General features: G+C 34.9%; 3 protein-coding genes, 1 non-coding gene and 1 pseudogene across 7 annotated transcripts; 3 read left to right on the plus strand and 2 right to left on the minus strand.

Moving 5' to 3' along the window:
* Nucleotides 1-8,420: 8,420 nt before the first annotated feature.
* On the minus strand, nucleotides 8,421-43,783 carry LOC117341988 (angiomotin-like). Of its 3 annotated transcripts, none has more exons than XM_033903920.1 (14): nucleotides 43,663-43,783; nucleotides 18,995-19,123; nucleotides 17,677-18,340; nucleotides 17,431-17,557; nucleotides 17,065-17,209; nucleotides 15,448-15,485; nucleotides 15,091-15,142; nucleotides 14,706-14,851; nucleotides 14,278-14,424; nucleotides 13,981-14,109; nucleotides 13,672-13,832; nucleotides 13,210-13,433; nucleotides 12,847-12,938; nucleotides 8,421-12,587 (listed from the first exon to the last, which is right to left on the minus strand). In XM_033903920.1, the coding sequence occupies exons 2-14, from the start codon at nucleotides 19,059-19,061 to the stop codon at nucleotides 12,537-12,539; spliced, it is 2,043 nt and encodes a 680-aa protein (XP_033759811.1). In that variant the 5' UTR covers nucleotides 19,062-19,123; nucleotides 43,663-43,783; the 3' UTR covers nucleotides 8,421-12,536. The 3 variants fall into 3 exon arrangements, with proteins under 3 accessions (XP_033759811.1, XP_033759809.1, XP_033759810.1); XM_033903918.1 differs by lacking the exon at nucleotides 43,663-43,783 and adding an exon at nucleotides 24,330-24,794; XM_033903919.1 differs by lacking the exon at nucleotides 43,663-43,783 and adding an exon at nucleotides 21,250-21,381.
* A 283-nt stretch (nucleotides 43,784-44,066) lies between these two features.
* Nucleotides 44,067-44,140, plus strand: Trnat-agu. Its single transcript has one exon. It is a non-coding gene; the product is annotated as a tRNA-Thr (tRNA).
* Nucleotides 44,141-48,136: 3,996 nt separating this feature from the next.
* LOC117342675 lies at nucleotides 48,137-50,607 on the plus strand (annotated as a pseudogene).
* Nucleotides 50,608-54,307: 3,700 nt separating this feature from the next.
* On the minus strand, nucleotides 54,308-56,395 carry LOC117343033. Its single transcript, XM_033905358.1, has 2 exons — nucleotides 55,964-56,395; nucleotides 54,308-55,426 (listed from the first exon to the last, which is right to left on the minus strand). Exons 1-2 carry the CDS (start codon nucleotides 56,340-56,342, stop codon nucleotides 55,137-55,139), a joined length of 669 nt encoding a protein of 222 aa, XP_033761249.1. The 5' UTR covers nucleotides 56,343-56,395; the 3' UTR covers nucleotides 54,308-55,136.
* A 3,341-nt stretch (nucleotides 56,396-59,736) lies between these two features.
* On the plus strand, nucleotides 59,737-71,547 carry LOC117342329 (serine-rich adhesin for platelets-like). 2 transcript variants are annotated; one of them, XM_033904465.1, is made up of 6 exons: nucleotides 59,737-59,919; nucleotides 64,800-65,088; nucleotides 66,613-66,654; nucleotides 67,405-67,475; nucleotides 67,857-67,936; nucleotides 68,197-71,547. In XM_033904465.1, the coding sequence occupies exons 1-6, from the start codon at nucleotides 59,887-59,889 to the stop codon at nucleotides 71,243-71,245; spliced, it is 3,564 nt and encodes a 1,187-aa protein (XP_033760356.1). In that variant the 5' UTR covers nucleotides 59,737-59,886; the 3' UTR covers nucleotides 71,246-71,547. The 2 variants fall into 2 exon arrangements, with proteins under 2 accessions (XP_033760356.1, XP_033760357.1); XM_033904466.1 differs by having other exon boundaries at nucleotides 66,613-66,648.
* The last annotated feature ends 542 nt before the right edge of the window (nucleotides 71,548-72,089 follow it).

Below are 72,089 nucleotides of genomic sequence, written 5' to 3' on the forward strand. Positions count from 1 at the left end.
AATATTACCCCGGGGAGATACTTATCCGCCTTACTTATCCTGTGTGACCCCTTTACGTTTCCTAATCCAGTTTTGTTTTGTATGCCTGGTATGTAACTCCGCGAGTTATATCGGAAATCTTCATACGACAGTATGTACCGGTATGTGATATTGTTAATGGGTCATTTTAAGCGTCATCAATATTCTTAAAGTCATTGATAGTAATCCGAGAGTGCTTCAAATGATCAAAGAGGGGAAACGGATGTGTCACTCTGGTGCCTAGAGGTAGAATAAAAAGGAAACTTTAATAATATGTATAAATTGAATATAATTTCAAATCACATTAAATATCACAGCTCGCTTACATAAATTTGAATATTAGAAGCAGATAGCATCGCGCATAATTCAAAATTAGAATGAAAGTAGTGCTAATATCACTGGCGGCTATAGGTTATAGCTGCGAAATGGATTTTTTACATTTCGTACATAAAGCCTGACAAAAAATAGGCTACTATGTCACATACGAAAGTGATATATTTATGTTTCTCATTATAGCGGCGCCAGTTTCGTCATATACAGGTAGACAGTGTCACTCCACATATATATCAAATACACCTATACAAACTGACGTGAAGGTCCCAGTAAAATTTATTTTACAGCAATCGCGAAACAAGTGATAACCCGGGAGTGTGTGTCTCCGTGTGATAGCCGACTTTATAGTGCTATCTCACTGAACCATACTGCAGAAGAGCATTGTAGGGATGGGGAAATCCGGGCGAAAACTAACACAGCGCTGAACGCTATGATATGGGATGGGTGCTCCAACCCTGGAGCTTCGAGGATGATGAAATGTATTGAATAACCGTTGCGAAATTTACATTTTTCTTATTATTATTTCTACTGTTCGGAACCTTATCAACAAAAAATTACACATAAATACATAAAAAGTCCAGAAAGTGTTAAAGACAACGTCGACAATCAAAATGGAAATACATACAATTTTTTATAGAAAATATAGGTCACACTTTTTTCTTCTTTTATAGACTACTCGTGGATATTAGAGAGAAGACACTGATATTTATAATAAAAATATACTATATAACATACTTATAATAAATCATCAACGAAACATAATTCATCATCATAGTCCAAGTAAAGATAGAAACATAAAATATTACAAATATATGTAAATAGAAAACAAATAATGGAAATAAAGAAACAACTTCACAATGTTTATCAAAAGTTAAGTCGTCAAACCACTAATGAATAAATCCTTAGTTTTCATTGAAGAATGCAGGAAGGTAGTATAAATTACAGTGAGACACGTGAAAGGTGAGAAAATGTGAAGTTTACGACAGCAGGGAAGGTATTGTGTTGCTTTTGTCCGAGTGCCTGTTAGTTACTGTCGCGCTTCTGTCTTAGTTCTAGATTTATTTAACCGTATCCCTGTGTTAAGTTTATTTCCAGTACAGGATCCTCTACGCCGGACTCAATTAATAACAATGAAATTTCAATTAATTGCGACATTGAATTAGGTCAAGGACATATACATGTATCAGATTTATAATCAAACTTCAGGCTTTAATTTTCCCAGCGTTTATCAAGTCAGGGTTTGTATATTTGTAATATTTTATGTTTCTATCTTTACTTGGACTATGATGATGAATTATGTTTCGTTGATGATTTATTATAAGTATGTTATATAGTATATTTTTAGTATAAATATCAGTGTCTTCTCTCTAATATCCACGAGTAGTCTATAAAAGAAGAAAAAAGTGTGACCTATATTTTCTATAAAAAATTGTATGTATTTCCATTTTGATTGTCGACGTTGTCTTTAACACTTGCAATCACATTTTCCTGGAGATTTTTGACGTCAGAAAATGCAAAAGGATTGCTTATTGGATTTCAAGTTGGAGTGTTGTGGGGACATTTTCTTTGAATGTCCTCCTGTTCCATGTCGGTTTGACTGTTTCTTCGAAAATTCAATAAGATTTTATGAAAAGCTATCATATACATTTGGTAAGCCTCGGTCATATCGACCCATATACCCCGGTAACTCAAAGCTGGCAAACAAATTTTCCTTAGCCGATCTGGTAAGATAGATTCCGAAATCCAGGTGTTTGTCCGGTTGCCCTCCTTTGAACTGCTTCAATCATATCTAAATGCTTTCATCGTAAAAGGAATGTTGTAAACTTTATTTTATGTTTACAACAATTGCGAAACACGTTATATATCAACTTATATTAATCACGCTTGTTGGCCTGGATTGAAGCGCGCGATGGGTCTTACTGTTGGAGGAAACCGGAGTACCCGGAGAAAACCTACGTGGCAGCCTGATGACCCCATACCAATTCTCGTCTGATCGGGGAATCGAACCCCGACATGTCTCTTCCTTCTAGTACTCGTCACTGATGCAATGGACATCATACAGCTGTTTCGTCCTTCGTGGACTCGTCAGCGATGCTAGGGACATCATACAGCTGTTTGTCCTTCCAGGACTCGTCAGTGACAATAAGAACACAGCTGTATGTTGTTTCGTCCTTCAAGGACTCGTCAGTGATGTAAGGGACATCACACAGCTGGTTCGTCCTTCCAATGATTTAACGCACTTCTATTAACAATGAAACACAACAAGGATGAGACACAAGGAGAAACCATTGTACAATTTAGAACATAATATAATGTACATTTTAAACATGAAATAGATTATTCATCTGTAAATGAGAAATATTAATATATGTATATCAAAAGTTATATAAGCAGATTTACCCTTTTCTATGAATTCCTGACATTTATAGATAATATATTTTATAGCCGATACATACAGTTAATATGAAACATTCCTCTTGTAAAACATTATTTAGTAAGTAGAGCATTCCTTTCCAATTGTCCATCTCCAAATTATTCCTGACCCCAATGTATCATTATAAGTTTCAGTAAGGATGAGACATTTATATATATAAAAAAAAACAAGTGTGAAGTGTAAAAATATACATTTCATATAAACACAAGTTCATTGGGTATATTATCATTCCTCTCATTTCCTCTATTCCTTTCTATTGGTTCCTGATATTTATTTGTGTACTGTGTCTATAAACAACAAATACAATAAGAATGAGACATCTAGCTGAACAATGGTATAGTATGAAATAATAGATATATAATAAATAAGATGTTATACAATGTATTTATCTCCTATGTACATTGTTATCGTAATAGGTAATGTGTATATATATGTAAAAGAACGTAGCTGATTCATTCGACTGCGGATGTTTCTGGTGTGAAATGTATGGAACTAAGTATTATAGAAAGGTAGACTGTGATGACAACATACAGGTATGTTAATTACGTTTAATATATAGTTTTCACTTTTCACATGTATCAATGCAAGGCAAACAGACAATATACCATGGCAAACAGACAATATACCATGGCAAACAGACAATATACCATGGCAAACAGACAATATACCATGGCAAACAGACAATATACCATGGCAAACAGACAGACAGACCGATAGGCAGGCATTCTTTAATTAATTTTTTTTTTTTTTTTTTTTTTTTGTAATTTTCTTGATTTTGATTTTTTTCTTGTATTTTTGTATTTTTCTCATAGTTTTTTAAAACTTTCTTCAAATAGTGAAAAACCTCTTGAAATGCAATAAGATATGCTGCTATTAAGACACGATGAAAAGTTGGAAAGAATCTACCATTATCAAAAACAATGATACATTTCCATGTCGGTGAGAATATATCCATTTGACCCGGTTGCAAACTATCTCTCCGATTTTAAATGATTGCAATCTAAAAAAAAAAAATCAAATTGCAAGTAAAGATCTAACCCGAATGTAAATTTACGTATTTTTGTATTTTTAAATACAACACGTGTCGCTACAATATGCTTTTAAAATAAAGTTGATTCTAATAGTTTTAAAAAGGCAGTGTTATTAAAGAGGCAGTGAACGGCTCAATCTAAAGAAATGTGATAAAGAACATCCGGGCGATTTAGAAAATTACCAGCAACAATAATGTGAGAACATTAGTATCTCTTCCTGAGGGAATCTGGTGTTAATGTCTGTGTGACATTATAATACTTATCGTAAACATGTTGTGAAGGTCTTATAATGAGCCTGAGGATGTGTGTAGCTTATCCTCAACAGCTCAAGTGCTTAGCATTTGTCTTCAGTTTTGGATTTGCCTTTTAGATTTTTTTTTTTTTTAAATACGAGGCAGATTTAAACTCTAATAGACTGAAAAGCGCTGCGAGAAATGGCGGGATTTGATTAGTACACTGTTGGCGATGACATCTATTGTAAAATATAATTTAAATTAAATCCGGATATCACGCGAAATGGAAAGGTAAACAAATTTCCCCTTGGGCAGACTTAATCATTTTAAATGTTAAATCTGTGTTTCCATCTCGGTCACTGATCGTTACACAAGACTTTGTACACGTAGATGTATTATCCTGTGGAATGCAAGCAAAGGAACAGCAATGGCGTATCATTTAAAAAGGCATTGCCATGTTTAGTTAAGTGGCAGTGAACGTGAAATTCAACACAATTTGTCAAATATTTGGGGAAAAAGAAAATGACAAACATTAAAGATAACAACTAAACAACGAATGTCTGGTTTTCAGTTTAGAGTACATCTAACCGAAAGGAACTGCTAAACTGTCTAAACACGATGTAAATGACCCACTATTTATAGAACTTTCAAATAGGAATTTTGAAATAGATAATGATATCATATGCTCAATAGTGAATATCCAACGGCACCACATGAAGTTTTAATGTACAGCCATTTCCACATCTCAATATTTATTTGGTCAGTTTTTTTTATATTTGTTTAAGTAGATTTTTTTTAATATAATTGAATTACTGTATACTGTGAACTTGGATATTTACGCGAGGGGAAAATTTACGTTAAATACGCTAATGCTATATTCCGCCGCGAAAATTTTCTCCATGCGTATTATTTTGTGATGTACGTGTATGTGGTGTTTATGATACAATTTAAAAAAATCACGGAAATAATTGTCCTCCATGAGTATAGTTTACCTGTCGAAAATCGCGAAATTAAACGGCCACAGAAATAACCACGTTTACAGTAGGACTTAATTAATTTTCACGAACCTTCAAGGACGACTAATATTATCAGCAAATTGAGACATGTCTACCATAAGTAAATACGTGATAAAACCGGTCGTGTTATGTCTGTCTGATAAAGATACTAATCTCAGACTGTCGTGAAATACTGACCGATTACATTTAAAAGCGACTGGAATTTTAATCCTCTGTTAATACGGCATTTGACATATGGAAATGTACTTACTATTTCCCCGAGGAGAGTCTTATATCTATCTGTTTGGCTCGGTTCTATCCAGTTCCATTGGTGACGTACATACGTATGTATATTAACTCAAAATTTGAATATCTTAAATATGTTGATAACTAAGCATCAGCTAAAGTAAACAGTTATATCAAAATTGATGAAACGACGACGAATAATGAACAACGAGAGATTTCAGTAAGATTCAACGATATTTATTTTCCCTCAGCCACACTTTGTGTGGAAAAATAGGTCACATTTATAAAATGCAGTGATTTGGTAAATACAAGAAGCAACGTCAAACTTTTTTATTTTTTTTAATCTACCTGATGACAATCCTTCAGTACAATAGGGTCGGGCAATGATAAATATAGCGACACAAAATTCAAACACTAACTTTGGGGGGGGGGGGTAAAGATTACACCAATACACTACGCCACACACACCTATCACAGCAATCAACCGTGGATGCTGTTCACTTGCAGGCAACCATCGTCGGATATCGTTGCTATCGTGTAGTCTGGTTCTTTTCTGTGAATGCTACGACAAACAACGGTGCATTGACGCCAAATCTGCTTCCATGAAGCCATACATACGCTAGCCAAGGCTTCTGATTACGTTACACTCCACGAAGAACTTAATCAGAAGATACAGTATTGATAAAGTAATAAGGACGGTAACTCTGGCTACCTTTTCTTAGCCCAAGTTTCCTCTGGCCTTAACACCATCTCTGGTGTAGGCTACACCAGTCATGGTGTTAGGGCCAGAGGAAACTCTAGCTATCCTCTTCTATAACACAAAGGTTTCGACACCAATTAGTATGCGGCATGCTCGTGATCTCATTATCAACCTGTGTGTCGGGTTGTGTTTCTCGGGAAGCTGAAAAACGGGCCAGTCTGTGTTGTTGCGATTGTGTCCTTGGAAAAGACATTTTACCCTTATTGGTCTAGGCGGTATGGACGGGCCTCCCGTATGTTCTTCAGTGAGGTAGTCACTAACTACTACAAGGAGACCCCACCTCAAATTAACCCTAGCTGTTTACGGGGCGATAAACCCAGCAAACAAACACAAACTATAAGAACTTTGACTGAATTATTTGAACAACAACACAGACAGAACCAATCTCTCCCGAGTGCATTGCGGTTCCCGTCATGAACCGCAATGCACTCTGGGAGAGATTGAGACAGACGGACATATATGTCTAGGTATTATCTTGGTAGACTATATGCATGTAAATGTCATACATTATTCAATTACGTAACTAAAAATGAACTTATTTCATTGGCTAAATCTATTATTGATATATATGAGATTAATTAATTCACATTGCTGATGTCCATCCTGTTTTACCATGCATTATTGTTATCCATTTGTTCATATTCATATTCTCTGCACTGTACTGTTTACGAGAACAAACAATTGTCATTGTCTGAATCCCATGGTAGAACTTATACGTAGCTCTATTCGTCTATGTCTGTAAAATCAACTACTGGTAAGTTGCTGCCACAATCAAGTGGAAAGTTATAATATTGTATAGGTAACGTCAAAACTGATAATGAAGGTTCTGGAAAAGTTGCACGTGAAGTAACAATACACATGATATTATTTCAGGGCTTTTCCCGTGGAGAGTCTCCCGCTATATTATGACAGCGCAAAATACAATTTTATAGTTTTCTGTGGCGGGTACTATGGTTATACCGAGTCATCATTGTGCTAATCTGATTCACAAATCTATATACACAGCCGCAGTAAGGTCTAAATTGTTAAAATCGCGCGAAGTAAAGATTTGTGTAGTATCAACCAGATTGGCGTTTAATTAGCATTATTGTCCTGAAAGTCAAGTTGTCGTGATGTTTTTGATACTACACTGAGGCAACACTGCGCTGTAACTTCTCGGATGTATGAAGCACAGTGAATTCCAAACTTATGCATTAATAATTATTTTACAACAATTGCGAAACATATTAATCACGCTTGTTGGCCCGGGTTGTTCAGGCGCGAGGGGACTTGCTGCGGGAGGAAAACGTAGCACCCGGTGAAAAACCACGTGGTCATGCAGGTAACTCCATACCTTTCCACAACCGATCGGGTAATCGAACCCAGGCCGTCTAGGTGAACCACTGTGCCACCCGACCACCCATATGGATCGTTGGTTAGGAATTCGCGCCAAGTCCCTGTCCCTGTGGTATAAAGATTCTTTAGCTGTTCCGTGTTCGGAATCGCATAATTCCTGTGACATCAGAAAAACCACAGTCGAGTGGTAAGTATTTCCATTATTGCCTCCGTAAAGCATTTCTGTAAACATGAGTTATCTTTATAGTGTTTCATCCTGCGGAAAAGACACACGTAGGTCAAACAGTTAGTTCTTGAAAGTAAAGATGGCAGCAAATCCACACCAAAACCTACTTATTGAGGTGCATGTTTCTACGTCTTGTTTACGTTCGTGATACAAGCTGGAACCAAGAGGAATGTACGCATGAATTGAGAAAAATGCATGAAGAACTTTCTTAGAAATATTGATAACAAACTTTAACTTTCAAAATTCAAGGTTTAAATCGATCTCAAAATTAAACGTGCCAAACTAGGGACAGAGGGGAACCTGTAACCATTACCACGAAATCCGTGACGGATGTTGACTTCTAACGGAACAAATACTAGGTTTAGAGAGATGCGGGTTGATGAAGATTGAAAGAAAGTTTCATGATCGACATGATGAACTCATTTCGAAATACGACATATTTCCTTATCGTCAAAACCATAACTCTCATTTGAGATTGTGCGTAACCCAGATTTGACCTAGATTTGTTTGGTGGGTGACGTCGATGAAGCAGAAGACGTTTACTCTTCCGTAGCCCCTGGTCTTATTCTCTCTGTACTTTTTCAGGAGTCTCAACGCAAATCTATAATTTTGTCTATAGGTTGCCCATATATTACCAATTCTAGGTCAGAATTATGGTCAGGTTATTGTCGGTATTCTTTGTGTTTTTTTAACATCCTTCTAGTACTTTCAATGAAATACAATTGTACAATAACAAGGAATGATCAGGGACGGACGACGGTCCACAGACGAATGCTCACTATCGTCTATTAAAAGAAAACTGAGAAAGCTTTTTATCTTGTAATAGTCATAGTTTATTGGTGTCATTCAAATTATCAACAAAATATTTACATTTAGGATCACAGACCAGCTGATAAGGTATTTTGTACAAAAATCTTGGCACATTTGAAAATTTACCTGTAGACAGGTGTGTGAATCTTTGTAAGCCTGATGGATAAAATAAGGGGTGAACGTCAAGTCGACAAAGATCCACACACCTGATGACAAGTGTATATATACAACACGGGGAATTGTTTTCACAATGGTATGACAACTCCAATACAGCTAATATATATATAATAATAAATAAACTTATATATTTAAATACTTTTCTATCGTACATACACCTGTTCTTATCTCATTTTCTTTCTTTTATCTTTCTATTTCCTCTCTTCTTTCTATCATCACACTCTTGCATACTCATATGAATCAACGATCCAAAGATCACATTCATTTTAGAGGAAATTCTACTCATTCAAGTACAACAAACAAATTCAATAAAACAAACAGTTTCTACAGTAATTGTAGTATTTAGAAACTGTAGTATTTTATCATTTTTGATAAAAATTCTAATTTTTCTTAAAAAAAAAAAAAACTCGATGAAACCCTTCAGAACTTGATGTAACATGTGATTAAACAAATTGTCCATAACTGAATACACTGCATGAATAACCCAAACTTTTTAACAATTAACAACGTTAATGCCAATTTATGTTGTTCCAAGTTTTGACAATGCCATATAAGGCTTAAAACAGATTAAAGTTTAAAATCATTTAAGAAAATAAAGCCCTGAGGTATTTGGCAGACCTCACTGCATTTTTACGGGTTTATTTTCTATCTGTTCCCAAATATTTGAACGTTTGCCCATCTTTACAAATCTGTCATGGTTCTTAACCAAACTAAACAATGTGTTTCGATAATTCAATGGAGTACTGATAGAATCGTACGTTGCTGAACATGTTACATATCACTGAGTTTGAATAGCTTTACAAATATATCAGCAGTGAGTCATTACAACAGATTTTTTTTAGATCAAGATATTTAATCTTGTTAATTCTTCAAACTACGTCAACTATTTCATAGACTGAAACCCTATGACATAAGTATAATTATGATACTGTCCCTATTAAAGGGACGTGGTATGTCTTACCCTGATGTTATAACCTCTGTTCCACATCATGCACACATAAACACTGAAGAGGAATCCCATATCAATATTTTGAATGTTAGTCATTTAAGATCCCATACTGATATCAAGTTTGGTGGTCATATCTGAATATTAATTAGAAAATGTTCAGTACTAATTTTACCATTGGTAGCATTATATTAATTGGGAGTATTGTAATGATAATTTCTTTTGTACACTTTTTATTTAAAGTAAGTCCGGCATAACAAATTTTTGGGTAACTCAAGGGTATCAATTTCAGGGGTGCAATACTGGCTATATTCCTTATTTTTGCTGGATAATAAAGATATTGAATCTTAAAAAAAAAAAAAAAAAAAAAAGGTGTGCAATGTGCACATGATGGGATAAGTAAATACATCAGTTCAGGTAGGTGAAATATCACACATACACATAGTGTATATGATCCGTAACAAAACATAGCACCGCACATCAATGTCCTGGTCTACATTGTAGGTGTATTATTATTGCACATGAAACCCTAATTAACAGGTGAGAACAAGTGTAAACACCAAACAACACTAGCAACTTGTTCATATACGTCGTGTAACATAGTTCACTAGACATGCAGCTAGGAGTGTTCAAAATTTCTCAAGTAGCTGTGGTTAACCATTGACCCCGGGGGCTCATTCCTGGATATAGGCTGAAATCGGTACAATCCTTACTCCCAACAGCACTTTATAGTCATCTTACAACCAACACAGTCAGGAATTTCCATTGACCTGGGAGTGGGGTTTGATACTAATAACAGGCTACCGGGTATCGCTAAAATATGGTAACACAAAATTAACAATTTTCTGGCAAAGCACCCACTAGAAATATCAGTCTTGAAACACGATTTGATAACATTCCCATCTAAGTATGGACATCTATGAAGAAACATTTCATAAACACTCAATTTGAGCTACCATCAATATGAACACATTATCAAATGATTTCACATCATTGAAATGCTGAATGCTACACTATATGAAATGGAGGCAAAAAATATGATGACATGATTTTCGTCTGGATGATGAAAACACTAACACCATTTCTAAAATTAATTTTCACAATAACAACAACTATAACATGTTAATGCAAAACATATGTCATTTGTTGCTTAAAAATGTATAGAAGTCTATATTGCTTAATATCAAAAAGGTCAAACCTCAAAGTTCAAAGGCCATAGTTCATTCCTTATGGTGCAATATACACCACAGTAGCCACATATAATGACAACAAAGAAATATAAACAACAATACAAAATTTTCTACGTCTTCAAAAGTGAATTTTCTAATTCAAAACAAGTGTCATTCATAACAAGTATGAACAGCCAGACATAATCTACAGTATATTTGGTATCAATAAAATGTCCATTAGTTATTAAAACTCACCCTGTGTATTTTATTTGTAAGCAGAATAAGAAAACAATTGCTAGAACCTTAGGTAAAACATAGGTTGGACATTTTGAGACAATAAAACATGCAGGGTATTGTTGCATTTTAAAAATCTGTTCAAAAGCTTTAAACCCTCAAGTTTGTTCTTATATGATTAAATCCAAAGACAAGTATTCTTTTTAAATCTCTACAAATGATGTACATGTATTTGTAAAAAGTCCTAAAACTTAGATTTTATGAATAACATCATAGTCTGAAACAAGTTCAACTTGTTCCAAATTTCAGCACATTGGTCTCTGTGAATGGTTCAGGAAAAATAAAATATGATATTATAAAAAATCACCATTCATTTGTGGAATGCTTAAATGTTTGCAGGTTCGTGTTGTGAAAACTGTATTGAAAACCACAAATTATCTTCATAAATCATTCCTAGACTTGTGTACTTAGCAGAGATATTCAGTATTGTGATATTAATTCCTCTTTACGAAAGCCACATAAACAAAGTCAAGGTCTAGATTTGCTTTTTAGAATTTGTGGTCAACATTACAATTCAACAACTTTCACGAAATTCTCACGGGTGTTTTTCATTATCAGGAGGTTATCCTGCGAAAAATTCTTCCTTCGAAAAATTATCATTCATTTATAAATTTTTTTTTCTGCGAAATCTTGTATTAGTTGGGCTCTGCTTCAATTCAACAATAGAAAAAGCATATTCCACTTTTTAAAAAAACAAATGGTTTGCTTTCGATCACTAAAACATTGTGTTTTAATTCAATTCCATTCAATATTGAAAATTATCAAAAAGTTATCTTCAGCTGTAAAAATCTGTTATTGTAAGGTTTCCTAAGATAGATTTCTCTGACACTGAAGCGGGTGAATCATACACACCAGTCTCTTATTATTCGTTGGCAATTTTGGTAAAAGTCCAAAATATTCTGATACATAATAACTTATATCCAGAATTCAAAAGCCCTTCTGCTTCGGCTATGACTGGCCTCTCCTTTCACATGTAGCACTAAATGATGTTGTATTCCATCGCTTCATTCAACAGATCTATTTAAGGTTCTAAATTGCATAAAGTTTATTGCAATCTACTTGAGATGTTCATCATCATGATGACTTAAGCTGCTGAGCAGGTTTCTGTGGTTTGGATTACGAAAAGGTTGCTAGCCATTATCATATGGTAACCAGTTAACTGTTGACATTTCTGTAGAAATGGCTAACTGACAAGCTGCCAGGCTGGTTTCTATGGTAACTAGACAACTGTCTAAACACACGGGTCACGAAAGTCTAGATGGCTGCAGTTGCTACCTCTACTTGGACTAGAAGAAACCACCCCTGCTTCCCAGAGTGTCATCGCAGAGGGTAAAACAGAACAGCAGGTCTCCAACTCATCATGGATTCTCAAACTACTGCCTGTCTGAGACACGTCGGTGGACATTCGAGGTAGTGTCCCTCACATCTCCCATGGGGTAAATACAGCTGAATGCTGTTCCTCCCAGGCCTAGATACAGGGGTACCAAGGTGTTTATATGGGACTTTGATTCCCTCAGACTTTGATTCCCTCAGACCTGCCAAACCTTATCTCCTTCATCCTCTGATGAATCTTCCTTATCCTGCCAAAAGCAAAACAAAAATAAATATTTGAAAAAAAAAAAAAAAAAAAATCAAACTTAATACTATGTATATCCTTTAGCTTCCTGAATTGTTATAATTCACAATTTGTGAATAAATTTGAAAATATAAAAATATATATCCATATTACTACCATATACAATGTATTACCATTCCTGATTATTTCCCTTTTTATTATCAATATATCACGATGATTTAACATTGTCAGATAATTACAGCTGACGATGGAGACAGGCTTACCTCAGACCTGTTATCAGGCTGGACAAAGTCGTCAGACAAATTCTCACAGTCTAAGGAGAACTTTCTGCCCGTTTCTAAGGCACTTGTACTGCCTGAAAGTTCAAGGATGTTCTTATTATACAAATGTCACTGTTAGTTACTGTAAACTTTGTCACACTAAAAATTGTTTGTATTTATAGCAGGCACATTAAATGTTGTCATCTGCCCCATCTACTTTATACATGACACACTGATGATTTTGTTTCTTAAATAACAAAACAATTGACATTTTCTATCAATATTTCCCAACACACATTTAAGCATTGTCAGCTTTCTTTTCCTTGTATAGATATATTGAAAAACTAGAGAGATTTGCATTCATACCTGTTTTGAAATGGCGGGTTGTTGGGAAATCCCGATAACTGTTGTTGTCTGATTGACTTCCCTGGCGTGTGAGGGTTCCCGTGGCGATGAGGGAGGGGCGTGGTGAGTGTAGCGGTGTACAATAATTCAGAGTGTGTACACTACTGCTGCGTGTCATAGGTGCTCGCTGAAATACTCGAATCATAGCATCCTTCTCCGCAAGCTGAGTCTGCAAGGACTTTACCCTGATGAGTGAAAAGGTGATAAATAATTGAGGGAACTAACTAACAAAGCCTATTTTAAGTTCAAACTATTTCTTTATTAAGTACAACCCTAAAACACCATTACTCAACATACCAAAATGAAATTGATCAAAAGGATAAATATGCAATATGATCGCTTTTTTGAAAATATTACATTGACCTGAATGATTCTGATTTTGACTCGAATTCAGTGATCTGTGACCAGAATATAATGACTTACTTTGACTCGAGTTCAGTGATCTGTGACCGGAAAACTTCCTCCACCGGTCCCACCTTGGGAGGAAGCTGTAGTCGTTCTGAGTCGAATGACCACTGCTCCTGTAGTTCAGGATTCTGTAGGGTAAGCTGACGCATGTTCTCTTCCAGGTATTTCTGCTCCCACTGAAACATAAGTGTCAAACGTAAGTAAAATGTAATAATAATTTTAACAAATAATCAAAACTTCAATTCTTTTTTAAAAATAAAAAGGCAGTATTGCCAATATTGATTTTAGATTATCAGTATTTCCCAAATATAGTTCAACATTTACCTTAACAACTTCTGTTTCAAGCTGCAGAATCTTTGCTTCTTTTTCATTCAGAAGTCGCTGTAGGGAGTAAATGTTGTTCATCTCTGACGCTGTCTCTTTTCCTGGCTCTGTTTTAGGAAGTGTACCGGTCTGTCAAAAAATAAATCATTTCATTATCTTAAACAGCTCCAATTTGCTTCCATCTCATTTAAAATAAATAACGGGGTCCAAATTTTAATGTGCTTTACTATCAAGGAGTATAAGGAAAAAATAATTTGATTTCTTATGAGTAATATTAGCGTTGTTTACTTTGTTTACCTGCTCTTGTGACTTGATTAGTTTTTTCTCCAGATTTGTTCTCAGCTTAGATTCCATTTGTTCACGCTTTTCACATGTAGCTTGTAGTAACGAAAATGCACGCTGTAACTGGTCAAGTCGCTCCATCTGCACTTGCTTCACACAACACTGTAAAAAAAAATTGTATTTTCATTTATTTTATCAAAGAAAGTCTTAACAGTGAATAATTTTTTTTTAAATCTATGAAGACTTGATTAACTACAAAGATAAATGTTCATCTTCGTCAGGGTTGAATCTTATATACAACAAAAAGGAAAAAAAATCTGTTTACTTTCACATACGCTGTATTAATCATTTGGACGTTTTACATTAATTGATTAAAACTCACAAGTTTTCAAGTAAATCAAACATTCAAATGAAGTAGATTGAAATTGAAATTAGTGACTTACCTCCTTCTCCAGCCTGACGACATTGGACTGGGCATTGGTCAATGCTCCGTCCAAGATGTCCAGCTGATCCTTTTGTCCTTGAACTGTTGTCCGGAGTGTCGCAACCTCAAGCTCAAAACGGTCACGTTGATTCTGAAGTTCCTTATCTGTAAATACAGAGGTCAAAGTTACAACTGAGAGTAAAATAAGGTCACGAATAATCATATTACATACCTTTACAGATAATTTTGAAAGTATGGCTTTTGATTGTTTGGAAATGAAGGACTTTGACAAGTTTAGTATACATGTAACTATTTTTGCGTAAATCTAGCTGTTTCCATTATACCTTCGCCAATATCAATTTCACTGATTACCGGTATTTATGTAGAATTCGGTGAAAACTTACTTTTTGCCAACAAGGCTGATGTACCTTCCTCTCTTTCTACTCCTTGACTTGGCTAAATAGATGAAAAAAAACTCAGGTGAATACATTGTGGTCCTACATACATATTTTAATTCACACTGATGTAGAAAAGAGTGCACAATAAAAATATATCATAGAAATTAACAATTATCCTAAAAGCTCTGATTGCATTTTGATTTAACATTCAAACAAGAAGAATTTAATACTAGTTTTTATTGAATGTAATCCAGACTTTCAGTTGTTCTGACAATAAAAGTGGCATAATTTTACTTCAAAGTTCTTTTAATTTCAAGTTGACCCAATTTTAATTACGATGTTAAAACATCAACAGACACTTACCTCAATGTTAGAACCATGACTAGATTTTTCGAATTTTTCTGCAATTAAAAAAAAATATTGATGAATTTTCGATTATGTTTTAGCATTAAGTAAATATTCAACCATATTACTATGAATGATCTTTAATTTACATTTAACCATATTTGGGAATACATATAAATAAATCACATTTGTATGAAATAGCAATCGGAAGCGTTTACCTGTATACAATAACAATGAAGGATTTGTCGATAGTGTTTACAATGACATCCCCCTATTGACTCACTGGGGAAGAATGTTTTAAACTGTTGAAAAGAATTTTGAGTAAACACTGTATACCTATATATACACAGTACAGCAATTATTTTGTAAGTTCAAAGATTTTTGATGTTTATTCCATTTTTGTGTTACCGGGTACGTTTAGTACCCAAAAATAAAATGATCCATGACAAAGAATTGAATTAAAGATAATTTTTTATTAAATTAAAATTTAATGAAGTATAACATTAAAGACATCGTCTTACTACACACAAAATCGTCCAAAGATATAAATCCTTTCATAATATGATGTAAAAAAATTGGTTCAAAGAATCTTTTTCGGAGCTCCTATTAACATTAGGGGTTTAATGGAGTATAACAACATCTGCCTCTAACCGAACAGTAGAATACATTTCTTTAAAAACTAGGCACAAAAGAAAAGCAATTTATTCTTTTTGAAGGTTTTTACTGAGGACCTGGACTCTGTTCCACATTCCATGTAGCGGTGTTTTTCAAAGGCTAAAATCCTTATCACAAGTTTGCCGTGTTGTTACACAAAAGAGCCTAACGATTATAGAGGGAGAATGGAGTAACCCTACACAACAATAGGTGGTTGAGCCGATCCTTGCCACGTGTTCGACCAAGTGTGACAGACATAATACAGTAGACATTCCTTCCCAATTCAATGTCCTGTTACTCTACCTAATTCATAATTTCCTTTACAAATAAAATTCCTCCTTTTAAACTTCATTTCCTTTTATTCCTATTTTGTGAAATTTAATTTCCTTTCTGTCCAACTTTGTTCCGATCTGCTCACCAGACAGAACATAGCCCCCCTCCCCCCCCTGCCCCCCCAATTTCTTTTTTTTTTTTTTTGATAATATTAGAGAGATGCAACACAAACACTAAAATGATGATATCATATATACATTCGGAAACTGTAAGTAAGTTGTATAACTTAGAGCTAGACTTATTCAATGGAAATAAATGTTTCATAAACCATGCAAATTAATGCCACCTGCAATCTAGAGTTACAAATACTCTCTCATTCTGTCATCTACATCATCAAATATGATAATTAGAGGTAAATCGGCACCATGAAGCACATTCCTTTACTTATTCTGATAACACTAGAAACCAGAGTGGAACAACCCAACACAATCACCAGATCATACTACAAGGGAATGTTAGGTGAGATAGGTAATGATTTTTAAACCTGTTATTACATACCTCATATAGCTGTCGCCAAATATTTATGCAAATAAGGCAGGTGTTAGCACATATCGTTTTCACATGATATGTTTAAGTATTATTTTAAGTTCTATAAAGATGTTTTAAGCACCATGACAGTTTGATCTATCAAGAAGATGAATTGCTTACCTTTCAATGTCTTGTTCTGAGAGAGTAATTTCCTTATTTGCTCCTCAAGTCGCTTTTTCATCATTTTTTCTAATTTTTCTCGCTTTTGCGAAGACTGTACTAAAGATTCATATGCCTCATGGACTTTCTGGATTTCCATCTCAAACTGTAAAAGAAAAAGTACATAAATAGTATTAATCAAATTCTCCTGTAAAATCTATCTGCATTTATATTCACACAATATTTTTGAATGTGGAACATTTCAGGAAAGTGAAGAAATCTTTAATACCAAAAGACAACAAAATTGTAGAAATATGAAATAAACTAATATTAAGTTCAAGGTGTATCAGCTCTCTGACAAAACTTTACCTTATATAGAATATTTACCTTTTGAAGTTTGGAGACTTTTTTACAATAAATATTAAGATCTTCTCGTAATCGCTTGTTTTCCTCTGTCAAAATTTCAACCATGTCTGTCGTCCGTAGAGGATTAAGCTCATGAGCAGCAGGCGAACTGTAAACAAAAACAAAGCATCTTTAATCTGAATCCTCTAAAGGCACCACAACCATTATATAATCGGTGTTTTCTTTACGAACGTCTAAAATAGACGTAGCAGAAGAATATATATTCACCTTTGTCTATGGGGAGGGAGTTGCTGTGAGTGGAGTTGTGCTGCTAATGCTTCGGGGTTGTGCGATTCCCAATATCTGTGCAGATCGGGTTGAGAATGACACGATTTTATTTCCACTGATTCAACAGTTTCATATGACCTTTTCATTTTTGTTCTGTCCATATTTTCGTACAATCCATTTGCTCCAGGATACTGCGGTGGAGGCGTTAGCGTTGTAAAATACGCTGCCTGTAAACTAGAATTCGTCGTTTGCTGTTGATTTGATCCTGTATATGCCCAGTCTGTATTAGCAACGGAAAATGAACACAAATGTGATTCCCCCAAGTCTTTACCGCCCATCCCACTATCCCCAACCTTCTGCCCTTGGGGCAGGAGGTGTGGGTGTTGTGTCCAGGGGTAGAACGGACCACTGTTTAGATAGCCCCGATTATCCGTGGGGTGGGGTACTTGTCCGTAGTAGGGGACACTACTCTGTTGTGATTTTGAGTCCTGTGCGAGGCGCGCCATGATGCTGTATTCCTCGCTGCACTCTGTTTGGTGGTGGTAGGAGGGAGTGGCAGTTTCCTCCCCCTGAGGTTCCTGTCGCTGTGACGATGACAAGTTCTCCATGGACGAAACCGAAACATCCGTACTCGTCTCACTCCCAGAGAAACTCTGACGAAGACCTACAATCACAAAACGAAGGTTAAAATCATAAAAACTATAAACTTATACACTTTAGTTGTGATTTTCTTTCAAACATTTTTACACAATATGCTGCACTACAGCATGTAAGCATTTTAAAATTTCGCTTGGGAATTTCATCCAAATCCCTCACACAGCTTTTAAAATTTTATTGATTTTATGTCTGGTAATACAACACAATAAAACACCTTTTAAAGTATAACTTACCGGAAATATCAGATTTAAAATCACAAACATAGAATTTTCCCCAGTCGGAAGTGTCATAAAACCATTTTTGTCGATTTTAACACTCGCAGTACGGGATGTGGTATTATGATATACATCATAACTAAAGCATTTTTTTTTAAAGCGACACTATATATATATATTGAAAATGTACATCATACATATGATTCATGATATTACAGTCATGTTCTTTGTATAAAGGAGTGGATTTCATGGAAATCTTCACAAATAAATTTCAGCTGCTTTTTAATTTATAATGCTGCTGCTTCTTTGCATAAAATGTAACCTATACTATATATTTGTTCAGTCTACTCTTTCTAGAAAAAGTAAAATTTTAGATAACACACCCCTATTTTTTGGAATTCATAAATCAAACCAAATTAAATGGATGCATATATCTGGTTACTTACTTGGCTGGGCCATCTGTTTACTGTGCCCAGGGTAGGGGGGTGGATCTCGATATTGTGACTGCATCATCAACCCTTGGTCAGCCTCCGTAACTACCAAGTATTCATCACTTGAATAGGCCTTCAGCAAGTCTACAACACACAAGTAAATATCTGGTCAATTACCACTCTTACTGATTTAACCACAATAACCACTATATAACCACTGTAACCATTGTTGCTGACTTATCCACTGTAACTGCTATAACCACTGTAATTGCTATAACCAATGTAACTTATATAACCACTGTGACTGATTCAACCTGTAACTGATTTAATTAGTAGCTATTTTAACCACTCTAACTGATTTAACCACAAACTGATTTGATCACTTTTATTGATATCCGCAACCATTGTAACTACTTTAACCACTGTAACTGATTTAACCACTGTAACTTATTTAACCAATGTAACTGATTTAACCACTGTAACTGCTTTAACCACTTTAACTGCTATAACCATTGTAACTGCTATAACCACTCTAACTGATGTCATGCCTATTACAGAATGTATTGTTAAGACTTAAATACAATTGCAGAGTGTTCAAAAAATGTCACACACCTAAATCAGTAATAACATTTATTTATTATCAATTATTTCAATGGGAGTTTTTTTTTTTTTTTTTCAAAAAATATACAGTGTAAAAAATATATAACACTGTTTTACTTTTTAATTATGAAGTCTGTATACATATATATATATATATCTACGCATACAAACTCATTAAAGACGATTTAAAATCTTATGATGTAAATATCTAACACAAACTAAACTGCTACCTCATTATCAATAACTGGTGTATGCGCTTCTTCCTAAATGATTATAACAAAACATTTTTCAGACCTGCGTCATTCCACCAAAAAATGAACATATGGTGGATGTGTTATAACAGCCCCACCTGTCTGTAAGCCATAAAGACCGTTAATTTTAGCTGCTACGCTTAGGATCTTTTCCACAGCGCTCTTAACAGACATTTGAGGAATGTTTAGAGCTACCTATAGCATGTACACCACTAATAGCCTTATCGAGACTGTAATTGAATTTACACGTAAAAACCATTTCCGCTGTTTTCAGTGCCTGATCCGCAGATCGGGTACAAATTTGCAATGAAACTGACAATACGTATTAAACAGAGATATGTATAGATTATTATACATTTATATAAACTATGATAGCAAAATGGTTACTCCTATTAATATATACCTTTAATTATATATATACTCGTACGGATATATTAAGGATCATACATATAAGTGGCTATGTAATCATAATATGGAATTTATTGAGTTCAATGATTTGGTATATATGCACCACAAGCCTTTACCTAAGTGCAGACATTTCAAACTAGTGAATTACGCAGTCACAAGTGTAAGATTCTGTTCATCACATAACTCATCTATGAGAATATATTGGTAAATTCTCTCAAATTAATCTCTATATACGACAGGTTATTTTTTAATCAGGTGGTATGATTTTTTCTACAGAGATTAATCGTCAATTGTTTAACGTGATATATGTATTTGTGATGTCATAAATACATGTCTTATATATGATATTGATCACATATGGCTTTGTTTAATGTTACATAATGGGCCAGTAATTATAGGATAAAGGTATATAGATATGTTTCAAAAGCATTCACACATCAATTATAAAATTGCAGAAAAATCTAGGCAAATGGTATCTTGACAGTATCTTATCTCAAATGACCAACAACGCCTAGTATTAATGATTATATATAACAGTATTGTGTCTGATAGCTCAGAGGCATCGACTGTTGATATATATTGCCTGATAATATATATACCGGGGACACAACTTTTTTTATATACCATACCTACACCCCACAGCCCACAGCAGGTACCCTAAAATTGTTCCACTTAATTTAAACCACTTGAATAGCAAGTATTTAATCAGACATGTGTCTTTATATGAAAAAATCTTAATTTTGTTCTTGTCGAGATTTCTCTCACCGCTCAAAATAAATTCTCCCAACTAGAGTTTGTGAGACAAATGGAAGCTTAAGCTAAACAACTATTTTGTACACAGGAACATAGCAATGATTTTGGCAAACTCTCCACATGCTCCATAACACTTGCATACCTGTTGACTGACTGTATACGATATTTATAGAATATAATATCACACAGATTTGCATACAATATTTTCATGTAAATTAACAATAGATTTAAGTGAATATAACCAGAAACTTAACTTACCAATGAACATGGAGACGAATAGATGTTTCAATCAGCAAAAATATGGTTTGTTATGTTTACAAGATCCACGAAAACAACACAAAGAGCTTCTCTCCCCTTTGGATGACTGTACATTTGGACTGTGTATAACAAATCTAAGCGGGCTAGCACATACCTTCCCACTCCACCTAGCACAAGCCACATTGGTATGTAGAAATCCCAGATTAATCTAGTCAGCTTTAACTCTCATTTTTCAAAACCATTCACATCCCCTGAATATCAATAAGCTTTTCTTTTTAATCATTTTCAATTTTAAATTCCCCACTTGCAAAACCATAAAACTAACAATTGAGATTTAAATTACCAAATAAATGAAAAATTTCCAAGAATTATATTGTTTTGTTCAAGCTGATAATGCTTTGGAAGAAATGGGTTATATTTGCACTAGTGTGTAACATGTATGGACCCCTGGGGCATAGCAGAAATTTATTCATGAACGCATTCCTAACATAACAAAAGATCTGTTATTGAAGTCAGTGTAAATATAATAACAGGATATAACATGATTTAAAATTATATATTTTAAAAATTAATATCATAGATAAGTTGTTGAACTGTTTGAATTTTGTTATAACTTTAAAGCTGCTATATAAGTAATTCACATAATTAGATGTTTCAGTCTTTATAAGTTTTATTCTTTTTCAAGATTGTTTTTCATATACATGTATTCTATGCTTGATTTTCATTTCTTTTCAATCCTTTTATAATTGTGTATCAATTTGTTGACAGTTTATAATTTCGAATGTTTTTGAATATTTTTTTACCTAAATCTCATTACCTTTAGACTTTTAAAATTTTTATTCAGATTAAGGAATGAAATGAAAAGTAATCTGAATCTTAATTTGAAGACAATGTAATCAATTGAATGGATAAGTCCAGAAATAGAATAATTAAACATTTACTCCTTTAATCAGTATACACTATAATTAAACTGAAATACTCGATCTGTTATACAGTATATATTGATACATTAATATGATGATGAATAAAACAACGCCTGTATCAGACGTATCTGAAATTTTTAAATCAATGTCTTGGTCCCCTTCATCCTGAACATAAAATTTAGATGAAGCAGCTGGTTACCAATAGTTTCATTACTAACAAGGAAGTATTGTTGACAAGGAAGTATCATGGTTTATGCATTAAGCAGAAAAGTTATGTTTTGATATAGCTATTAATAATAGTTCAATTAAAAACTACACACATTCATATCAACCATGATACATATGAAGGAAAAATAAAAAAAATTAAAAAATTCCAGTAATTCCTTCAAAATGAACGGCAATATGTTAATTATTAAAATGTGAAAAATAATTCATTTAAATACGAGATAATTAAGTATAAATACGTGTATATTGGCAATCCTGTTTATATTGGCAGTCACGTTGGCAAAATATTTTAATCACGTTCTTCACGATTCTTTTCCACTTATTTGTAAAGATGAGAAGCCGACATGTTTACATCAACGAAAACAACTTTTTTTAATCTTGACATTCCAACGTCTAGAGCTGATATATTATCTTTGATATCTTGTGTATTCAAGATCAGAGGATATTACATTCCTTATCCCAGATGACGACTACACGGTTAGCTAACCACATGCATATTTAGTGTTTAATATTCAGAATTTGAAAATTATTTAAATTTGAAAATTTTATCTTATCAGTAATGCAGGTGTTTTGGCAATGTATACCAAGTATGCGGTTAACGACTTATATTACTGAGTTATATGTATACACCCAGGCCTCGGCTTTCTTTTATTGTTCGAAATAAATGATTTCATAATCACTTACAAACGATAATTTCAGAAAAGCTTTGTCCATATGATAAATCTGTGTACTATGTTGCATTCTTTTAAACACAAGATAACTACTAAAATAAGTTTTTTATCCTTTAAAATATATGACACAATATATCTTAATCTTTTTTCAGTACCTGTAGAAATGAATTACATGCATTTTATGCAGTATATATACTTCTTCTTTTTGTCAATTTTATTTAAGTATTTTTTTGTAATTTGTGTGATTTTCAATTTTTAACAAGACATTATAATTTTAACATGTTATACAATATCAATAAGAATTTAATTGCTACCATATAATGTAATTATACTGTGGATTTATTTCATCTGATTGAATACCAGTGAAAATTTCTAAAGTCATTCATGGACACTTATCACAGAGCTATCTAGGTATGGTCATAATTGATGATATAGTGTATATATATATAAATATGATTCCACATGCTATCAACAAGTTATAATGTATATGGCCATTTGTCAGTCAAATACCACCTGAGGGTAACTAGCCTGGAATGCCATTAGTGGGTTACAGGCGGGCTACACAGGAAAACCAGTTACCTTTGGTTTATAACAAGCTCTACAATGTTGGACATTTATAACCTTCCTACAGCTGAACATCATCATTATGCATATTTTTGCACCCTGAAGGTTTTCTTTGAAATTAAACAATTCCTACCAGAGCTAATGAAATATACCAGGACATGATGTTATGCCCAGCAGCACCATTTTGACAATGCAAAATGACTTTCACCTGTATAAATATACTAATGAGACTATAAGCACTAGGTGCGAGGAATGTACCTTTAGGCGACTAACAAGTCCAAACTATATTGGCTAAGCGGAAATTTATAATGTGATATGTACTATTATAGCCAGTGGAGCCCATTCACAAATAACGTGGTCGTGTAGTCGTGACTGTACATTATACTGTATACTATATATATATACATTATATTAGAAAGACCTCCACCTACAATCAAAATTATGTATTTCATCAAAGATTGTGCTATCATTTTAATTAATAAGATATATTTTGATTTGTTAAAAAAAAAAAGAGAAAAAAACAACAACCAAAAAACAAAACAGAACAAAAGATTGCTAAAAAATAAAATATATTTTAAAATTCCAAAAAGTGAAATGCAGTTATTAAGCACAGAAATATTTCTCAAAGATATCAATATCCATCACAAAGACGACTTAACCACAGCCAGTATTAATAATTAAGTCAATTAATTTATACCTTGAATTTCATCCATGTTGGCGTATGTAGGGGACACATCTCCGCTACTGTGGGTCTGGTGTGTTAAAACCATACTGTCAAACTTGAATTGTACCACTAAATACTGATGTGTTAATTTTATCCACTAATTCAGAAATACTCCACGAAAAACACACCAGCAGATTATAATCCTTTGCTAATTCCACTTTCCAGCTGTACAGAAATTACTTTAAATTTCCACACAAAACATCCTTAGTACTGTGAACTCTTTGATGAAATTATACTCCATCATGATTTCATAAAATCACACTTTGACACAAAATATGAAATCCAATCTTCAGTTCAATATATAGACAATCTGAAGTAATATATGGATGAGGCAGGTTTATATCCAGGTAAAAGGTAAAGCTACCTATGTACGACTAACTCCATTTTTATCGTGACACTGTTCCCTGAACGTCGCTTCGTTGTATTGTGTGTACACAGCGTGTATCACATATATGTATATATCCCATACAAAGACCCTTATCTGATGTAACGACGACGGACACGCTCTACCGAACAACGCCGCTAATTATTAAATGCCCGGAATGTGAAGAATTACCCGCTAAATCCTGTGGCCTTTTTAACTTCCCGATATGGTGATTAATAACCACGACATATACAAAGGTGACATACCAGTCCAACAGACTTACGCAGACGATCGCGGTCTTTTGTTAGGACATATTGACGACGTTTTGTATTACTGTCATAAATGCATAATTACATAACATTGATTTAAAATAATTACACCCACGTTACCTAGAATATCAAAAAAAAAAAAATCAAAGACTATGTAATATTCACCCTACTGTTATACATTCTTTTTTGACCCACATGAAAATTTTAATTAGTTTGAGTTATTCACATTTAGAGGGTTCTGTATACCTTAAATTGACATATGTATATACCAATGTTCTATAAGTTGTAAAACTTCAGAAAATAAATTGAAATTATTGAATTGAATAATTCATCCTGAAACAATAGTTTAATTGTTACCTTCAATATTAATTCAACACAAATGATCTTATTGGAATACCATAGATGTCTGTTAGGGATAATAATACCATAGATGTCTGTTAGGGATAATAATACCATAGATGTCTGTTAGGGATAATAATACCATAGATGTCTGTTAGGGATAATAATACCATAGATGTCTGTCAGGGATAATAATACCATAGATGTCTGTCAGGGATAATAATACCATAGATGTCTGTCAGGGATAATAATACCATAGATGTCTGTTAGGGATAATAATACCATAGATGTCTGTTAGGGATAATAATACCATAGATGTCTGTTAGGGATAATAATACCATAGATGTCTGTTAGGGATAATAATACCATAGATGTCTGTTAGGGATAATAATACCATAGATGTCTGTTAGGAATAATAATACCATAGATGTCTGTTAGGGATAATAATACCATAGATGTCTGTTAGGGATAATTTACCCTTCATGTTACCCTTGGCTATATATAGCGAATTCGAAGGTGTTCTTTCACATAGGATGGGATGGCCTTATCAAATTGTTCACAGAATTGTCATTTTCTTTTCTCAATGGTTTTGAACCAAATAAAGCTGGATGAATTTTACTAAGAAATTATGAAACTGACCCTGCTAATCTCTTTCAGATTTAATTTTTTCTATTTTTGAAGGATTTAAATTTTTTATATATTTTACATCTCAAAAAAGCGTCCCAATGAAAATAACAACCTGATGTACAGTGATTATGTTTACAATATTTCAAGTATTAGTACCAATTACAAAACTATTAAAAGGCTATCTGAATTAGCATTTATAACATTCAGTCAGTGACGAGGGTTAATTGAGACTGGCTACCAGACCCTAAGTTTTTTTTATTAAGAATTGCTAAGCTAAATTCTAATACTAAATTATCTGCCCTTGGTTTGAAACTTAAAATCAGACATATCCTAGCTTGGATGAAAATCATACAGTTCAATTTCATATATAATTTTAATATTGTAGAGACCGGGCCAGTCAGTGTGCCGAGTGTTCTACCATGAATTTCCTCCACACAGGAAGTACTCTAGGTTATAGTAGCCATAGTAGCCCCATCATATATACCTAGGGAGATAAGAACGGTTTACAGTGGATTGCCTAACTGACACTCACAGTGATGAATCTCCTTCCTATCAAGTCTCCGCAGTGAGTGACTGATAAATCTGAATTCCTTACAGATAATATGCATATTTTGCATACATTTGCTAGATAATGTGTATTACTTACATGTGCATGGTGTCTAAACAAGTCCCTCAACACCCTGGCGTCTACATATAAAACGGTACTAAACTGTTATTATTTTACTCAACACAGATGTTACCAAGATCACTGATATTCTGAAATAACCTTAAAATATTGAACCTCAAAACCTGAAATTTTTCATCAAGTTTAAACCTCTTTTGGTGCAGCATATCCCTGTGTTTGTCACTGATACAACTATCAAATCTTACAATTACCCCTCAATTTAACCTCATTGGTGATATCCCTCAAACCTTACAATTACCCCTCAAATTTACCTCATTGGTGATATCCTTCAAACCTGACAATTACCCCTCAATTTAACCTCATTTGGTTATATATCCTTCAATGCTCTCGCCCCCTAATATAATGGTACCCCTTAAGTCAGTATTAATATACCCCTAAACAAATACATTTATTTTTCAATTTTCATTTAAACTATTACCTACTTAATTACACCCCTAACCTGCTACTTTACACAAGATACTTAGGATTGAGCTGAAGTTATCTCCCTTTAAGTTGTACTACCCTTTAAGTTGTACTATTGAGCCTTAATTTGCCTGAAGGACCACTAACACTGGATTTTTTTCCTGCTTGTATTAAGTCATTGAAACTTAAAAGAGATTGTTTTCGATTTAAAAAAAAAATATGTCTCCCTTTTCCGAGGGGATCCCCTCATCATGCATTTTTTTTTTTTACACTCAACTGACCTTTAAGCTTGCACAAAAAAGTTATTGTAAAATTTGCACTTATTTGACTTTTGACTTTGAAGTCAAGGTCAAAGTTAACTAACAGCAGCTCACTGCACAATGGCTTCAGGTGATGAAAGAATCCTCTAAGTTTCATTTACATTATCTTCAACAGTTAAGATGTTATGGACCAGACAAGAAATTATAAGAAGAGAAACCAGGAGAGGAACCACCAGTTCTAATACAACATATGGGGAGACATACTTATATAAGCAATATATGATATAAAAGCCTTTTAAAAAATCAAACAAATGGCTTAGATTACAAATTTTATAATTTGTAAATGATATCTGTATTTCTTGCATGGTCTCAAATTATGTATTAGCAGATATATTACCTAAGGTGATTATGTAACAGGAGAGAGGGAATGCAACGACCGGACCAGGATTCAAACCCGTAACCTCTGACTTATTATAACCATTTAAGTTTTCTAGCCACTGGCACTTAGCCCTGAAAAGTTCAGTTCTGCAACAATTGCAACATCATTTAGTATTAACTAGAAAATGTCTGTAAGTCCGTGACCTTTGAATACAGTTCGACCAAAATATATGAAAGAACGAAGTCGCGAAGTGTTTTAATTGAATGAGTCAATGATTTTCTATATACATGTACATGTATAGCAAAATATGACCTTGGCAATGACCTTGGAACTCTGAAACACAAAGATTTCCAACGATTATTGACATTTGTGTTAAGTTTGACCAGAATCTGTCAAAGATCAGGATGAGACAGAACGGCATATGGTGCAACGTAAAGGGGAAGACAAGGGCAACCTTAACCCAAAATATATGCCCCTATTTAATGGCGAAGGCATAATTAAATTTCATCATCATTACCACATGTATGTGATTTTTAAAATCAACCACAATTTACACAATAGGGCCTTTCCTATGTCCGATGGTAATTTTTTGCAATCCAAATTACAATTAAGTAAAATAATTAATAATATTTTAATTGAAAATATAAAATTCTAAATATTTGAAATTATAGCCCAAGGTTTAATGTATAAAGAATTTATTTTGCATGATACACCTGAGGTCAGACTCATTGTTAAAGAATTTAATTAATTACAGCCACAAATGGCCCACAGGTAAATCACAGGTTAGCGCATGTCATAGGTTAAGTACATTATATCTATCATATACATGATTAACTTAGGACAATGCATGTTATGCGACAGTCATTCTTGTTTTGTCTATATGAAGGTACATTAGCTGTCTCTCTAAATATTTAGTATACAATATATTAGGACCCCTGCACTTTTACCACATTCCATACATAAACAAGTTTTTCTCAAATTTTATTTCTATCTTATTTTGTAAATATATATAGTAAAAGTGAAACCTATTCCCATATTGTTTATATAATATGCCCAGTTATTTGTCACCAATAGCCTAAGGTTCTTTTTGATTTTGTCTCGTTGCAGTAGCTTGTGGTACATACAAGCCATATGCATGATGCACAAGACAGATATGTCTGTCTATGAACTCAGCCTCCTCAAACAAACCCAAACGCCCAGGGTATGGAAAAACCACACACCTGGGATCTTTACCCCATTGAGTTTGCAAGTTCCTATATCCTTGTGATCTTTTTTTTCACAATTTGCCAAGAATTGCGGAAACTTAAAATGGACAAATCAATTAAGTCAGTTATGGACTAAATTGAAACATGTATATGAATGAACAACTTTAAAAAAAAAAAGTGAAATCTACAAAATACAAGAGATCCCAAGGGACTTTTGTGTCTACCATTGAATTAAATTATTATCTTTATTGGTTCTATTGTCAGACTGATGTTTTCCCTTTTTTCTTCTTTTCCTTTTAATAATCTGATAACAAGAACAAGTGGACCTACACATTAGGTTTGGGAGGTTATTTGTCCAGTACTTTTCAAGAAGTACTGTGTATAACAATTCTCAAAATCCAAGATGGCCACCTGTCGACTATTTTGGTTTCCTGATCATGATCAAAAATGTAAATGACATGGTATAACTAAAGGGCCAAAGAGAACCTAGAAATGAAGTTTGAGAAATATCTCTCCCGAACTTTTCAAGAAATAGCGATAACAAACTTGAATTCTCAAAATCCAAGATCGGCGCCTGTCGGCTATTTTGTTTTCTTGATAAAAGGTCTCAACTCAATTGGCACATTTTAGTAAAGGGCCAAAGGGAATCTACACATGGAGTTTGAGAAATATTCCTCCAGAACTTTTCAAGAAATAGCCATAGCAAAGTTCAATTATCAAAATCAATGTTGGCCACATCTTGGCAATTTTGATTTCCTGATCAAAAATCTGAATTAGATTGGTAACATGCATATGGTACAGCCTGGGACAAAGGGACTCTGAAGATAGCGCCATTAGCTGTTTCATCAGACAGTTTTGAACTGAGGCATTTAGCCGTGTCTATAAGAGGAGAAATTATCTGTTTTAATTTTGGAATGTCATAGGTATTCAACAGAAAACATAATATGGATCCTGCCTAACTGTCACTTGATGGGCTAGACAGAGTGGCCCCTGTCTCTGGAATATTATAAAATTATATATAATTGAGCTCTGCGATTTTGGTCTCTATGATAGGCATCAGATCATTATATAAGTTTTAAACTTAACAAAAAACTTAGGGGCAGTATGTGAGTGGTGGCCGGTCTATGGATCGGGAAAGGTCTGTCTTATTTGTATTTCTATATTCGTTAGGAGACGAAATGGTGAGAATTAAATACGTACATTAATTCAGATAAACTAAAGCTAAAAACTGAAATGCCTTATTTTAGACTTATCAGAATTTTAATTATTTTCTTATCTATAAGCTTGTAACAAAACCAAATATACTTTTCAGTCTTATATAGAGTTCTAAACACTTAAATATACATAAATTATATACATGGACATTCCATCAGTTAATTTTGCATTCATCACACTACATGTATTTTTACATAGCCACCACTGCAAACTGTTATACCTATACATATCAATCAAATGTTGCGGTTTAAATAGTACCAATTTAAATATTTAAATATGTCAGCATGACACAACCATACCATTCATTATTGGATTTAAAACCTTGGTATGAATGACTAGATATAATAATCAAGGTATTTTAAAATTTGTGAATATGAAAGGGCTTATTTTTCAGTTGACGTCATTGACCATTGAAGTATCATATTCCATTTTCAGTATTAATAAATAATTGTTATACAAATCGGGCACTCATGTCTTCTTATCATCTAAACCTATCAAAAAAAATTCAGTTGTAGTTAAAACATTTTTTGACAAATTTCAAAATCTCAATTAAAATTTACAAATGTAAATCCCTAAGTTTCATCCTTAACCTAGAGATGATGTATACACATTGGACTTAAGATATATCTAAGACTGTGTCATCATTTAATAGGCTTGACAAAGTTTGTTTTCCCTTGATCTCTATTATTTATCTGCCCCAGATGGTTCTATATACATTCCACACATGCAGGCGACGGAAATTTTAAGTACATAAAAACAACCAAATTAGGCAATTCAACAATGTTCCTCTGGCTTTTCTCCAAAACAGAACTGTATGATCGGCCAACCATATCCAAGCTCCATTTACCCTACATTCCTTACCTAAACTTTATACAAGCGTTTGGTATAACAATGATTTTCAATTTTACCCGCTACATATTTTTCTTAAATATTGTCTTTAAGGCTTGAAATGAAGTGGAAGTATCATTAGTACGATTGCCCTAAAGCCCCACTTCAATGTGTGGGACGATGTGTATGTATACCTGTATGATGTGAATTTTACAATTTAGCAATGTCATGAATTAGGTTAAAGTTCTGGTGCTGTGCTCTATAATAAACCTTTAATAACACCAACAGTATACAAACATTTCACAATAATGTCACTGGCAAGTACATTTAGATTGTTATCAGGCGATACTGTGAAACCTAATTTCATCATTGATGATATAAAGAAAAGCTAGGTTATATCATACCCTAGCTGTCAGTACATATAACTTTATAATTTACATAGCTGATCAATAATAAACTTAGCTATTAACCCAGATATGTCAAATATGTTTACCAATTACCTAAAGGCTATCAAATTTGAGATAGTAAAGATGACGGCTTATTTCATATTGACTGATGAACCAAATGTTTTATTAGGTGTTGAAGTTGGTATAAGATTGAATCTGTTGATTAAGTATATTGATACAGAAGGGAGGATGATCACAAATCATCGACTAATTCTTGAATCGTTTCACATAATGTTCTCATGATTGGTTGTAATTTTCTGTTAAATGATCCTCAGTGTTTCAAATTTCCGTGTGTTTTAGGTCAAACTCTATTAGCTCATCAGAGACTAATTCATTTTAAAGATGACAATTAGTTGGACCATTAATTGAGATCATAATAAATTCCATCCAATTATTAACATGTACATTTATAGCTAGATCTAGACCTCTAACTCTCATAACGAGCATCCTATATCACTAGTTATAGGCTAAAGGGAAATTCCCACTAGTTAGCCTGATTAATTATGAATTAATTGAACTATAAGGTAAGTAATTATAACCTCTGATATATCCACTTTTAACCCTTTCACCCCTACTGACCATATTGGACTTCAATTGAGGAATGTATGGCAGAGTCTATTTAAGTTTCTTAGGGATGAAAGGGTTAAGCTAAATCCCTCCTTTTCAATGTCTTCATCCATGAAGACAACCACAACCCAGCTGATTCTTTAGTTCTAAGGAAGCTTCTTGATTTTATTTTTATAACTTTACTTGGGATTGAGTGTCCACACACAAAATCTGTGTTCCTGGAGAAACTCTCCAGAGCAGGCATATCCTATACCACAAGGCTAAAGGGAACTCGCCCGAGTTAGTTAGCTACTGGTAACCCATGATACACTCCACGTTTTACATAATATTATGCAATTCAATTAGAAAGAATGGAACTGAAATGCACTCTTATCCCTGACAGGGACCCTGTTTAAGTATATAATTGGTGCCATGGTGATTTTAAGGTTACAACATATATACATATGTTTTTTGTATTGTACTGTATAACACTTTAATGGTCTAGAATGTTTATGATGGAACTCATCCAAGTAATGAAAGCCGATAGATTATGATCTACGCCACATATTATACCTACGGTAATCTTATTAGTGAACCTACATCAATATGGACACACAAATGATTGCCAAGTTTACCGAGTGTATAATTATATATATATATCATGCCGTCCATGTAGTTTTATATCACACATCAACACCTAGTCATCTCATAATTATAAAGCTCATCAGTAAACTAGGTCATTTGAAATGCATAGACCATCAATGCTTTTTTGATAAATATACTTTCTTATCAACATTTTGAAAACAATTTAAAAGGTCAAATTGCTAAATGGAGATATTTTTTGGACTGATTTATGAATTTTGAAAATCAGTTAAAATTTGTATCAATGATAAATTGTCAACACAGTAAGTTGATTAGGTATAGAGCTATCAATTCAAGAGTAGAAAGGAATTAAAATTTGGCCAAATATGGTCATGTAATAGCTATAGGAAAACATTGTAAGGGTGACATATGACCCAACAGTGTGAAAAATTTCCGGTAGCATTCACAACGAAATCTTTGTTTCATTCAGATTTTGTAAGCTCGTACATAGGTAAAAACAGGCAAGGTAAGCAGCGGTTCACAGGTAAACGACAGCGGGCTAGGAATGTCGTATAACAATGACATACCACATATCTCCGTTGATAGCCATTAACATTAGCTTTGAGGGGGTCATATAATACCGCTGTCAACATTCCGTACTCTCAAAAACGCCGGTAAATAAAACTACTGAATACGCCACGTCCTATTTGTGTGACAAACTCGGGTGTCAATACATTGAAGCCCTGTACTACAGGAGGTGTCAATGTTTGTGTAAACAAGTACACTACCCTATTTGTCGGTGCAAGAATGCTGACCAGGACAGGAGAAAATTGACCTAAAAAAAAAACTGTAAACAAGACATTCCAAATAATTGACCTTTCGTATAATCTCCTAGAATTCCAAATATTTAGATTTTTTAATCTACAAGCAGAATCTAGTAAACAGAAGTGTCATATACCTATATATATTGATTGAATTATAGGAATCCATGACTCCATAATACGTATACATATAAACTCTATAGACCTATTCAAGTACATGTTTATGAACAACTATCGTGTAAATATATAAATAAATCATTAACTGGCATAAGAACTAAATAACTTCAGTCTTCACTATTGAAAGCTTAGATTGACAATTTAGATGCACAGCTGTCCAAGTTCGACTCTATTTCTTTTCTAAATCTAAAACACCCTGTGTGATATCTAGTTAAATCCGTCAACTTCTGAACAGTAAAATTTTATTTGTGTTAAGAAGACAATTATCCTGAAATATTATCAAAGGGTCAAGATTTTAAACAACAGGTGTCTGTTTTATCAATTCCAATTAACATTGTACCATGTACACCTAAGGTTTTAAAGGTTAGATTTTAAACAACAGGTGCCTGCTTTATCAATTCCAATTAACATTGTACCATGTACAACTTAGGCTTTTAAAATATTCTATCAACAAATTTCAGTTTGGTTATCTAATGGCAGCTGTACATACCTAAAATACTCCTTTAATTAATTGATTAGTATAATTAAAATGTCAAGTGGTTAATTAGGGAGTAAGGTGATAGTACTAGGCATGCGGTAATACATAACAGTGACTCTATATCCAATCAAAGGATCAAAATTTACTTTATTTAACAAAAAAAAAAAAACTTGTTTGGACGCAAACATGTAATTATTACAGGGTCTTAATTACTGTGAGAGGAAACCAGATTGTATCAGGAGAAAACCACATGGTCAGTTATATTGGACTTTTTGGTTTGTTTTTGTTTAATGTCCTATTAACAGCCAGGGTCATTTTAGGACGTGCCAGGTTTTGGAGGTGGAGGAAAGCCGGAGACTACCCGGAGAAAAACCACCGGCCTACGGTCAGTACCTGGCAACTGCCCCACGTAGGTTTCGAACTCGCAACCTAGAGGTGGAGGGCTTAAGTGTTAAAGTGTCGGGACACCTTTACCACTCAGCCACCGCGGCCCCTATACTGGACACCCAATACCTTGAATTCTGGTTACCTATATGTATATGGCTATAGGTAATTATATATAAAAGGCAAATGAATTACCACTATGTCACCAAACCACACCCTTCATTATATATACACGTAATTACCAGAGTAATAATTATAAATAATTAAATAAAAGACAATTCAGTGAATTACAGTCCTTGATGATTGGATGGGAAATTACATGACAAGAATGTACAGATAATGAATTTGTGTTGGAACTTAATTCTTCTCTCTTGTTTGACAGACCAAACTCGATCAAACTGAAGTTGTTGGTATTATATATGCAGGGCTCAAAGTGGATACTTTTAACAGGGCCTATTTGGCTTCCAAGTCATAAAATCTAGGTGCTAATTGGAAATGTTAGTCGCCCAGCCAAGGTAATCTTAACTTTAAATTTTTTTTTTTAATTCTTTAGTTCAGTGTAACATCTCTGTAACTTTTTCAATTGTGAAGATCATTTTAGAATTGACTGCAATCTTTGAAAAATTATCAGTGGCCATGCAGGCTCCTCATAGGTCAATAACTGGTCGTCAATGGTGAATTTAAGGAGCCATGGCCACTAAAATAGTTACCACTTTGGGCCCTGTAATGTGAATGAATTTAGAAATATTATCAACCTTTATAGTAAGCAATATCAGACGTTCAATGCAAATGAACCCCAAGTACTATCAGTTGAACACAATGCTAAACTAAGAATTTCCAGTGACAGCAGTCATATCAGGCCCAAACTTTTTTGATGTAGGTCAAAAGTCAAGATGTAGGTCAGAGTCACCTACTTTTGATATGTGATACACCACCCTGCCTAAGTCAACTCATGACCCAAGTATGTTCAAGTTCCAATGAGAAGTAGTGAAGCAGATATATAGATCAAGCCCGGACAAGATAATGTCAGAAAGACGGACGGATGCAACACAAAACTATGCCCAAACTACTGCATTATTTAAAATAATAAAAACAGTTCCATAAACTGCACAACTTGCACTATCAAATGATACCAACATTATTGTTTAAATGATTATTATCACTTAGAAACTAATAATTCGAAAAACAAAAATAACTTTCTACACAGGTAAAGCTTAAGCCTATCTCTGATCCAGTGGGGTGTCAACCATCTGACCATCACCCTGCTGGTCCAGTATGACACTTTACCTACAGTACACAGCCCAAATCACAATTAATAGCCCTTACAGTATATAATTTACCTGGCTAACAGGATTTACACTACTACACACATATATAGATATATATATATAGTGTCCTCAGGAACAGATGGGGGGACTTTTTTAAATGACATCCATCAGTGAAAATTCTTAAGAATTCCAAAATTACAGTTAGTTGCATCAGAGATCTATATGCCAGGGACATATAATATTATATGTCCCTGTATATACTAACTTAGTACTTTAGTATGAGGTACGGACAAAAGCCCCCCCGGACATTAGCCCCTAGGACAAAAGCCCCCCCGGACATTAGCCCCTTCACACTAATCAAAAAGTGGACAAAAGCCCCTTCATAAAAAAAATTATATTTATTTTTTTTATTTTTTATGTTTTTATTTATTCATTTTTTTTTTAAATTACAATATATGTTTTAGCAGTGGTTATATTAAGTGCTACATATATATGTAAGTGACTTCAGTCACCAGTGGCTTCTGCAATGTAAACAACTACTTGGACTGTTACATAAACAATAAGCTGTTACACAGGTGTTTGGTAGGTTTTTCATTGATTTTACTGTTACATAAACAATAAGCTGTTACACAGGTGTTTGGTAGGTTTTTCATTGATGTTGTATTCTCCTCGAAGGAAATATATCATTAATGGCTTCATGTGTATCAACAGTGAAATTTCTATGTTTGCACAGGTATAAATTGTTTTTATATTGTTTCTTTGATTTTAATCATTCCTAAAATTAAAATTACAACACAGAGCAACATGTTTGGTTAGGTACTTATTATGTTATAATTTGAGACACTGCAAATAGGGATCAAATGTTTATTGCTTTTGTAGGCATTTCTTTGATTATCAATATTTGCGGTATATTAGGAGGTCAGAAATTATGTGTAATCAGTAACAATTTGTTCAGCATGGAGATCATACGTACTGCCAAAGGTGGAGTGAAACTATGTGTAGATGGTTATATGTTTACGAAGAAAGGTACATTTCCTGAAATGTTCAGCTTACTTAATAATATAAAGTTTGAACAAATAAATTATGATGTTTAACCACAGACATATAATGCAGCTCTGACATTGAACCAAGGACCTTCATTTTCCACACAATTATTCTCCAAATTTCAGAGATAAAAACAGCAGTATATATACAGTTTTTGTTTTTCAGAAGTACAGATTTATATAAAGTATACCAGCTAAATTTATAATGAAGGGGCTTTTGTCCGGGGGGGCTAATGTCCGGGGGGGCTTTCGTCCGGAGGGGCATTTGTCCTAGGGGCTAATGTCCGGGGGGGCTAATGTCCGGTGGGGCTTTTGTCCTACACTCCTTTAGTATATAAGTCTCTGGTTGCATGAACTGTTTAATTTAATATTGGATGTTTGAAGGTGTTGGTCTGAATAAACTTTAACTTTGTTTTTCTTTTGGTGCTCTTTCCATCTCCTTCTGATCATGTCAGATGTCAATCTTATGGCATAACAAATATATTCTTCCCTATTAATTACCCCTATTTTTAAAATGGGAATCTTTCTCCAAAACCAGCCATCAATCGAACATCAATTGTCAGTGTTCAAGATCATGATCATGTAGACTGCTATGGCCACCAGCCCTAAATGTTTTTTGTTAGAATTGCTCCACTAAATTTAAATACTGGATTATCTCCCCCTTGACCTTTATTTCAATTTATAATTTTAATATTTTAGAGACAGGGAGCCAGTCCAGGTCGTATGGTGTACTCTTAATTGAGTGCATTATCAAACAAATTAATATATTATATCTCTGGGGTTGCTTATAGATGCTCAAGTGTTTAACGTATGGAGCACGTGCGACTACAAGGGAAATTACCTGTAGGATGGGAATCATTCAAGCTTTTGCAGCTTGAGACACTCACTGGGCATGCATACAGTGTCCACTTGTGGATTTATACCACCATCCCATCCCATGCTGTTCCTAATAATGCACATTTTTGTAGTGAAACAGTCGTTTCATGAACTTTCAGATTTAAATTAAAGGTGCTCTACATTGCTCAAATTACAGCAACAAGGACATAATTTCCTTGTTAATTGGGACTCGATCATCATGATGACCCACCCTGATGAAGGCCTAAGTCCTGCAGCTTTGCTTGGTCATCAAGCCAAGTATACGTAGTAGCATTGTAGCATTTAACTATAGGTAGTAGCATTGTAGCATTTAACTATAGGTAGTAGCATTGTAGCATTCAACTATAGGTAGTAGCATTGTAGCATTCAACTATAGGTAGTAGCATTGTAGCATTCAACTATAGGTAGTAGCATTGTAGCATTTAACTATAGGTAGTAGCATTGTAGCATTCAACTATAAATGTATTCTATATACAGTACCGAGTGTATAATTGATAAATGACTTATATATCTTTACTAATCTTTGGACTGAAAGGATGAATTTAAACATCATTAACTCATGATCAGGACCCCTGATGCTCCATAGAAAAGTATCCTGACAACATTCCGCACCTTTCCTGCCAGATTTGTCCTTCCTTTATATAATATGGTAATAAAAGTAATATCCGGTCCTTTATTACATTAGATATCTTAATTATATCATATATGCAAAAATTATCAGTGATCTGTGAAAAATAGGTTAATGAATGTCACAAATGATTGATAGCATTGTTAAAAGAAAAAGTCTTTAAATGACCACGATTTTACTTTGTATGCTTGTTTCTATGAATGAACAATTCCACATTCCTTGAAGCAAATAACTTTGTGACACCCTAAAACTGTGGAATAGATTGCTCTATTATTAATAGATGAAGAGTCTACTTTACACTTGTAGGGGTGTTTTAAGTTTAAATATCTTATTCAAAGTTGGTTACCTGTTATGTGTTTTGCATAATATGAAAGTATTCAGACCTCTTTCCTTAAAAATTCTAATAACATGTATTATACATTCAAAATTCCTTCATAAATTATGTTGATGTATTTTTTAACCTGTGGCGGCCGTGAGTGTCTGGCGGGGATGTTGTTTAACTATCTGTCTCACATGGCTGACTCTGTGGAACTCGGTCCTTTACATCATCTTGTCAGATTTATGAAGTCATTAAAATCACATCAAGATGATCTAACTATCTTGGTATAATATTTTCAACAGCTCTATATAAATATTATCAATAATATGACTTTATGGAATGTGGAAGAGGGATATCGTTTTATAGATTGGTTGAATTGGGTTGAACGACAGCGTGGTATATAAATTACTTGCATTTCATCTGAGGGTTCGATTACCTGATATTACACATGAAAACGTATGACCTCTTGAGGGGGGCATCAGTGCCTGACATTTTAGGTGCTTTTTCTCTGGTTACTGTTCTATGCAAGACTAAATCTTTTTTCTACTTTTTACTTTTTTCCTCTTTTCGTCTTACATTAATCTGATGACAAGGAAAAGGTTTATTTTTATGAAATCTAGGATAGATCTAAAAAGACCTTTCTGAGAAATAGAAATAACAAACTTAGACCATCAAAGCTTTCATATTCAGATTCAAAATTGAATTGGCACAACTAAGGACCATGGCCAGGAGCTAGTCCAAGGTACATGTGAAGTTTGAGACATATCCTTTCATTGATTTCTTTTCACAAATAGTGTAACTGTAAACTTCAATTGTCAAAATCTAAGATGGCCACCTGTCGGACATTTATATATATATACACCAGTGTGAAGTTTGAGAAATAGTTCTCTATGCAGTACCTTTTCAAGAAATGTCGCCGGGCCGTTTTGTTTTCCCGATCAGACTCAAATTTGAATGGGTGCAACTATTATATTTACTGCTACATATATATATACATGTGGATATTTATTTAACTTAAACCTTAATAAAGGGAGGTAATCTGAAAAGTAACTTATAAAAGTTTATTACCTCTACCTGTATAAGTTAAGCACCCCCAACTTTACTTCAGTACAAAACAAATGCGCAAATTACAAAAGTTTTTACGGTATATCATGTACAAAAAATGCAAATTACCAAATCATCATTTGCAGGTTACACAGAATGCAGAGACTCACATGTACAACACTTTGTACATTGATGTTTATAATTACATGTACCATGTTAATTATTGAGGGATATAACAATGATAAATTTTAATGATCATATTGACTAATTAAAATGAGTAAAATCCTATCACTCTGACTAACCTGAAATAAAATCAAGTACAAAACCTCTAGACCTCTATATGATTTATATGAATCTAGTTATTCTTATTACATAAAGATGTTTACATTGCAGAAAAATCTGCTGAAACTACCAAATGAAAATTCACCTACAAAATACTGTATTGCAAAATACACAAATTATAACAATAAACTACAACTTTTCATTATAATAATCTTGAAGATTAATAAAAAGTTTAATTTATATCCATACAGCAAATTATAATGTGACAGATTGATGCAGTACTCAGGTTTGACAATTTACATCAATCATGATAGCCCATGAAGATTCTTCCTCCTTCAGACAAATTTACACCTTCCAACACGGAGCCGTGACTTTGATATGACAGTTTAAGACAGATCCTCCTCCTACACCTTGTTATCATTCTCCGTAAATGATAAAATACCTTCTGCTTTTATCTCATCAATTATGTGTCACACAGATAGTAATATATTTCAATCTCCAGGTGTCTAACCCCCTAACAGATTATGTTTGCCAACCTGCAGGTATGATTTATATAAAATGTAGCTATATTTAGACAGGTATATATATATATATATAAATATAAGCCTTACAAACTTTATACATATGATAACATTTCATATGAACAGTACAAACAAATCTATGGCAGATTGTATGTACAGAGAAGTTATTACAGGATAGTGAAAAGTTCGAATTAATTCCATCTTATTATTAATGTGTCAACAAAATGGTACAGTCTAAACTTTTTTTTTAAATTTCATTATAATGAAGCCCTAACTTACGATATACAAAGATAATGTGTACATATATCTGCAGGTATGATTAATAGTTTATATAGCTGGTACATATATATATATGCAAAACCCAAACATATCTATACAGTATTTAAAAAACATTTCCGATTAACTATAAAATTACTATCTACCTATAAGGCAATTTATAATTTAAACTTCTGATTCAAGTATGGAAACAAACATTCTTTTTGTCTTGCCTTAAATTGCATATCTTATGTTATAGTAGAGTATAAGCATATAGTAGAGCTTATATAATTAGAAAATCTTGCACAAGTTTCCATATGTCAAATGACATCATATATTATTGTCATATGACCAGAATGTAAATTTCCACTTAAGCATCTAATTGCATGGGACTGTCTGCAATGCAAAATGTAAATATATATAACATATAAGCGTACTGACGGTATTGGACTTGTCCTCCACATGGATTTAACACACAACTACAACTTTAATTTCTGTGACAATGAATTGTCAACACAATTTATATGCCTGCTTTATTAGGTAGTTTAAGATGAAGTTTGGGACACATGTACTAGTAAAATAGTGAATCACAAAGAAGTTACATTTATTAAAGCACAAAGGAAACCATCCCACAACAATTATGTGAAATAATGGGGATTATTTGCTATGAGACAATGGTAGTCATTGAAACAGTTCCAACTCATCGTCACATGCTGCTGATGCAAACATGTGGTCGGTGACCGCGCACGTGTAGTGGTTTTGATGTATCGTGATGCGGATATGTACACTAAAGGGTCGTTCACTTTCACATGATCATACACAACATATAATTGATACAAACATACAACATTCTTCATAATATATCTCAATTTATAGACAGGATTCTTATTTTCTCAAGCATCAGGCCTAGATGGTTTTATAAAGATCTTAATATGTATCTTAGAAAGCAAATTAAAAAGATATACATTTATATCTATACTGATCAATGAAATTAATGAAGTGTAGCACTAGTCAACAGCTTAATTTAGAGAATTAGGCAATGACCACTGTTCAACAATCAATTTTACAGCTACATTACAGTGCATTTTTTTTTCTTCTGATCAGACACAAATGATATCTAAAAATTTTTAATTTTCGTATAGCACGATTTGCTCATTCTACAAGGCTTCAATCAGGTTTGTGTCTGTCTGTGTATCGAGCCCATAAGTCCCGATCTGGTCATTACATTTTCCCTCTCCTGTAACATGTTACTTAGGCACCCAATGTAACACTGGCTCAGGGTCTTGTGTATGTCGTCTGAGGGTCAAAAACTTTGTTGAAGGAGGGAGGAATGTAGCAGAAATGGATTGGGACTGAACGCCAGTGACCATGCATGCAGGTATAGTTCAATTGGTGTATAGAATTCTGTCAATGAGTTAGGAGGATTTGGGTTTGAGTCCCAGTCTGGTTGTTGAATTTTTCCTCTCTTGTTATATTATGATTAGCTAGGCACCCAATAAAATACAATGTATCCGGCTGGAACATGATATAGGGCCGGTCTTGAGTATGTCTACAGCACCAAAGACGGAGGGAGGATTTATGTGTCTGAACTGCACTGGGCTCAATGCCAATTGCCGTGCATGTATGTAGTTCAAATGGTATATACATAAAGTTCAGAGGTCCCGGGTTCAAGTCTCTGTCTGGTTGTTTAATTTTCACTCTCCTGTTATAGTTATATGCGGTACTATCGATACTCTTATTGATTCTACAAGTACATTTTATAATATATTATATCTGATGAAGGGAAGTAACTCTGGTAGATCAAATTGAGATTTGCTAAAATACATGCAATCTAATTAAAATCTAGATAGTCATTCTCACTACTGTTACATAAACATTTTATTCTAACAACATCCCATAAGGGCTCACCATCTGACCTTTGAGATATGTGTATTTCACTTTCAGGGCGAATTATCAATTTGTCAATGTCATCGAAGCAAACCATTTTACAGCATGCATCTGAAGCAAACCATTTCGGCACAGCATGTATATACTTGTAGCTATATGCTTTCTGGGACGAAATGACTTAAAACAAAATGACAGATTATGCAATCTATGTACTCCAGTCATGCTTATTCGGACAAATAAAATTCACTTCCATGATTCTGGAAGTAGTCATTTGATTGGCTAATCCATATGGTCACCTGACGTGACCCCTCATGGGATGTCGTTAGATGTTCATGTAACGTAGTGAGGATGACCATCTAGATTTTAATTAAATTGAAATACATGTTATAAAAAGTAAACATTCAACCCTTTCTGCTCAGATCACTGGAACTGAATATACTTATCACAGACTTGGACCACAAGTCTGGTATTATATATACATGTGAATGGTTATCAATACTTAGTAAAATGGAAGGAATAATTAATCAAATATGATATCAACTAAAAAAATCCAGCAAAGAAATAAATGTTGTGGATAATATGAGGTCTATACGTAGGTAGTTCAGGAAACAGAAATTAAATAGCATGACATGCATTCACGTTGGAAATTAAAGCTTCCTTGATGTGTATTAGAATGCAGTACATTTGCTAAGATTAATATACACACTAGGCCTGCTATGTACTTTAAACTTAAAATTATAGCCTAATATATTTATGTATTTCGTAGATATAACGATCATGCTTGAATGGTTTTATTACTATGTTAACATGACGACATTTTACAGAGACATAATCCATATTATAATAAATTCACCATGGTCATGGAATTTTAAATTCCAAATGAAAGCGGAATATCAATATTCACGAACTTTGACCTGAAATTTTAAAAAGATCTTATTCTCAATCTCAGTTCATATCCGTTTGGTGTGTAGATTCTAGTAAATAAAAGAGAATACTGCAATAAATGCTGGACCGGAAATGCTGGACCTGGCTTAGAGATGATTTGATTTTGTATCGAGGATTGGCTGTATCAGAGCATCAGCTGTTTTACAACCGGTTGCAAGCACCTGTTGGTCGCCATGCACAGAGACAGCCTCGTACATAGGCCTATATGACAGTTAATCAAATGCAACATACCAGCTTGAAATCTTTCCCAACTGTACTAGGTTGAAGGACTTCCGTGACGTCAATTGAAGCGGTTCTTTTATGTCTGTACCCCCTACAAACAGACAATAATGCTAAAAATTCTTCTATGACGTCATTATCGGACAATTTTGACAACATTAACCAGAGGAAGTCGACGCATTCATGGTGATACATAAGCGACAGAATAAGTGCGTGAATCTTTCTTGTTGGAATTGATTATCTTGCCAGCTTCGACATTGAACTTTTATCAATAAATAGTTAACAAATGTCCTTTGTAATAGAAAATTTAGTTCCATATCCATTATAGAAAGTTAAATGTAATTTTTATAATAACAATTGACACTGAACATTTTGTTAGCATTATATAATTTAAAAATACACCTGAAAGTTATAACGGCTCCATAGCTCAGTTGGTTAGAGCGCCAGTCTAGTAAACTGGAGGTCGAGGGTTCGACTCCCTCTGGAGCCTCTTTTGTATTTTTTTTTTAAATTTCACTTCAATTTTCTTACTTAGTCCGTTAGTGGACTGAACGTAATTGTAAGACAAACAATTAAATGCATATGGAATGGTAGATGTGATTTCCGATTTAGGCTGTTAAATATGAAATATATCAACTGTGCAGTATTCGTTATATTGTCAGGAAATATCGATGTAGCCAAATCGAAAATCAAACTACAATTTTGTATTAAATAGAGGTTTGAAGGGTAAATTCCAACTTATGTATCAAACCACAATAAGTAAAAACAAAAAATCACTTATTTTTATTAATTAACCAGTTCGTCGACACTTTCTTAATTAACGAGGCGAATAAGTGGTTTTTTTTGTGTTCTTGTTTTTCTTTTTCTTTATTTTGGTAAGGGAGGGGGGGGGGGGGGGGGGGGGGGGGGGGGAGAAATGTATAGATCCGTTACCATTCTGGATTTTTTTAAAAATTTAATTTAACATACACATGTATTTTATTCTATCATAAATATACAAAGGGATCGGGTCCAACTTATATAAAGCCCATTTCCCAAAAACAGTATACAACACAAATATTTACACAACATGACATTAGAATTTACATAATGTGATTTTATTTTTTGAAAATGTGAGTTTAAGAAGAGTAGAGATAGGGTGATAGTTAGGGAGAAATGGAAGGCGATAATGTAGAAGTCTCCTTTATTTCGATGTCTTTTACATATTTTGCAGAATCATAATTAGAAATTTTTTGACAAGAAAGTTATTAGTATTGTTTTAGACAAAGTGATCCTACTCGACTCAGCTGATATTTGTTAACATTACACTATTCCAAACTTTCAGCTGTTCAATGTTCATCATATCTCATGCCATGTTTTGCTTTTACCGTTGTCTTTCCTTTCCTTATGGTATATCTGTTTCGCAAATGCCATTTGAATCGAGAAAGATCAAAGACATTGTCCTTAGTTATATATCCATATATATTATTGAAGGGACATATTTCTGGAAAAAGCACATAATATTATCTTATGTAAGTCTAAATTAAATAAATTGCTTTACACGAAATCCATATTACCATCTTCTGGTCGTGGATTTAACTCTATTCAGAGATGCCATTGTGGCATTTTCGTTGTAACGGACTGCAACGAAAAGGCATGTTTGTAGTTCTCAGAACATTTTCACACAATGTGGAACGTGCAATTTTATACTCAAATGTCATTGTGTTTTCATCTCGTATTCTTTGAACTAAACAAACCAAATCTTCTGCATTGGCATATACAATCTCTCTCTCACATTGTTTTTTTTTTTTTTCATTTTTTTACATATGATATTATTTATTTTGAAGGAATGAAATTACAATTTTTTCCCTTCAAAACTCAAAAGCTTATCGAATTTTTGGCAATTGTTTTTCACAAAAAAATAGCGTAACATGTATGTTTGCGGACACGATGGGGATATTATTAATTATTTCCAAAGAAATGCTTCTTGGGCCTGTTTACAAATTAAAACCGAGATTTTGTTGTAAGGGAGATAACTCAAATTAATGTCCGCTACTCGGTAGCGACCTGATGCTTATTGTTGTGGCCAGTTTGACCAGGAAATAAGAACAAGCTATATTTGAACGCGACAATACATATCGAAAGCGAGGCGATATCAATAAATTAGCAAACAGATATTACAGTGATTGTACTCAATATATCCCCCCCCACCCCCCCCACCCCCCGCCAAAAAAAAAAACTAACACCCCAAAACAAACAAACAAACAAAAAATAAACAACGCATTTTAATCTCTCTCTCTTTCTCTCAATAATAGTGTATATTCTAGCGTCATCTCTTGCATGTATAATTGATTAATATCTGGAATGGGTTTAGTATACTTTTGAAAACTTGTGCCCAATCCATCAGTGTATATATATTAAATATGCAAACAAAATATGTTTAAATCAAAATGCTAAGTAAATTAGATCATTTCCCGCGTTACTTCATTCCTAGTGTACTATTGATGATTTCCTGTATTCGTACAATAAATCTGTTTTTACAATCATTATTTTCTTGTATTGAATGTTAGATAAGAAATTACTATTGAACACATAAAAGTAAATTGAGGTTAAGGGTCCGATTGTCATGCATACGAATTAATAACCATGATAATTTTATTTTTTTTTTTTTTTTTTTTTTGTAGATGGTGGTTATGTAACGTGGTTTTGTATCATACTGATCTGAATAATATCAGTAATCATTAGATATAGCTTATACTTACTAGTTAATAAATGTGGTGTAGTCTAATAGTGCTGTAGACAGTTGTGTCTTGTATTTAACAGTCTGAGTTATCATCTAAATACTCGCCCCCGGTAAATATTAATGTCTAAGTATATAGACAAGACGTTATAACTATGGCGGATTTGTCACGTCTAAAATCTTAATTGTTTCTGGGTGAAGTGTTCTTCTCATCACTATCTGAAATATTTATCTAGGTCGTTATATCAATTTCCCTCACACTCCGATTGATTTTTCAATCTTTTCAATCACTGCATGCAGGATTCTGATTTGCCTATTGTTAGATTATATACTATAGATACCTGTTCCCGTGTTATCCGCACACGTCTGAGTGTTTTACACAATCGTTTTAAATGTGGTAATAAATTACCGGACAGTCTGATCACGGTTATAATTGCGATAAACTGTATTAGGGCATTCCTTCATTCGGACATCAGAAACATGCACAATTTCTATTCATGAAATCTATGTCCGAACGATGATTATATGAGTGTTTGTGTCTACATGTAAAGAAATTAACGCCAAAATGTGCAGAAAAAGGCGTATCGTATACAAATATCACATGTCTTTGTGGTAATTAGTGATACTTCGGGTCGAATGAAAAATGTTCAGGACTTAATACTCGATTAATCTTGAGAGTAAAACTGCCGTACTCATGGAAAGATTAAACATTTTACTACTTGAAAAAACCCATATTTTCCAGAAGTTTAATTCTGACGACCTAAACTTTATTCAAACGAAGGAAAGCCCCTTTAAACCAATATCGATTTTCTGATTTCACTTTTAGATTTAATAGTTTTGGCTTCTACCATCGGTGTCAGTTATACATCTAACGAGTACTAAACATGTATATTATGTACCATATTGTATTGTAGCAGGGATACGAATATTTTCCACCACTATCCAAAACTTGCCAAATTACTTAAATTAAATGAGCGCTTATCCCTCACCTCTTTTATTTGAACGTTTCTTTAGTTTCCTAACCTCCCTTTATGATTTCGACCTTTTTAGCCCCTACCATCACTGACGGGTCGAAGAAGGACTTAACAGCTGTATAATGCAGTTTTGTATGTACATGCTGTATGTTGTATATCACAGAATGGATGTATGAATGCGTTAATCACTAGTGTGTCTTTTTATACAATACCTTATCATTCAGTAAAAAATAAAGATTTTGTTGTATCAAACACTCAAAGATATAATGTGGATTCTTTTAACGCAAAGTTAGATGGCGGAGAGGAATTGTATTCATGTTGTCTGCTGTGATCGATTGCCATAAACAGTGTATTATTTAAACGATTCAATGATGGGCCCATATTTATAATGTCAATGAAATCAATGTTTTATGAGATAGTGTTCATAAGTAAATAATTAACATATAGACTATTCAATAACAGCTAGACATGTTACCTATAGTAAATAGTTAATTATTCAAGATTTCAGATATAAAACTTTAATTACCTAGAACAGTAAATTGTAGTGTTTATCTAAATAAAAACCCTTTTAACATATTAAAAGTAATCACAATTATTATATCATGACTGTTGGCATTAATTATCTGGTCAATGGACCGTAAAACAGTATTTAGGAGAGCGGTAAAGCCTTCACATATACACCAACTCAGATGTCTGTACCCCTTGATGTGCCTCATATACCGCTGACCTAAATTCTTTCGAGACGTCTCTAGACTGACCCTTCCATCAGAACGTTCCGTTCCAGACGTTCTGGATCATTCACGATTTACCAGGACGTTCTAGATACACGAGATGATTCCTGAAAATATCGGCGAAGGGTATATAACCATGGCGAGTACAAGTTGTGGTCAGAATCAGAAAAGTGATCAGTCCTACACGGAAGTAGCAGAGAGAAGATATTATATCTGTGTGCAGTATACATACACAGCGTCAGGACATTATAGTAAACAGTACATATTCTACTTTCGATTTGACACTTGAATACCGACATGGCGAACACACGTAAAGCTCCAGCTATTGGAATAGATCTTAGGTACGACATATTCCTGTGTCGGAGTATTTCAACACGGGAAGGTGGAAATAATTGCCAACGATCAGGGTAACAGGACCACGCCTAGTTATGTGGCTTTTACAGACACGGAGAGACTGATTGGTGACGCAGCTAAGGGTCAAGTAGCTTTGAACCCACAGAATACAGTGTTTGATGCAAAGCGATTAATTGGGCGTAAATACGACGACCAGAATGTCCAATCGGACATGAAGCATTGGTCATTTAAGATCGTCAACAACGCAGGTAAACCAAAGATTCAGGTGGATTCCAATGGCACCACAAAACAGTTCACACCGGAGGAGATTAGTTCCATGGTACTTACTAAAATGAAGGAGACGGCTGAAGCCTTTCTGGGTCAAAAGGTCAAGGATGCTGTGATCACTGTGCCGGCCTACTTTAATGACTCTCAGAGACAGGCGACAAAGGATGCTGGGATGATCGCCGGACTTAACGTCCTCAGAATCGTCAACGAACCTACCGCTGCTGCTCTGGCCTATGGGCTGGACAAGAATATGAAAGGAGAGAAAAATGTCCTCATCTTTGATCTCGGCGGAGGAACATTTGATGTGTCCATTCTAACTATCGACGAGGGGTCAATTTTCGAAGTGAGATCTACTGCTGGTGACACACACTTAGGTGGGGAGGATTTCGACAACAGGATAGTCAATCATTTTGTGCAAGAGTTCAAACGGAAATATGGTAAAGACTTGAGTCAAAACACCAGGGCATTGAGGAGACTACGTACTGCATGTGAACGTGCAAAGAGGACTCTGTCGAGCAGCAGTGAAGCAAGCGTTGAAATCGATTCTCTGTTTGAGGGTATAGACTTTTACAGTAAGCTCACGAGAGCCAGATTTGAGGATTTGTGTGCCGACCTATTCCGTTCTACTCTAGAACCAGTGGAAAAGGCACTTCGCGACGCCAAAATGGACAAATCCAAAATTCACGAGATCGTGTTGGTTGGTGGATCTACACGTATACCAAAGATCCAAAAAATGCTGGAAGATTTCATGAACGGAAAACAGCTCAACAAGTCCATCAATCCTGACGAGGCAGTGGCGTACGGTGCTGCAGTTCAGGCCGCTGTGCTCAATGGCGACAGTAGTGACGTCATAAAGGACGTTCTTCTAGTGGACGTGGCCCCTCTGTCCCTCGGAATAGAAACAGCGGGAGGTGTGATGACGAAGCTGATCGAAAGGAATACTAGAATTCCAACCAAAACCTCACAGACATTTACCACGTATTCTGATAACCAGCCAGGCGTCAGTATCCAAGTGTTCGAGGGAGAGCGAGTTATGACCAAGGACAATAACCAACTAGGAAGGTTTGAACTAAATGGTATCCCTCCAGCACCACGAGGTGTTCCACAGATCGAGGTCCAATTTGACATTGACGCTAATGGGATACTCAATGTGTCGGCCGAGGACAAAAGTACGGGGAAATCCAACAAAATCACCATCACCAACGACAAGGGACGTCTGAGTAAAGAGGACATTGAGAAAATGGTAGCCGACGCGGAAAAATACAAAGATGAGGACGAGAAACAAAGGAAAAGAGTTTCCGCAAGGAATGAGCTCGAGAACTATATTTTCAGTGTCAAACAGGCCATGGAAAATGTTGGAGACAAACTATCGTCAGAGGAAAAATCAGCTGTCAGTCAGGGATGTGATGATAATCTGAAGTGGTTGGACAGTAACACAATGGCTGATTTGGAGGAATACGAATATAAACTAAAGGAATTCCAGAAACTGTGTTCACCTATAATGACCAAACTCCACGGAGGTTCCCCACAGGGTAATACCAGAGGGGGACCTCATGGGAACTGTGGTCAGGAGACACGTGACGGGACAAGTACAGGCCCTACAGTGGAGGAAGTGTACTAAGGAATCGGTCATTAACTGTCAATTTTATAGTTACATGGATATTACATATTTATATAAGCTCGAGTAGAGATTTACGTAAAACTTTGAAATTGAAATATGTTGTATTTATGTACATGCATTGATATTTTTTGCTCAGAGATTTTTGTTTTGTTTACTTTGTTGATTTATTATTTTGATATACAATTCCGTGCACACATATTGTGCTTCTGTGCCAAGATTTGCTATGTCATTAAGTTTTAGTTGTCGCCTTTTATTTTTATGCTGTTATCAATAAAATGAGATAAATAAGATAAAAATGTGGATCTGTGTTTTATTATTGATAATACCCAATTTGGAATATGGTTTCAGCCTCGCGGCAAAACACTAGGCTATTTTGTGTAAAGTCATATAGCTGTGGTCAACATACATTAGGTGTAATTTAAAGACAGGATTGCATGAAGTGTTGGAATCTTAATCTATGTATGCTATGCAACATGTATATAACATGTTTATAACTTTCCGGTGATGAACATCTATAGATGTATTCTATTTCAAAAGAAAAGTTAAAATCAATTTAAAACCTGTATCGTCGTAACGATAGAAAAACACCGTAATACATATAGCTGTGGTGTGGTAACCACCGCAATACACCGTAATACATATAGCTGTGATGTGGTAACTATGGTAATATACCGCCATACATATAGCTGTGGCGTGGTAACCACGGTAATACACCGTCATACATACAGCTGTGGTGTGGTTACCACGGTAATACACCGTCATACATACAGCTGTGGTGTGGTAACCACGGTAATACACCGTCATACATACAGCTGTGGTGTGGTAACCACGGTAATACACCGTAATACATGTAGCTGTGATGTGGTAACCACAGTAATACACCGTAATATATGTAGCTGTGATGTGGTAACCACGGTAATACACAGTCATACATACAGCTGTGGTGTGGTAACCACAGTAATACACAGTCATACATACAGCTGTGATATGGTAACCACGGTAATACACAGTCATACATACAGCTGTGATATGGTAACCACGGTAATACACAGTCATACATACAGCTGTGATATGGTAACCACGGTAATACACAGTCATACATACAGCTGTGATATGGTAACCACGGTAATACACAGTCATACATACAGCTGTGATGTGGTAACCACGGTAATACACAGTCATACATACAGCTGTGGTGTGGTAACCACGGTAATACACCGTAATCAACATCAACAAGGTAAGGAACGTTTGTGAAAGCGGGACCTGGTTACATATATCCTTACACGGAACGTGGGGCGGTTACCCTGCCAAGGATTCTTATACAAACCTGTTTTAATTACCATGGCGGAAAATAGTTTCTCCAGGGACGTATACATTGTATACCCTACATAACTTTTTCGATAGTGATTTAATAGAAATTCCTATTTATGATACTAGTAGATAAAAGTTCAAATATAAACTCACCCAGTAATGTTGTTCATCCCAATAATTTCCGACTCATTTAGACGTGTCTCCCGGCGGAATCCATTCTTCCGGCGGCATCCCGTGGCGGTGTATACATTCATAGCGATATATGTTCGTAAATCTTTGTTGGATTTCTTTAAATTAAACTCGGTGATGTAGTATAATTGATAAGACGTGTCTCCTAGATTACCACGACACCGGATATCATAATTACTTTTAATACTGGGTTTATTATGAATTAAAAATTCCGGTTATATATATGGAACTTATGTACATCCCTTGTCTCTTTAATTGGAATTACCTCCGTCACGAAAAAGCATTTGACACTTCTAGGAAAATTTGTCAAATGTGATTTTCCGCTACAACGGTAGCTAGAAAAAGCGCAGTCGGTCGAATTCATATGCACAATAATGTGCATGTCTGTCGGCAAAACCCCATATACAACCTTATCATTTAGCTTTGTAGTACGATTCCACAAGCACCTCTGAATTAAGTTCCACGCTAGGAAAAAAATACAACCAGGAACGTGTTGCTCATTAATTTTTCCTTGGGACACAGATTTTACTAATACGATATTTCTTCGCATATCATTTCAGTCAATCAGTGTAATAAAAAAAACGCATGTAACTTAATTTTACTTTGAACGTACGAAGGGGAGTAACTCGTCTTAATCAAGTCCCTTTGAAATATGAAAGAATCATCTTCAGCAAACAGATAGCTTCCTACAACATAATGTATCACATTATATGCACGGACCATATCACAGGGGCTTGCCACGTTCCCATGACCCAAAATGAAAAATGAACCCCAGGGTCCGACCCCAATCTAAATAAAATTAGACTTGTAATTTCCGCTCCTCTACGATACTCCACGATACACTGTAGTGTATCGTAGAGTAACGTAGAGGAGTGGAAATTACAAGTCTTATTTTGATTAGATTGGGTCCGACCCCTTGATCACGTGTTATTGACGTGGCAAGCCTTTGTGGTTCATATAGAACCAACTGGAGCACAGGGACATGGCAAATTATTATAAACCGTAGGCTATGAATTCGTGCCAGGACCATTTGCAGTGACTGCACAGTGTGAATTAAGCGATAGGGATTATACGCTGGACTTAAGGTTTATGAACGAAGTGTTATTGCCAAAATACAATAACACTAGTATTCCTTAGGTCTCTGTGGATAGAACTGGGAAACACGGACAAAACATGATATTATACAATTATAACCGTTTGATAAGGTCGATACCTGACCATAGAAACGAAATCCGAGGTAAATATCATTGCATGTTGATAGAACCGTGTATCAATTGGAATCAAAATGTTGTGATTGTTTAGTTAATCAATGAATACACGTTAGTGTTAAACTGATTGAGACTAAAGCGTATTTATGAAATATTTGTTATGATATCTTGAAACACCAAATAATCAAAACAGTAGTCTTAAATTCAGTACACAATAATTCATACGTAATTTAAATTACTTCCAAAATGTACCGTTAATGCTTGCATTTATATGTTGCAATTGCCTGCAAGATATTGGACATAGTTTGGAAAACAGATTTTTACCATTTTTACGCGGCATGTCAATGACTTTTTATTAGGGACTTAACAAATAAACTTGAAAATAAGGAGTGTGAAATTATAATTTTATATTAATATCATAAGCAGAGCTGCGATATCTGGGCAGTCACGATATTTGATAGTTAGAGTTATGACATATTACGAACTCGGAAAGACGAAGAGACACGACGTTGGTGAAATGTAATCAGACCGTGCTGTTCTTGGTAGCATTCCATGTTCTAGACAAACAGACAAGCATGGGTAGTGTGTGAGTGACTTTCAACCTTTTATCGAAGTACAGGAGAGGAACTAATATAAGCTTATAGTTTGTTTCCCAATACTACTGATAGATGTAATTTTTTGTGTGATGAAATGTGTATTTCATGAAACAGGACGTTTAATAGCACACGGAAACTTCATTACGACAACATTTTTTATCAATAATAAATCCAGGAGCATCCGGCTATAAGGCAATGAGCCAGTATGTAACAAAACAATACTTTAACGGAGACACCTGTCGGCCTTTTCATTATCTTTGCTATAGGCCTACCTGAGGCACATTATTCATGCATGAACAATCAAGGGAGGTAACCCAATTTTATGATCATGAAAATATTGCAATCTTGTGAATACAGGCAGACTACTAAGCTAATGCAAGTTAAATCAAAAGTGTGCTTCTCATAAACAACTAAACAAAATACAGCCCATAAATATCAGAGCGCTGCTCGTAAACAAACAAATGTTTGTCTTCAACAGAGTCAAATGTTGTTCGTAAACAAATTGCAAAAAGCGCAGTTTGTAAACAGATTAGCAGTCATCGCCAGACACGATCTGGTTAAGACTCTGTGTGGGCAGCGATTTATTAGACAATGTCTGCAAAATAGCTTCTAGTTTGCGATATCTTGGTATTGTGTTATGCGAGAAAAAAACAATTTCCATATCAACAAACACACACTCACAAATAATAAAGTACTTTATTTATGTATTTATTCATTTTTTTACTTTTATTAGATCAGATTGCTCGCATTTGTGGTTGACAAGAACAAGAACTCTTCTAGGTAATAATTTATGACGTAGATTACACGTGCAGTTAATATCACAGTGGTGACGTCATACTATTGTTCATGACGTCATATTCTGGGCGGCCAGGAATGACTCTTTTTTCATCTTTTTCTGGAGACGTCAGATATATTGATACATATGGACTGTCGGTCTATTCTTCATTTCCATATATAGTCAAATGATAAAATATCTGCCATCGCTAACTTAGCCGGACATGAACATGTATATTTATCAATCCTCATATTTTTATTTTGGCATTCGCTTTGCGTCGGTTAATATCACAATTTTAGCGTTAATTAATATCCACATTAAGTAATGCTTCACCTATTTTGACTTGGTTCATCATATTGAAGTTTAATAAATCTATTACGAAAGAAATTTTCCTGGATTTTAACATAAAATTATACATTTGTCCTTTATCTAGGCTTCAGAAATTCCAAAATATTCCGATATATATTGTATATATATATTGTCGTGGAAGGTAGCTTTACCGAATTATATTCAGAAAATATTTTCGAAAGTAAATTATCTTCAAATTTAATCAACGAATGAATGTATGAAACTTCCCTTTAGCTTTTCGAAAGCATCATTGGCTCCAGGACAATTCTATGGGAAATTAAATGCATTTGATATTATGCAAGTTGACTGACTTTCGCAGAGTATTACTTAAATGGAAAGTCAGAGGTCAACATGCAGGTATGAGATACAATCAATAAATAGCATTGCAAGCGGTCATGTATAAGTCCTTTGTACGTAAGTGTAACTAGATGACACTAGATTGCCTTTCTTGTGTGACGTCACGTCCTGGCACTTTTCTTTACGGACGTGTGCGCTGGTAGATACGAGGTTCGACCTGCTATGTGAAGCCGCCCGTCTTTGGTTCAGTAACTCGTTTCGGCGCCTGTTGCTTTCCTCGATCGCTCTCATTCTCGCCTCGTGACGTTGGTGCTTCAAAATGGCAATTTCCTCTCTTCGTAGTCTTGCGAGAGCATGTCGCTCTTCTCGCGTGGCAGCCGAAATACCTGTATAATTGTACCAAAACATTACGATGTGTACTTTCATGAATGCCATCGACCAACAAAACGTAACTTCCATATTTCCGAAATTGACCAAATATGATCTATTGGCGGCAAATAATTGTACCGCTTCTCTTGTCATTTTCATTTCATTTGAATTTTGATTTTGTTGTTTCGTTAAGTCTATTTCATTAAGGTGGTATTTATTGGAAGATTTTTCCCTCATCTTAAACGTGTGCGACGGAATAACCAACATGCAAATGCAATGGCATTAAGTACGATTTACACAAATGCCTTTTATGTATGCTCAAATTAGATAAATAATGTAAAGTACCCAAATTGGATTTTTTTTCCAAGTTCATAAACAGTGATGCCGCTATCTGAAGGATGGGGGACTAAAAGCAGAGAGTCTGTGGCGAATATGGAAATACAACTGAGTTTTCAAAATGTAAAATACCCGATCGACTTTTTTGGGTCTATGGTGTTATGCATTGAAGTCGAAACTTAAAGGGGTTCTTTACAATGTAAACAATGAAATCTTACCTCTGTGGTTCATGGTTTCGTTTTGTAATATCTCTGCCATTAGCTTTCTTTCATCGTCGTCATATAGATCGCTAACCACTTTGTTTACGATACGTGGCCGATTGAGAAGTCTTACCGGAGGTGGTGGCAATGGTTTCTTCTCCTCAAATCCGACATAATACGCGATCCCTCCTTCCTTCTTATTGCCATCAACCCCCGTTTGAATCTCCTCCCCCGTGACCTTTTCCCTGATTTCCATCGCCGACATTCTGCCTTGAAGAAACGAAATTTCATATTCTTTTTCTTGTTCTTCGTTCTCTTCAAGCTCTTTACCTACTTTGTTTCCCATATTGTCGTTGTAGATGAAGGCCAAAAACGGGGTGCGCTTTGATTTCAACATGTGGCAAATAAATCGAAAAACCTGTTGACGTCACACACACGTCTTTCCGAAATGACGTCATAGATAAACAAGGGGAGATAACCACAAAAGGTTTATATTTATGTGATGCGTAACTCTTGCGTACAGTTAGGCCTACATAATTGTAAAAGCTTGCTCTTTCACATTTTAAATAAAATCCTTCTTTCTTTATTGCAGTTAACTTGTTGTTTGATCGAGACAGAACTAATAAATGATTTTGTAAAACATGCTCTTCAGGTTGGTAAGGATAGCTATATAAAAGGTTATCTAACACAGCCAATAAAGTTATTGCTAGTGACGTTTCGATACCTGCTTTGTTATTTTCCTCAGATGTATATGGCCAGTATAGCGCATGTACTCTATGGTTGTAAGAGTGTACGAGATGGTAACAAATATGTGTCCGAGATGGTAACAATAAGTGTGTACGAGATGGTAACAATAAGTGTGTTCGAGATGGTAACAATAAGTGTGTATGAGATGGTAACAATGAGTGTGTACGAGATGATAACAATAAGTGTGTACGAGATGGTAACAATACGTGTGTATGAGATGATAACAATAAGTGTGTTCGAGATGGTAACAATAAGTGTGTACGAGATGGTAACAATGAGTGTGTACGAGATGATAACAATAAGTGTGTTCGAGATGGTAACAATAAGTGTGTACGAGATGGTAACAATGAGTGTGTACGAGATGATAACAATAAGTGTGTACGAGATGGTAACAATGAGTGTGTACGAGATGATAACAATAAGTGTGTTCGAGATGGTAACAATAAGTGTGTACGAGATGGTAACAATAAGTGTGTACGAGATGGTAACAATAAGTGTGTACGAGATGGTAACAATAAGTGTGTTCGAGATGGTAACAATAAGTGTGTATGAGATGGTAACAATGAGTGTGTACGAGATGATAACAATAAGTGTGTACGAGATGGTAACAATACGTGTATACGGGAAGGTAATAATTGCCGACAAGCAACACGCAAAGTGGCTTTACTTCCAAGGAAGTCGTCTCGGTATCTATATTGTTTAGTACCTGGTTTGATTTGAACGTATTTTATTGTTTAGACACGATTGGATTGGGCATAACTTTTTAACAACTTATAAAAGCCCTATCCACAAACATATATTACAGGATTGTAATAGCGAAACAGTATACTCATAATGGTTATAAAAAAGAACAGCAAAGAAGTAAGATGAATATTGCTACATTAGGATACACTACAAATTTGTGTTCATAAACGGTGTACAAAATATGCATTTTTAGTTAGACTTAATTAAAAACTAATGCATGGCACATTCTAGTTACACATCCAATACACTTCATTTAGCCTGGTCATAGATATGTATGATATTTAGAAAGATTAAATTATTGATAAAATTGACATTTTTGTAAGAAACATTTATGAAGTAAGAGGAATATGAAGTATTGAAAATAGATAAATAAATATTATTAGAATAAATAAATAAATAAATAAATAAATAAAATGTATAAACACATCAGATTAACCGGTCGACAATGTTATTGAATTGTAACTAGGCACGAATCCCATAAACGGAATAGCCTGAAAATACGTACTAATTCCCACATTAGTTTTTAGTATGTCAGTTTCATTAGTATTCATTAAAGATTGGAATTAATTTCATTGTTCTCGTACAGAAGTCATCTCCTAAGTAAGAATTTCCGGTCTCTATCATATAGCTGTTCAGGACAATTTTCAAATTCTAAGGCAGTTTCCTTATCCTAAAACACACTGACTCAGAAGAATGAAAAAAGTCGCTTTTTCACTTTTGAATGTACTGGTTGTTTAAAATGTGTTTGACTGATAACGTTAACCATTCTGTTCTTATACTTGTAGTACCTTGTATTGTCTATGTAACTTAAACCTCATTCATTAAAACGCTTCTTATATATGTCAGCAAGGGGCTGTTATAACCATATTTAATATTTCTACTATGTAAGGCGTTGTTCAATACATACTTAAATACCATTTTTTGTCTGGAACATTCCATAGAGCGAAAGTAAGGTGATGAACGCGGAGAAGAGATATATTTCTTAAATTTTTAATATGGTATAAAAGAGATATTGTATTAAATCGCAATACTGATGTCCATCCTGTTTTACCATGTACCATTGATATCCGTAGTCTGCACTATACTGTTTATGAGAATAAACAATTGTCATTGTCATTATAATTTCTATTGTCACACCTGATTAGCCTAATATATTTTAATTATGCTTGTTGTATGTACTTTTGTTTGATCTCATAACAATTCATGTCAACATCAATTATCATTTATATTTTGGATTTGATAGCTATTTCGTACCTATTTTTGACAAGTACTAATTACCGGTGATAAATAAAACCCCGAGACGACGCCCTGTATCATATTTAGTATGATACGATCCCCGCATATTTAGAATTGTTATTTACAAATATCTAATTCAACTCACGCGCTAATGTTTTTTTTTACAAATAGTCCTACATGTATGGATACTAGTGTTATTCGGTTTCTGTGTATTTTGGTCAAAATAACGAAATATTATGCTGTACGCATCTGATACTGAGCAGGGGCTTGACAACGCCACAGCTCCGTATTTATCGTTAGGGAGGGGGAGGGGGAGGGGGAGGGGGAGGGGCAGGGACAGGGGCTTGACAACGCCACAGCCCCGTATTTATCGTAAGGGAGGGGCAGGGGCAGAGGAGGGGCAGGGACAGGGGCTTGACAACGCCACAGCTCCGTATTTATCGTAAGGGAGGGGCAGGGGAGGGGCAGGGGCAGGGAGGGGGTTCACTTAGCACGAACTAAATAATATCCTTATCACACAGTCCTCAGTGAAGTACAATGAAGTTATACCTTCTAATACATCTTCGCTAACCAAGGGGTTAGCGAAGATGCTTTTAATAATACCGTGTACGTTTTAGTACGGACAGTGGGACAAGCATTTTTGTCAAGTCCCTGTGTGAACAGACTAGGACCGTCACACCCTCCTCGAGATAGTATGAAGGGGAATAGAAACGTTGGAGTGAGGGGTGATATATATACGTATTGTATTGTCTATGAGTAAACGTTGACCCAGATTACAGAAGTCTGAGTGACTCACGGAAGGAGGAGGAGGATGAGGAGGAAGTGGGAGGTGGGATGTACGGGAAAACTGAGGTGTTCCGTCTACTGTGATGAATTGCCGACATGCATAGGTGATAATGTTTCTACCTATGTGCACGTGACTGTGTTACCTGTACATTACTCAGGTGTGACGATACATAAGTGTAGAGCTCGGCTGGTGTTTTTTATGTGTGTAGCATGTCAGTGGCCATCAGCGCCATAATGCATCATTGGCGTTTTATGTCCACGAGACAATAAGAATGACATTCCATTGGCTAACTACGGCCACTAGACACTGGTCAACTTTTGGTCACTCATAGACGCCATGATTTGTATGTATTACATGTAACAGGTATTATTGGGACCGATTTAGGTCCAGGATTTTTTTCGTTTTAGACGAATTTCGTTTGCGGCTCATGGAAAATTGGACAAGCCGGCCTCAAGATAAGGTATGTTATGGGGTATTTTTCAAAATTATGATAATTTAAAAAAAAAAAATCAGGGACATATAGCACAAATCTGTAATATACGTCCGTAGGCTTCTCTGGTCTTCAGTATGTTTTCATATACATCGAATTTGATGTATTATTTTCTATTCAATGCAAATTGTACCCACATTGTATAAAGTTTTTTTTATTTATTTATCTATCATTTATTTATCTATTCATTTATTTTTCTTAATGAAATAGGAATTGTATAAATATTATACTGCTATCACCTGTGTTTCAGCATGAAACACAAATTGTAACAAATTTAGTCCGACTCGTTTATTTCATCAAATCGTTATATTTTCAAGAGATTGGTCATTCTGTTGATTTCGGTGAATATTCAGTTGAATTACAATGTTTTTTAGTACAAATCTTGTTCTTTTGATACTAAGATTTATGATCATTTTTATTCTAAATCTTTATTATGACATACCGTATTTTATAGTTTATATCGTGAAACTAACTCCAGCCCCGATGAAAGGAAGTCAGATTGTATTGCATTAAATGTCTTACTAACAATCTAATATATAAGAAATGTTTAAATTCAATTGTTTTAATCTGGTGCAAGTAAATATAATAACAAATGCTTTAGATTAGATGTTACGAAAAAATACACTATAGAATCAGGTTATTTTACAATAAGATTCGAGAATAGTAGTATACTCCATTATTTTGATTTTGTTTTCATAATTTCCCGAGGAAACCATTGAGAGCAACTTTTTATTCTGGCATCATTTTGAAAATCATTTTTATATAGATAAAAACATAATGAAAATGAACGCTTATGTATTATGGCTTTCATTATAATTCGAATATATATATATACAACTTCAGAATATGTCGCTAAAGTTTGAAATACATAATAATTATTGTGAATTCAAAATGGTTAGATATAGGTGTGTACGTGTATATATATTTGTGTGTAGTAGGATATGTAAATAACCATTGTTTCGATAATGTCTATATGTACATCTATGATGACGAGTGTCCGTATACCAATAAAACCCTCTGTACAGAAACACCTGAACTACTACGTTACAAACACGATTTGCACCAGGTAGTGTCATGTTTTGGACATATATTTTTGGCACGTTTCCATAGGAACGGAGAACTATAAACATCTAAGTATTGGTCATTGTTCACGAGATCAATAACAAATCTATAAATATGTCCGCCCTTTATCGATCTGACTGACCAGTAGTATCTCATTAATGTCACGCCGGGTCACTGCATTGTCGCGCTCTACCTGTACATCTCTAGAGCTTACACACACACGGGCATGACATCAACATATATAACGAATATATATAGTATTTATATAAAGGAAAACTTACCAAGACAACGAGTTATCTGCACTTTATATAGAAATAAAAAGTCCCTAATTAATGAACGGAGCGACAAAATCGACTCTTTCTCCGCCTCCCTCAAATTCTCATCGGAGTTACCTCCCCTTGATATATTGTTATCGGCCAATTGCATGACGTAGATGTTTTGTTTGTCGCCCCGTAGCCAGTCAGGGTCATTTGGGGCGGGGTCTTCTTGTAGTAGTTGGTGGCTTCCTCTCGGAACAACATACGAGATGCCCGTCGTATGCTAGCTATAGCACTGAGCGTGAAGTGTCTTACCCAAGGACACAACATTTACAGCAAAGACCGACCCATTTCTCAGCTTCCAGAGGAACACAAACCGACACGGATAGGGAGTGTTTAACCACGCACCTCAGATTATTAGCACGAGGTTAATTGGTTATTTGTATGTAAATTGACAAGATTTGATATGTGCCTTTTCATAAAACCAAACATGATACCAACAAATAATATAAACGACAACTTTTCAGTCATTTTTCTTATCTTTCTTAGGAAAGACTCTATTCAAAACTAGAGGTGTAAAAGACTTTTAACGAAAATCATATCAGCCTATTCCTCTGTCACCCAGATTGTATTCATATTGACAATGAATACCACAAGACACAAAATAATGGTTTATGGACCTATTCGAGAAGAACACGTGCCTGCTGATTGTATATATTTTTGCTGTTGCTTTATATTTTCTCAAGATTTTCGTTAGTTGTTTTTCCCCATATGATTCACTCTTTATTTTTTGCTGATTTACCAGAGGTCATGGCCCTTCATATTGAAGTGGCACAACGGGTATCACGTGAGTTTACATGTACACTGCACTTGCTTGCTGATATATACAAATCATAATTACCACTTTACTATATTCTGGTGTAGAAAGGTCAATTTCGCCGAACGTTCTCTAATGGTTTAACAGCGATTTTAGCAACCTGTTAAAGAGTGACGTCATAGCGTCCATGAAAGAAATACATGTAGCATATGTATTGCGTGATGTTAAAAGATAATATCCATTCTCGTCTTTAAATCTTAAGTATTTCCTATTTAAACACGAACACAATTCTGTACATATATCAAGGATTATATATACATGTACAGATATACAGGAACCAGACCAGGTCATTCGGAAGGGTAATCGTCTTGTGCTTGATTGGCAATTGAGTTCAGGGATTAAGAAATATCTACTGTGTAATTTGTTATATTGTAAGCACACACTAAATCGATAAAATTAAAGAGTAGTATATATGGAATAAATAGAGGCTACACAACGAGTGGTTGTTGTATATGGTGTTTCTTTCACTCGAGTTAGTTATTTTTCAAAAGTTACAAAAACACGAGCTTTAGCGAGCGTGTTTTGTTACTTTTGAAAAATATCTGAGAGTGAAAGAAATACCATTTACAACAACCACGAGTTTGTGTGACCTATTTCTACCACAATAGAAAAGCTAGTCTGAGAATGAAGTGACCTGTTTGTGTCAACGTGTGTTCTTTTCATGATATCAGGCGGTAAGATATGACCTAGTTTGAAATGCCGCTCATTAATATCCAAAAACTGACAAATTTGGAAATGTATGAAAATATTACAATTTATTATAAATCATAATAAAACAATAAGTAGGTTTATTCTTTCAAAGCAATAAATTGACAAAAATCAAAATATATTTTCAAGAATATAACAAAACAACTGCGAACTACTTCTAATGAGTTATCATTTCCATGACATCGTGAAGCGGTCTTCAGATGCCAGCCAATCAAATTGCATTGAATCACGTGATTCAAAAATTGTCACGGTCAAAGGTCACCGTGTCAACCAATCAAAACGCGTTTAGAGTTCATTCCACGTGTGATATAAATTGAATGTTATTCAACAGTTGTAATGATTATTCCATGCCTTGGCAGTTGCATAACACTCACCTATTGTGGTAGAAAGATATATCTACACGAATCATACTTGAGAATTAACTGACGAGAATTGTGTTATCATTAGTAATCGGTAATAACTCACATGTTTATCTACACTGTATATATATATTATAATGATGCAACTTTACACATGTGGTCGTTTCTAACAACTCAATCATATTTGATCATTATTATTATGTACCGATACACTATAGTCAGTAGCTTTGATTAATTTCGAGCACGCACCTCGTAATATTTGTAAAATTGTATACTAACGATGGTAAGCATATTCTACGCCTTTTCTTAAATGTATTCTTATAAAAGGTGTTTCGTTAACACAGTAAACAATCATTTTCTATTCCTGTCATGGTCACCTTTGACCCCGGATCCCTCTCACTGATCAGCTACGAGCGTAAACAACTACGCGCTTTAAAATAGTTCTCCACACTAATATCAAATCTGTATAAATATCCTTATTCTCTGTACTGCTTCCAAAAATGAGGAGTACAAAGGAATGTAGAACATAGTTATATACATGTAAACACATTCGGTACAACTGGATAACATAAATTTACATATCTACACTTTATATGTATGAATTAAATATTAGAGTATATAGAATATAAAGGATATTCATACGTCAATCTAATTCAAATAAGACTTGTAATTTCCGCTCTTCTACGATACCCTGCAATACTATTGTAGACTTGAAGTGTATTTTAGAGTATCGTAGAGGAATGGCAATTACAAGCGTAATTCTAATGAGATTGTTTTTTACGTGACACATAATACTAATTCATGAACATGTTAAGACAATCAATGCATAAATGTGTTTGTAAATATACATCCAATAAAGATATGTCTATATGTATTTTCAAATATCTTGGCCGTAGGTCACATAGCGTTCCATCATAGAACATGGCTTTGTACATGTCACGCTAGTCACCGCCTTCGGCCTACGCCAGCCGGAGGTTTCATGGTTGTTACATTGCATTTTAACTACTAGCAAAAATACTACTCTTATTGTATCTTATTGTATTTTCTAGTACCGTTTATATATCATGTAATTGTATTTGTATTCTATGTGTCTTGATAAAGGGGCGGATTGCCTCGAAAATTTGACATTTTTCATTGTCTACACTGTTTAAATTACTTCATTGTCCCATATTAACAATTCAAGTAATTCGTATCATGCAGACATACCCTCGTAAGGATCCGGTGTTACCCGGATTTGTACCGCTTATATTACTTCTTTGATCAACATATGTGTATACATATATGACATATATATAATAGAGTTAAAACAGATGCTATGGGTTTATTTGGAAAATCGTTCCAGTAAGATATACCTTTTGATTAAGAGTATAGAAACATACACTCTCCTGTATTTGCCATATTTTCCAAACTAAATTGTCAGATGTTATGGATAGCTGTGAATGATGTAGGGGACGACAAATAGAAATACTATTCTAAAATGTAGATGATTTATATATATTGAAACTGATTATCCTTGTTCAAAACTAAAGCTCCTAGACCTATTTGTAGCAGAAATGTGTTGTTGAGAATATTCTTATGTTTTTTTAGTGGCCACGCTTGACTGGACTCGCGAACCGTGATCGAAGCAGCGTGGAGGAGGCCCAGATGTCTACGTACGAGAGCCCATACACGGCGGAGAATCCAGCCTCGTTTTACCATTACTCTCTACATCCTGATGACCTGGCCACCAGGAGGAGCATCAGTGTCTACTCACTTAAAGACCCGGATAAAAAGAAAAAGAACAGCCGATTTCCACAATGTCGGGTGTGTTTCGCGACCATGCTGCTAGTCAGTCTCGGAGTGGCCATTGCGGTTGCAGTGACTTTGGCAATAATGTGTAAGTAGAGCAACTGAATGATATTACTTAAGCATTGAACTGTTTTTGCATGGTATTTATGATCTATTTGAATGCCAGAGCTTTGCAAGCAAGCTCTGTCATTCAAATAGATCATAAATACCATGCAAAAACAGTTCAACGCTTATATTTACATTCCTTTTACTTTTTTAATATTTTAAATGCTATAATTCATATTTAAAATTCATAATTCCTGCATTACCGACAGTCGTTGGAACAGCCGGAACATGGTCGCGTGCTTTTTGGCAAACAAAATAGTACATGGAAAATTTTAATAAATAATCATTTTATTATCAACGTAATGCGCAATTGGCATATATTTTATAACAAATAATGTAGACAAAATAATTAGTCGTTAAACTTAATTATCCTGGATGTTGTAGTTCCGGTTTGTGGTGTATTAATACGCTGATAAGTGTAGCGCGTGATGGATGGCATTTAAACGTACAGTGTACATTAATGCCAGAGCTCTCAAACAGACTATATAGTGACAATGCCAGAAAAATATAAATATATCTAATATGAAATAGGTATTATCTTAGGCGAACTCCATTTTCATTGCTCATTTGCACTGAGTGGAATGAATACAAAAGCGATGACCAGTCCCCTTCTTAATGTATAGATACAGTATTCCTGGTGGAACTAAAATGTATTTATATATGTACATAACTTTCCTATAATTACGTCGTTGATACTTCAGGAGCTACGCTCACTTTCACTCTCTGCTCCCTGGAATATGTCATAGTGAAATCGAAGGCTCAGTCACCGCTATCTTGGAGATAAAACAAGCTGACTAGTTTGATCTTTTGATGAACATTAAACGAAAATCAAGGTCGCCATACCATTAATTGACTGGCTTTGAACATGTTACCACTCCTCAGTGAACGTCAAAGGAAATTAGTCAGTTTAACGTTTGCCAAGTTTTTCCTGATACCATTCAAATAACTTGTTGGGTGGATATAGCGAAAATGAACGTAACTCCTATGAGTATCGAGGGTGGTTCATAATCTATTGATAAGGGGCCTACCATGGAATGTCAAACACAAGTCGTATGCTCGATAACTACTATACGAATTTGTTACACAGAGCAAGATTTTTGGCAGAAATTATCTATTGTAATGTTATCATGGCCGATGGCCATTGCATACACAGCTTTGATCCATTCTGGCTTTGTCGGCTTTGTTGTTCCAAATGTGATTCGATATGAGCTATTACAACGGCGCAGTGTCATTAAAAGCGTTTTGAATTAAAAAAAAAAAGAAAAAAGAAAATGAATAAGAAAATTAAAAGAAACAACCTTCAAATATATTTTCTTGATTTTCGTGCGATGACAATTTTCAAAAGAGCGAACATTGAAATGACTTGGATCAAATGGTATATTCCTTCATACGAATATTCTTCGCGGGCTCACGTAAGAGAGGTCGCTGAAAGTGGATTGAATGTCGAATGCATATGACACTTCTTATCATCATTATAAAATTAATCTATTATGTATCTTACTTGCAGTGTCGGACCCTCATCCCAAGTTCTATCGGACCAAAGGTACAGGTTGGTAAACGGCAAAACTTATCACACAACTGGAACAACATACCCTCACGTATCAGCTTTAACTGTGAAGAATGACAGTTCTTAATTTACATGTAATCTGCCTAAAAAATCTTGAGGTTCTCAACCATTCGGCACTGGAATTAAGTATCTTTATATAGCGATAAATTCTATATCGATCAACATGTAATTTAGTGGGTTAGATAAATAAGCCAAACAACATGTATTACAATTTAGACCATGTTGCCTTCAGTAATGCCTTACATTGTATATATAGTGGAAAACTCCGCTTATAACAAGTAAAAGAAGGTCGTTTTGTAAGCAGATTTCAGCATTTGAAACTGCTTTAAAAATCAGTCGATGTTCACCTTATCATACATGTACCGATTAAGTATCGAATTTCTAGTTTTTAGATGAGCAGGGTGCTCTGTATGACCCGTTTGAATATTGTCCAATAATAAACGAACACATAACCAAGCTTAAGAAGCTTCAAATCAATAATATGAAGAATGAACGAGGGGGAAAAGCTTCAAAGCAAGGCCAATTTATTATATATAAGAAATTTATTGTGTTCACCAGTAAATTACATCTTCTATAACATAAATGAGAATAACAATCCAGACCCAATATAATTATAGTTAGGTTTGTAATTTCCCTTTGTATCGTAGAGGAACATACATTTCAAGTCTAATTTTAGTAAGATTGCATCAAGACATGGAAATATGTTGATTAGCTACTTGTTGTTGTCCACAGATAACACAACTCTCAGTAAGGACTTTTTGAAGGAAAAAGAAGCGGATTTCGGTAACGACATCTGTGATTTGGTGAGTTTGAGTCGTGTGAAAGTTGCATATGCTGTTGACGATGTCTTCAATGTTTGTTTACATCAAATCATTTACAGAAAGTATACACTTTTATACTGCCTACCGACACTGTTTGTATCCATCTGTGGTTTTATGGATACCAAAACGAGGCTTGCAAACATTAAACAACCAGAACAAACTAGTAGATAAATTATCATTTCATTATTGAATTCCTGGTTTACCGGAGGCATATATCGATCTTGTGTGCGAAATGCCAAGTGCATCAATCATCCTTTCATCAAAGGGTCAAATGAACGACGGATAGTGAGAGTAAGGAGATATTTCTGAAATTGTTTATAGAAGAAACATATAGACATACATGTATTTGACATTTGTTTCTAGATGAGTGCCATGTTTGACCTTCGGGATAGCTCGGATCAGACGAGGAAGGTCACCGACTGCAGCGTAATTCTGACAGACAGGTATATCTTTTATATAGGCAAATGCCTGTAATTTCTTTAAACTTTGGAAATGCTAAAAATAATCGAAGAAAACTGGTCTGATGATATTTTTCAAATTATCCATCAATCCTTTCGAGTCTATTGTTTACAATCTTACTTCGATTTGACCTTTGTTTTTATGGCGGGCTTCATCGTTATAGAAAGTTATTTTGATTGAAGCACACCTACATTTTCGTTAAATATCAGCGAAAGGCAATTGACACTACTCTTTTTCATTACAGTCCCGGGAATATGGTCATCAACGTCAAGTTGAACGTGGATGAGACTTTTATCAAGTCAGATGCAGACAAGATTAAATCTATGCTGGTAGCGAATGCTTTCACACTCAGTTCGAATTCTTCTGTAAAGAAACTGATGATTGCTGTACCTTCTAACAAAACCGACATACCAACGGAGATGCAAAGTGATTCCTCGATAGATCCTAGTTCTTCTGTAGAGATGAAGACATCTAGCATACCAAATATAGACGCTAGATCGTCTCTTGATATGGAAACATCAGTAAGAGAAACAATAGATGCTAGCGAAAGTTTAGGTATTGAGCCATCTAGTACACACGAAGAAGATGCTAGTACTTCTGTAAGTATTGAGGACTTCACAATGCCAACCGCATCCAATATTACGTCACCATCAACCACACAAGATATGTCGCCGTCAGTCTCTGCCGAAGTTGTTTCCTCATCTACGATATCGTCTTCTAAAATTATTTCGTCTTCGTATTCACAAGCAATTTTAGTACCTGATACTGTGTCTGTTGGTATTGATGGCGTATCTAGTGATTCGTCCATAAGTGTAACGCCTGACACTTTTTCCAGCATAGCATTATCAAATACTATAAGCAAGACATCGGCAATTGTTAGTTCGGTTGAATATCCTACATCGGTTTCCATAAGTGATGTGGTGCCCAGCGTATCGTCGTCTCCAGCTGTACTTATATCTCTTGATTCTTCCTTGTCGCATCTAAATACAGAATTGACGTCTTCGGCTGATAGACTCAGCAGTAGTATGTCCCTTCGTGATGGTCAGATGTCAACAGACAAGACGGAATTTATTAGATCTAAGGTTACCAACGATTTGAGTTCATATTCTGTTTTAAATTCCGTGATTATTTCGGATTCGGTATCTACAAAACCAATCATTACAGCTACTGCTATCCTACAACACGTCATAGATTCTACTGTGACGTCACATCCGGTATATACTACACAATATAAGGAACACATTTCATCATCGATGATGTCTTCTGGGTACGGAACAGATAAAGAGGAGATTACATCATATGCACAAGTTTCAGCCGCAGATGTGCCCCTAATCACATCTTATACACCAACAGATGGGTTAAGTTATTTCCCCTCATCTGTATCTACATATGAGGTTAGGAATTCGGGAAACATTAATAGAAATATATTGAAAACATCAATTGAATACGGCCTGGAATCCACTGTGATGGCAACTAAAGCGTTATATAGATCACCAGTGATATCTTCCTCAGACGTAATCATTAACATTGACCAGCCACCATTAGCGTCTAGTTTGTCTTTGTCATCAAGTATGGACAATCCTCCCCTTCATTCTGTGTTTTCAACTCAGAATATTCCATCCTCTTATGTTGCTTCGTCAATGTTATCAGATGTAACACCAAACGTTACACTGAAAACACAAGCAATCGAATCAGGAACTCAGACTGTTTCTGATAATCTGATACAGACAAAATTGTCGACCACTTCGGTGCTTTATCCTTCAGTAGTGATCCACACCCCGGATATGACGTCATTACAACCCGACAATCCTTCACAGAGCGTAACAGCAACAGCAACTGAAACTGTTCCAGAGTCACCGCCGATGTTGAGGTGGTTAGATACAACTATGTTTGCGTCGGAAAATGTCATGGACACTAACTCATCATCAGTGGTTGAAATGCCATTGATGAATAAAACTAACGATAATGAAACGCTAGATAAACCGTCCTCCCACGTAACAGTACCTGTGTTGAGAAAGAACGTCACACTGGAGACTTCCCCGTCACCGGTGAGCGTACCAGAGCTTAGTAACAACACTGATGTTATTAACGACAACATAACACACGTCACTGTTCCATTGTTAAAGCCTGAAGTTAAGTTGCCAGTCATAGGAACAACACAGACTCCCACTTCCACCACACAGGACGTGGGAAGAGCGATTTTCGAATCAGAAATATCCAATAGGGCAATGGGGACAGCTAACCCTGAAGACTTTTGGGACAATATATTGAAAATGGTTCAATATACTTCGACTAAGAAACCAAATATGGGCGTAACATCAACATGGAAAAATATTTCGTCTGATTCAAACATATCGTCCGTTGTCGATGAAACCATAACGTCATCTTACGAGCCTGTGACGTCATCATCTTTGTTATTGACAGGTAAGGCGGCGTTAAGTACAGACACGTTGTCAATGTCTTCTGTTTACATTGCAACATCGATAACGGAGATAAATGATAGTATATCATCTTCAGTCATCCACCTGAAATCATCTGACAGCGTTGTTTATGATTCCACACCATCGACATCACTGTTGTCTTCTGATGTATATCCAAGTCCAACAGCGTCATCATTGATAAGAGCAACACCAGTGCTAACGGCAGAACCTGGATTTAAATCTTCTATAGAACACAGTGCTATAACCGATACGCCCGTTGTGACAGATTCCACAGCAACAGTGTACAGATTAATGACTGCTTCAATAGGCAATGGTAACGATTTGATGTCGTCCGACGGAAGACGAAATGCTTCAGTCAAACTCACAAACGATACAAAACATGGTGAAATGCTACTGTCGACTACTCTAGATGCGTCAGATGTTTCTTTGTCTTTCGTGCAAGATGCAACGTTGGACTCTCAAGTAAAAACCTCATCTGAGAGTAGTGATTTGGTGATGAAAACGGTGATAGTGTCCTCTGCCATGTTTGCTCCTAGTTCGACTATATCTGCCATCATTTCTTCGCAGTCTAGTGCTACTGTTACTCTCTCGGATGATTTTGCATTCTATGATTTAATGCCACTCTCCATAGAGAGTTCTTCAGTTAGAGGATCAAGTGGTGTATTTTCTAGCAGTATCGTGTCGTCCAAAGACATTTCTCCAACAAGTTCGATGCTTCAGCAACAACTTACTGATGATTTTGACTTTTACGATCTAATGCCAGTGAATACTATGGCCTCCTCAGATGAAATAAGTCCCAGCAAAACAGAGTCTGCCGAAATGAAAACCGACATCTTTCTACCGGTTCATTGATATCTAGGGAAAATGCTATTTCGTCCTTTGGAACGGAGATGCAAAGTGATTCCTCGATATATCCTAGTTCGTCTGTAGAGATGAAGACATCTAGCATACCAAATATAGACGCTAGATCGTCTCTTGATATGGAAACATCAGCTAGACAAACAATAGATGCTAGCGAAAGTTTAGGTATTGAGCCATCTAGTACACACGAAGAAGATGCTAGTACTTCTGTAAGTATTGAGGACTTCACAATGTCAACGGTATATTCTAGTCAATATGAAAGCATGGCATCATCTACCAAACTTGATATTGCAGCTAGCTCCTCTAATTTGCAACCATCAGCGAACAGGGAATCGTTGACGCCGGTAAGAGATGTTAGCCCTTCGTTGAGCATGAAAATGCTCACTACTGAGCCATATTCTTCCTCATTGCTTAGCTCACATTCTTTTGGGTTAGAAATTAGCACAAGCACAAACGAGATGCATTCAGCAACAATTGACGTCACGCCATCTCTTGAAACAGTTTCAAACGAACTTTTTATAAAGACATCTTCTTTAAATGCTGTTCAACTGACATCAATGATTAGTTCATCGTCGACAAGTTTTGAACAGAAATCTTCGTCGAATATTAAGGCTACCACCTCGTTAAGTGACGTTACTGCGAGCGCCGCAACGGAGCCACCGCCAAGCGAACCAGTGGTTTTCAATCCAGGATCTGAATTCGGGGATAGGCTATTTTTTGCAAATGATTTTTCTAAAATGGATTTTACCAGACATGATGTTGCAACTGACGGCAAATCATCCCTACCATCTTCGCTCTTTAACACTGTTCCAATGATACCTCGAGTTACCACGCC

This window comes from Pecten maximus, chromosome 14 (genome assembly GCF_902652985.1).
Source record: "Pecten maximus chromosome 14, xPecMax1.1, whole genome shotgun sequence".
Taxonomy (NCBI): domain Eukaryota; kingdom Metazoa; phylum Mollusca; class Bivalvia; order Pectinida; family Pectinidae; genus Pecten; species Pecten maximus.

Bases quoted from the DNA above. Each gene is read 5' to 3' on its own strand.
- LOC117343033 (XM_033905358.1), bottom strand. From the start codon at position 56,342: ATGTTGAAATCAAAGCGCACCCCGTTTTTGGCCTTCATCTACAACGAC. The intron at 55,427-55,963 runs GTAAGATTTCAT...ACAATTATACAG, and splicing joins CGAAACCATGAACCACAGAG to GTATTTCGGCTGCCACGCGA.
- LOC117341988 (XM_033903918.1), bottom strand. From the start codon at position 24,402: ATGGTTTTAACACACCAGACCCACAGTAGCGGAGATGTGTCCCCTACA. The intron at 18,341-18,994 runs GTAAGTAACCAG...TTGTGATTGTAG, and splicing joins TAAACAGATGGCCCAGCCAA to GTCTTCGTCAGAGTTTCTCT. The intron at 13,434-13,671 runs GTAAGTCATTAT...TTCACTCATCAG, and splicing joins ATCACTGAACTCGAGTCAAA to GGTAAAGTCCTTGCAGACTC.
- LOC117342329 (XM_033904465.1), top strand. From the start codon at position 59,887: ATGGAAAATTGGACAAGCCGGCCTCAAGATAAG. The intron at 67,476-67,856 runs GTGAGTTTGAGT...ATTTGTTTCTAG, and splicing joins GTAACGACATCTGTGATTTG to ATGAGTGCCATGTTTGACCT. The intron at 67,937-68,196 runs GTATATCTTTTA...TTTTCATTACAG, and splicing joins AGCGTAATTCTGACAGACAG to TCCCGGGAATATGGTCATCA.